At 35.6% G+C, this 60,948-nt stretch overlaps 3 protein-coding genes and 1 long non-coding RNA gene across 6 annotated transcripts in view; 3 read left to right on the forward strand and 1 right to left on the reverse strand.

Annotated features, from left to right (window-relative positions):
- LOC114316205 (CO(2)-response secreted protease) overlaps window positions 1–2,925 on the forward strand; it is a 4,889-nt gene extending 1,964 nt beyond the window's left edge. Inside the window, exons 5-11 of the mRNA XM_082875120.1 lie at window positions 118–229; window positions 430–970; window positions 1,058–1,158; window positions 1,242–1,484; window positions 1,588–1,702; window positions 1,796–2,009; window positions 2,224–2,925. Coding sequence (XP_082731246.1) covers window positions 118–229; window positions 430–970; window positions 1,058–1,158; window positions 1,242–1,484; window positions 1,588–1,702; window positions 1,796–2,009; window positions 2,224–2,780 — 1,883 coding nt within the window. The 3' untranslated portion in view covers window positions 2,781–2,925. The remainder of the gene's footprint in view (window positions 1–117; window positions 230–429; window positions 971–1,057; window positions 1,159–1,241; window positions 1,485–1,587; window positions 1,703–1,795; window positions 2,010–2,223) is intronic.
- Window positions 2,926–3,063: 138 nt separating this feature from the next.
- LOC114316226 (peptidyl-prolyl cis-trans isomerase FKBP62-like) lies at window positions 3,064–8,367 on the reverse strand. Its single transcript, XM_082875121.1, has 13 exons — window positions 7,821–8,367; window positions 7,617–7,703; window positions 6,626–6,886; window positions 6,457–6,531; window positions 6,276–6,356; window positions 5,994–6,188; window positions 5,797–5,883; window positions 5,519–5,694; window positions 5,302–5,424; window positions 4,924–5,198; window positions 4,509–4,630; window positions 4,256–4,396; window positions 3,064–3,272 (listed from the first exon to the last, which is right to left on the reverse strand). Exons 1-11 carry the CDS (start codon window positions 8,014–8,016, stop codon window positions 4,516–4,518), a joined length of 1,671 nt encoding a protein of 556 aa, XP_082731247.1. The 5' UTR covers window positions 8,017–8,367; the 3' UTR covers window positions 3,064–3,272; window positions 4,256–4,396; window positions 4,509–4,515.
- Window positions 8,368–32,879: 24,512 nt separating this feature from the next.
- LOC114316161 (uncharacterized) lies at window positions 32,880–36,415 on the forward strand. Of its 2 annotated transcripts, XR_003648092.2 has the most exons (3): window positions 32,880–33,096; window positions 33,170–33,252; window positions 36,228–36,415. It is a non-coding gene; the product is annotated as an uncharacterized LOC114316161 (long non-coding RNA). The 2 variants fall into 2 exon arrangements; XR_014333355.1 differs by having other exon boundaries at window positions 32,880–33,252.
- A 10,880-nt stretch (window positions 36,416–47,295) lies between these two features.
- On the forward strand, window positions 47,296–59,937 carry LOC114316206 (protein transport protein SEC23 E). 2 transcript variants are annotated; one of them, XM_028262870.2, is made up of 12 exons: window positions 47,296–49,310; window positions 49,401–49,574; window positions 49,961–50,122; window positions 52,696–52,838; window positions 53,742–53,817; window positions 53,968–54,140; window positions 54,307–54,388; window positions 56,192–56,269; window positions 56,729–56,890; window positions 57,002–57,265; window positions 57,976–58,080; window positions 59,316–59,937. In XM_028262870.2, exons 1-12 carry the CDS (start codon window positions 48,585–48,587, stop codon window positions 59,463–59,465), a joined length of 2,295 nt encoding a protein of 764 aa, XP_028118671.2. In that variant the 5' UTR covers window positions 47,296–48,584; the 3' UTR covers window positions 59,466–59,937. The 2 variants fall into 2 exon arrangements, 1 of the variants encoding a protein (XP_028118671.2); XR_014333357.1 differs by having other exon boundaries at window positions 48,359–49,310; window positions 57,976–58,697.
- The last annotated feature ends 1,011 nt before the right edge of the window (window positions 59,938–60,948 follow it).

A 60,948-nucleotide genomic window follows, 5' to 3' on the forward strand; every position in this document is an offset into this window, starting at 1 on the left:
TTTTATTATTAAGTGTTGCTAATCTAAATTTGAAACTAATGCTAGATATATTGTTGTTAATGTTAGGTACTTGTGGACTACTTTTTTCTTTCTAATTTGATTATATTTACTTTTTAGGCATATGGCCTGAGTCTCCAAGTTTCAATGATGATGGCATTGGAGAAATCCCTTCAAGATGGAAAGGAATTTGCATGGAAGGACCGGACTTTAACAAGTCTAGCTGTAATAGGTAATTATACATCCTTTTTTTCCCCAGGTGATAGTGCCAAACCAAATTAAGCCTTGTATCCCAATCAAGTGAAGCTGGTTATATGGATCTTTTTTCGCCATTCTGCTCTATCAGAATACCCTTATAATAAGTTCAAGTTAGACTAACGCGGCTATTGATAAAAATTGTAAGATATTTTTTATGATCTTGGTCTGTAACAGGAAGATAATAGGAGCCAGATACTACAACATCCAAGATTTCTCAATCCAACCAAACTCTGATCTTAAAAAGACTCGTCACATCACTGGCTCACCGAGAGATTTTAATGGCCATGGAACTCATGCAACATCTATTGCAGCTGGTATAACAGTACCAAATGCTAATTACTATGGCCTAGCAAAGGGTATAGCAAGAGGTGGCTCACCTTCCGCTAGGATTGCTAGTTACAAGGCTTGCTCAAAGGATGGTTGTTCTGGTTCAGTCATACTCAAAGCCATTGATGATGCAATTAAAGATGGAGTTGATATAATCTCAATTTCCATTGGAATGAATTATCAATCAGACCTTTTGCATGATACTATAGCCATTGGAGCCTTTCATGCTGAACAAATGGGAGTTATGGTAGTTTGTTCTGGAGGGAACGATGGACCTTCTCCGTTTACTGTCGTCAATTCTGCCCCGTGGATGTTTACTGTTGCAGCTTCTACTATTGATCGCGATTTCAAGTCGACCATAGTTCTTGGAAATGGGAAAATTTTCCAAGTATGATGATATGAATCCATTTTTTTTCTTCTTTATGTTTTGATGGATTCAATGATGTTAAATTTCATATGTATTTGCATCTTTTAGGGATCTGGAATTAATTTCTCAAACCTCACTCGCTCAAAGACTTATCCTCTAGCATTTGCAGAAGAAGTTGCTTCTGATTTTGCACCATTATCAGATGCCAGGTATCAGTAAAATGTAATCTAATTTATCTTCTTATTTAACACCATTTGTGGAGAAATAATTTGTTGATCATTTGAAAATGCAGGAACTGCTATCCGGGATCTCTAAATTCAACAAAAGTAGCAGGAAAAATAATTGTCTGCACATATACTGAAGGAGCTATACCAAGGTCAATCAAAAAATTAGTGGTTGAAGGTGACAAAGCCGAAGGACTAATTTTGATCGATGAAGCTGAGAAAGATTTACCATTCAATTCAGGAATCTTCCCATTTTCTGAAGTTGGGAATATTGTAGGGTCTCAAATTCTGAATTACATTAACTCTACCAAGTGAGTTATTATTTTTAATCATACTTATTTATAAAATCATTATTCTTGCTTACCTTTCTTTTTAAAGAATCTATATCGACAAATTTTATAACCATCGATTTAGGAACCCAACTGCAACCATACTTCCAACAACTGAAATTCGAAAGTGCACACCAGCTCCTGTTGTTGCTTATTTCTCATCAAGGGGTCCCGGATGGCTTACACAAAACATTCTTAAGGTCAAATTTGTCACCTATCGTTTTTTTTTTCTGTTTTTTGTTTCTTTGATTGGCCACAATAAGGTTAAACCTTAATAACTGTTTGTTCTTTAGCCAGATATAATGGCTCCGGGTGTTGCAATTTTGGCGGCAACGATGCCAAACAAGGAAGATGGAAGTGTTCCAATAGGAAAGGCACCATCATTGTTTGATTTAAGATCTGGAACATCGATGGCTTGCCCACATGTCAGCGGGGCTGCTGCATTTATTAAATCGGTGCATCATAGATGGAGTTCCTCCATGATCAAATCGGCACTTATGACAACAGGTACATAGTTGTTGCCAAAAAAAAAAACCTATTTCATGTAATGCCAAATCATTTTTGAGTATTTTTCTAATTGCTATTAGCTAAATAATGAAACTGACAACTACATTTATTAGTGTATAATTCAAAACTTATTTCTTAGTCCCCATTTTCAATTTTCATGTTAATTCAAATACGGATTAAATTGAAACAATTTCCTGTGTTTTGGATTTTGCAGGTGTTGTGCCCAATAACATTGGAAGACCTTTGACAAATAGCTCGAATCAGATTGCAAATCCACTTGAAATGGGCGTCGGAGAAATAAACCCAATCAAAGCTCTTAATCCTGGCTTAGTATTCGAAGCCACCTTAAAAGATTACTTAAATTTTCTCTGTTATTATGGAATTTCACAGAAAATGATAAGATTAATCTCAAAGACAAACTTTAGCTGTCCAAAAGACTCTAACCAGGATCTAATCTCCAACATTAATTACCCATCGATTTCCATAGGCAAACTCAATAGACTTCAAGGGTTCAAAATTGTTGAAAGAACCATAACCAATGTAGGATCTCCAAATTCCTCCTATGTTTCCTCCATCGATGCTCCACCATGTTTGGTAGTAAAGGTGTCTCCGAAAAATATTGATTTCGCCAAAGCGGCTTCAACAAGAGCATCATTTAAAATCTCGTTTCAAAGCAAAGAAGAAGCTTCAAGGGGTTACAAGTTTGGAGCTATCACATGGTCTGATGGTCGGCATGATGTTCGAATAGTATTTGCAGTGAATATTGAATAATTGGAATTGTTGCTCCAAGGAGTTATTGACAACTTTCAAACCATTTTATTTTAAAGGAATTATATCTACTAGTGATTTTGACTAGTATCTTTTATTCTTTTAGGTAATCATGTGAACAATAGTAAATTTGAGTATTTTGATGCAACATTCTCATTTACTCTTTGACCCTATTTTAATCAAATCTTATAAACATTATGCTTTCGAGGTATCATAAATTATATTCTCAACCTCCTCTAATAAATAATTACATTAAAAAATCAAATTTTCAACAAAGGAACACATATTAACTTAAATCGAATCAAATTCATAGATAGTAAAAAGTGTACATACATCCCACCTTTAAATTTGACTCAAGTCAGTTATTTTATAACAGATTTCATCATGACCCAGTAATTGATGGACCAGCTCAAAGCAATTAGTATCCTAAAGAAATTTGACACACAACCATACTTCTACATAGTAGAAATCACGCGACTACTCTATACTTTCCACCTCTATTATCAGAATCTTACGATTCGCGATTCGATTCACGATTCGATACGCAATTTTTGCAAAATCGATACGAATCTATGAGTGAATCTATTTTGGAAATGAATCTCTAGTGAATCGCACGATTCACAATCGATTCACGATTCGATTCACTTTTTACGATTCATGCAATTTTTGAAATTATTGTGTTCGACATATTTTCGACTCATTTTTTCCATCTTTTTAGTGAAAATGACATAATACAACTTCTAATAGTATTTATTACCAAAATAACCAACATATATATATGATTTGTTATTATTTTAGTGATCATGGAGTTTTTTATAGGATCCAATCAGATTCAGTCAAACCTAACATATTTTTAACGTTTCTTCTCATTTTTGTCCCCTTCAAAAAATTGTAATATATCTTCTAAAGATGTTTAAGATTAGAGTTACACTATGAATTATCTATTACTATTTTAATAAATTGAATACTAGATGTGTGAGGTCAGTTATACCTGTTAAAATGTTTTAGGCTTTAAAATAAAATATCTAAATAATTCTTTCTTATTATTTGCTCACTCTTACTTAGAAAAGTATATATACTTATTGTCCAAATATCAATATCGTTGTTAACTATTGTTACTTTAGAAATTAATAGTTTCTATTTGGTTATTACCTTTATTAAGAATGGTTGATAAAAAAATCTAAAAAAAAAAAAAGAAAAGAAAAGATAAGATGGTGATTTTACATAGGAACCTTTGTTAACTTCTTACCTATTAAATTACGTGATTATCATTCAAAATAACATTTTTGTTGATTTAAGTCTAAATATTTTATATTCATAAGATACATTTAATATCTAAATGTGTAGATATATGTTTTTAAGTGATTTAGAAAAAGTGACTGAATCTTTACGATTCACGATTCGATTCGATTCGCGATTCGATACGAGATCATTTCGATTCACGATATGAATCCCGATTTGACAACTATGCTTTCCACACACACACTTCACTTCTATATTTTCACCACATATGAGAGAGAGCAACCATTTTAGGACACTTTAACTAGACACCAGCTACATCATTATTATGCCTTGCTATCTATGGTCATGGGCACTGCTTCCTGCTTTGCTGCTGCATTCTGCATTTTAAAACATGTGAATCAGTAAAAGAGCAACAACAGAAGCTCTTTAAACTCACAATGCTTTACCTCTATCCTACAAGATAAGCCACTAGGGTACAAAACCACTTACAGTTGTTTTAATTTGCTCTAGTTTGTTCTGTCTTTGCAAACATGTTGCCATAGAATTGGGCATCCTTCTTGTTGTACTCCTTTACTTTCTCCTTCAAAATCTTGTACTCAAGTTTCACATCCCTACAGCACATACCCCAATATATCATCTCCTAAACATAAATATATATTTAAATAAACAAAAAAAACCGATAGTTGATCTGGATTTAGTTCCTAGGTGGGCAAATTTCATAGATTTTGGTCTGGGTTTGGTTATTTCTAATTCCATTCCACGTGGGTTAATGTACATTGATTAACATATTGCGGTCTTCCAGTTCCAACTCAACTTCCCCGCATAATTCCCACTTAATTCATGCGCCTATTTTTGGACTAGCAGAGAAAAAGATTAGATTTTCCATTTGTAAGGGAAAACATACCTGTTATCAGGGTCAATTTCAAGTGCTTTCTTTATATCTATTTCTGCCAAATCCAAATCAACAAGTTGGATGTATGCCTGTGCCCTCCTGTAAAGTGCTTTCACATTCCTACCGTCAATTTTCAAGACCTTAGTGCAGAGCTTCTCCGCTTGCTTGTAGTCTTTTAGTTTCAACTTGCAAGCGGCATTGTTCAAATTGCAAGTAACTTTGAGCACCTTTGCCTGTTGCTTCTCCTCATCACTATATGTGGAGTCATATTCAACGAATTTCACAGCCTGTGGCTCAGAAGGGAAAAAAAGGGTTATCAGGAAGATCAGACGCAAGAAAACGAATAAACTTATCACAGGCAACCAAAATTAATTAATCACAAAATAACACCTTTTCATATCTCTTTGAGGCTCTCTCGTATTTGCCAGCCTTGAACAATGCATTCCCTTCTTCTTTCTTCTTTCCAGCAGCTTCAACCTTCTCCTGTGTACTCATTTCCCAAGATTCTTTTTCCTATAGTTGCAAGTTTTTTAAGCACTAGTGTTAGTCCCACTTAATCCACATAAAAAACAAATCAGATAGGGGAAGTATTTAATTTCACACTAACCTTCACAAAGGAGACCATCTCAATCTCGTAATGCACAGTGGAATTGGCAGGTGTAACAGCTAATTCATGGTGTGATGCGGATGAACCAAAAGCATAATCTGGATGAATTGTTACAAGCGCAATCTCTCCCTTCTTCATTGTTTTGACAGATTTATCAAGTCCATCAATAACTTGTTCTGTTCAAAATTCAATCCCAAGTCAAGCTTAGAATGATTTAGAAAACAAGAAACTCAAAAATCTTCAAAAAATGATAATATAGCCAAGATTATGCTAATTACCTTCATCTATTTTGAATTCAAATGGCTCCTCATCATGTCCCTTCTTCAGAAAGACAGTCCCGTCTTGCAGCTTCCCAATCAGTTTTACTGTCCCACAACAGAAAGGTAGAATATAAAATTATAGGACTGCCCAATCTCTAACATGAAGCAAATAATAAATTATTTTATTATGTTTTTTGTCCACATAAATTAGTTACCTTGAACAACTGCTCCATCATTTGGACGCTCATATCCCTCTCCTTCCTTCAATATTTTCTTTAAAACCTTCTTATCATTGGTAATTTCTGAAACAACTTTCCATGAAACCAATTCAAGATTTATCTGAAGAGTGGCATTTGGTGGCACGGCACATTCCTCACCAGTTGCTGGTCTGCCCTTCTCCCCAAATGCATCTGTGGCAATTTACAAAGATTAATGAAAATTTAACACCATATTACTTATCATAGCAGAGGTTCAAGCGATATGTTAAGTGAACTTACATTGTGGCTTCACTGTCAGATGGACCTTTTCACCCTTTTTCATTGTTTTCACAGCTTTCGACAAGGCAGGACAGAAATACCCTGCACAAAGGATCACCATGTCAAGAAATACTGGAAAATAACCTATAAACCAAGAAGATAAAAGAAAAACGATATTAAAACAAATTTCAACAATACAAACCATTTCCAACAGTGAATTCCACCCCATCAGATTTTGACACAAGTGTTCCATCCTCAAGCCGAGCTTCATACTTAACTGCAAGAATGAACATGAGGTTGCACAAGATGTCAATAATTCAATGTTATCTAGTTAAACAAGATACAAAAAAAATAATAGATAGAACATATACCAAATACTTCATCCAGATCTTTGGGATTCTGCCACTGCTCTCCTTCGTTGAGTATCTTCTTAATTATCCCTCCATCCTTGCAGATGTCCTTGACACTAGTCCAAGATAGCAACTCAACATCAAATTGAAGGGTTGCATTAGGAGGAATAGTTGGTGGGGATCCAGACTCACCATAAGCCAGCTCGGGAGGTATCGTGAAGATGGCTTGTTCACCTTTCTTCATAGATTTGATACCTTCATCCCATCCTTTTATCACTTGTCCTGAAATACAAAGAAAGGGTTAGCATTACACAATTTACACCATTTCCCTAGTCTCTTCGAGACAAGGGAACTCCAAATTTTAAGGGGAGTCTTCAGGTCTGTTTAGTGCATCTCATAGCATGCTGAAAATTGGTAATCAGAAACCAAAATCTAAACGCATCTCTCTCCCCCAAAACTCTAATTTCAGGAACATGACAACTTTATACAATAGCAATAACAACTCTAGTATCATTTATTCATACATGTTTGACATGTATGTGAATGTATTTCTCATCGCCTATCCGAAGAGGTAACAGCAAAAGCTATGCTCCCCACGGCAGCAGGATACGAGAACGTCTCCCACTGACAGCAGGATGCTCCCAATAAGGGGAGTCTCAATCACTATTATCAAAGGGGACTTAATCTACGATGATTTATTATTGGAATTTACGAAAATTGAAATGTTCACTCCAAATTATCATCATCGTCACAAAAATGAAAATTTTTTTTTCTAAATGCAATCAACAAATTTTACATTTTCATGATATTGGTAATTTCTTCTCGAACACAGAATTATCTAATATAAACACGTTTCATTCAATGCTAATATTGGTAATTTATTTACTGATTCAAAACCAAATGATATATAGATGTACAACAAAGCCCAGAAGATCATGTTGATCTTGACTATTAAACAAACATATTCATAACAACATATCGAATTAAATCTCAATAGCTAAAAAAAGAGTACCTTGGCCGAGAGTGAACTTGAATGGTGTCCCCCTTTCGCGGCTCGAATCGAACTGGGTGCCATCAAGCAAACTACCAGTGTAATGAACTGCAAAATCAACATCGACCCATTAACACAAATGCCCCCAATTCATCTACCTCATGACAATTACACAATTCAATCAAAAATCGATAACGAAATGAACCAATTGATCAATGTACGTACCTTCGACCTCGTCGCCTTTGGTAGGCGTGTCCCTACCTTCACCTTCCTTGAGAAGCTTCTTCTTCAACCCATCCTTTCCAATTTCCTTCTCTTCCCCAACCTTGTGAACTGGGTTCCCCTCAGGAAGGTCCATCTCCATGTCGTCATTGTTGGTGTTCATTTGCCCAGCAGTTGGAAATTCGAAATCGTCGTCCATGTATCAGAGAACGCTGAAATGGGTTTGCAGAGAGTCAGAGATCACAAAGCTTGAGAGAAACGGGATAGCGTGAGATTTGCAGGTGTGAAGGAGGTTGTCTATGGAGGAGCTTTTATGGAGAGCGAGAGAGAGAGAGAGAGAGAGAGAGAATCTAGATAGTTCTATGGAAAAATCAAAGGCAATGATGAAGAGGGAGGGTTGAGTTGGAGAATCCAGAGAGTTCTACAAACAATTTTATACATTTTTACATGAATAATAGGTACGTATATCTCTATAGAAGCGTAGATGGTTCCAGATAACTGACGCAGGGCAGCGTAAGAACTGGCCAAACGGCCTCCCACTGTGGATGCCGATGCCGCTCACTGTGGGACACGTATATATTTACCCCAGTCCACGTAGGGCAGCAAACGGATCAGTCAATTAGAGTTTTGCTGATTTGGCTGATTTATTTGTCAAACTCGGAAGTTGTTATTTTACACCAAGGATAGTGTTTTTTTTTTTTTAAGTTTTTTAAAGTGATGTATTGTGTGAATGAGATTTAATACTGAAAAATTGATGTGACTTGTTATTAAATCTCAACCACACAATATATCACTCTAGAAAATTTTAGGAAAAAAAAACTCTAGAGGATCCTTGCTCGTTATTTTAATAGCTTATTGAGTAAATTGTGTAAGTAGTTCCTATATTTTCTATGATGTGTTAATTTAATTTTTGTAGTTGTAATTTGTTTGATTTTGTTTTTTAATTTAATGGATTGTGTTATTTTAATCTAATAAATAATGGTTGTTAAGGCATTGTTTGGGAACTTGGTTTGGGGCTAAAATAGTCACAAAAAACAAAATAGACTATTTTAACCATTACAAACAAAATATCACATCCAATTCACAATCATTACATTCTTTCTTCACAAAAAAAGTCAAAAAAGTCAAAAAACTCTTCCCAAACCAAGCTTTTTAGTCCAGGCTAAAATAGTCAAAAAAGCCAAAAAGCCAACCCACTTCCCAAACCAACCCTAAATTAATTTAACGGAATGTCAAATAATGTGTCAATTTGATCCCTGTATTTTACACGATGTATAAATTTGGCCCCCTGTAGTTTCAATTTTCTCGATTTTGACAGGGACTAAATTGACACATTGTGAAAAATATAGAGACCAAATTGACACATTGTTTGACTTTCCGTTAAATTAACTTAACAACTATTATTTATTGGACTAAAATGACACAATCCGTTAAATTAAGAAACAAAATCGAACAAATTGAAACTACAAGGACCAAATTAACACATTGTATAAAGTACATGAACTATTTGCATAATTTTCCCAAGATTATTTTAATTTTTGATTATTTTAATATGTTAAAATTTTTATATTTGAGAGGATAATTGAATTATTTTGTAATTAAAAATGTGATATTTGTGAGAGAAAAAATAAAATAATTATGAGTTTGATATGATATTTTATCTAATTAATTATTTTAATTTACTTTATCTTTTTGTGAATTTTAACCTAAATTAAGCTAAAATTTTACTTCCCAAACAGTCTCATTGAGTTCAATTTGATAAGTAATTCGGTTTGAATTTCACTCAATTCGATTTGTTAATATTAATAAAACTTGAGTTCATACTTAATAAAAAAAATTTAATATTATTTATATTATCTAATATAAATAATGTATCTATACTGTTATTTATATATTATTATTTAATATATAAATAAACAACGAGTTAAATAAGTTAAATAGAATATTTTTTAAATAAAAACAGATAAGTAAATTAAGTTTACAATATTAACTTACAATTGGTTATTGAAAGTAATCAGAAAATACATAATTATTTACTGGAAGTAAGTGGAAAATACAGCTTCTACTTACATCCTTAGAAACTGAATTTTTAAAACAAACTTAAAATTTTACAGAGACTGAGAGAAATTGCGAAAGAAAATTGTGAAGTCCTTCTTTTTTCCCTCTGCCTTGGTCTTGACTGAGAAGCCTCTTTTATAGGCAAAGTGGATAACTGTTGAGCTTGTGAAACTTGGAGCTGTGAGGCCTGTGATTGGAGCTGTGAGGCTTGTGACTTCAAAAGTTGGAAAATACTGTGAAACTTGTGACTTTTGAAAAGCTTGAAAATAAGAGGTACATTGGTACATAGAGCATCTTTCTGTGACCGAGAACTTTCTTACTTTTTTTTTTTTTTTAAGCTTACAGTGAGGGAACGTGACTGTACAATTGACTAATGGGAAATCAATATATATATATATATATATATATATTAGCAGCTTTCCTCAAAGTAAGAGTAATGACTGAAGCTGATTTATACATATATAGAATCCAATGGCTGACTGTTTAAGAATATGGATCCTGAACATCTTGAAACTAGGGCCCATAAGGATCAGTATTGATTGAAGCCTCAGAGGAACTAGATTCTTTAGAGGTTTCATCTCTAACCTATGACTTGGCTTGGGCCATCAATAGCTTGGCCAACTGGATCAATTCATCACTGGATGACTTGGTCTTAGCTTTAGGCTTTGACTAAGCTGACTTGGATTTGGTTGATTTGGGCTTGGAAGAGCTGGTTGTTGGGCTTCCAAGTCTGACTGGTGGAAGTGGGCTTCCTTGAGTTCCTTGGGTGACTGAAGCAGTTGGGTCCTGCTGAGCTTTAACGATTGCAAGTGTTGGTGCATGGAGATTGACTAGGAATTCTTCTTGAACTTGATCAATTATGCGTTGGGGTTTAAAATTATCCCACCATTTAATAAAGTGTTGGCGAATAACCAGGTCATCAATAATAGCATATTGCTATTTAAATATCCAAGAGACTTTGTATTTGAATATAAAAATGAGTAACCAAGGAAATTGTTTTTGTTGTTGACTAAGTTTAAAAACAGAAGAGAAATAATTTACTTGTTTAATTAAAACAGAGGGAAAGATCTCACAAATAGCACCATGCTGAGTCCACCATCGAAGAAACCAAGTGGGAAATTCTTACTTGAATTAATGGTCAAATTAGAGGAATCATGAGTGACTATATGACTCATTTTGATACAGAAGAACTTTAAACCAGGCATCCATATAGTCATAATAACTATATTGGATTGTATGACCAGGTAAATCTCTGAGCTGAAAAGAAAGACGCCATTCATCAAGAGAAACTATATTGTGATGTAAAGAGAATGGTAAACAATTTTACTGGTATATGTACGATTATAGATGGGTTTAATGACTATTGACTAATGATAAAAGAGAATATATTTTTAGTGGGTAATTGACTTTTCTAGATGGAGTGGAACAAAATGCCATCTAGGAGAGAAATAGGATTTAACTAGATCAAGAACATTATGGGTATTCTTGTGAATAGGTTCTTTGAAAAAGAGATTAGTTGATTGAAATTTGACATAATCAGATCGGATTGATTTGACTGGGTTAGGAGGGTAAGGAGTGAGTACCTGAAAAGAAGAAGCGAATGGATCTGAAGCAAGAGCGGATATATAACTAGGTTTAGGGATATTACCAAGAACTTGATAACGGTTGATAGTGTCAATAGGATGATATTTGGTGACTAGGTCAATAGGAGGAACAACAATGGATTTACTAGTTGGAACAATGGCTTTACTAGAAGGCCTTGTCATTTGTAAGCAAATAAGGTAAACAGAATTAACATCCACTGAAGATATCTAATTTGTTCATATGAAAATGAAGACAATTAGTATAATGAGCAAGTAAATTGCGACAACTGGTAATTTGATGAAATTGTATGAATTGTGCACAGCGAGTAGTTTTGCAAGCTATCTTAAGACAAGCAATATGGTAACCAGTTTGGTAAACAGGTTTTCTATAATAGGTGACTTTTAATTTATGGTAGGAAATAAAAGAAGTGGCCATTCTTTATCCACCCTGTAAAAATTCGCAGGTAAGGAAATCTGGAATAGAATTTTGACGACCAGGTATATATTCAATATCAAAATCAAAAATACTTAAAATAGATTGCCACCGGGCGAAAATATATTTTCTAGCAATGTTTTGAACATCTTTTCTAAAACATATTTAACACTTTTACAATCAACACGTAATGAAAAATTTTGATTTAAAATATCATCTTGAAATTTATTAATACATAAAACAATAGAAAAAAAATTTTGTTTAATAGTACTATAATTCTTTTGTGTTTTATTCCAGATACCAGAATGAAAATGAACGATTTGTTCAGATGACTGAGGAGTGATTTTCTGAATAAGGATATCTCCATAACCAACATCAGAGGCATCAATTTGAATAATTTTAAAAGAATTTTCAGTAGGAATACCAAGACAGCGCAAAGTCTTGACATATTTTTTGACTTGTTGAACAATAGTAGTATGTATAGAAGACCAAGGAGGAGGATTATCTTTTAACCAATCAAATAGAGGTTGACAAGTTTTTCTAAGGTCCTTATAAAATTCAGCAATGTAATTTAAGGAACCTAAAAATCGTTGTAATTGGGTTTTGTCCAAGATTTCGTCAGGGAACTTGGAAGCAAATTCAATAGACCTATTGATAGGAAGAATAGTACTTTGGTGAATATCATAACCTAAGAATCGAACTTTAGTTTGGAAAAGTTTAATTTTAGGAGCAGAGATGACTAAACCTGTCACGACCCAAACCCGGCCCTATGGGTTTAGCACCGTAACCGGCCAGTAATCCGAGATTACCGAAGGCCTGCAGAACAGTAGTACAGTAAAACAGAGTACAGGGCTTGGCGGAAGCCAATACAGTAAAGAAACAATGCCCAATGAGCTGTGACAGTCTGTATGCAAAAAGACTTTTCATACATTTATACGTAAACAGTACAAAACAGTATGCACAATATTTACAATCATTCAGACTAGGGACTCAATCCCTGCATAACAGTACAGTAAACATTCAGTCTATATAGAGCAATAAGACAGTACAGAAGGGGGAAATCTAAAACACCCCTAAGCCTTAACAGATAGGCTCGGAACCTCGCAGTGAGGCACATAGGCTGGCTTGACAAAACTGGAGTAACCCTGACGCTCCTAGCCGCAGTCTGGTGCCTGAACACCTACATATATATATGAGCAGTGAGCTAAAGCCCAATGAATAACATAATGTGTAAAGAGGTTAAGAATGAATGTCCTTACAGTATGAAAACAGTTCATTTAAACAGTATTTCAGTTGTTCAGTTAGTACAGTCATATGTGGTACACCCATTAGCATAACAGTACAGTAAACAGTAGGTCTTAAAAGACCGAGCAGTAATGATGGCCATCAGTCAGTAACAGTAGTGGTTCCAACGAGGGAACCGACAGAGATCTCTGTAACAGTAACAGTAAACAGTAGGTGCTAAGGATGCCACAATACAGTTCAGAATATAGGACATACATTCATTCAGTTAACAGTAATCAATTCAGAAAACAGTACAGTTCAGTTGTTCAGAAGATAATCATTTGTGAACATATCTTTACACAATCGTTACTCACAGAGTTTGGGCTACAGTATGCTAGAGCGTGCCTCCCCAGTCGCCAACCCTACACAGTTAACAGATTGAACACACACTAAGCTACACAGTTGGGAAAGATAATAACTTAATCCCTAATTTGCCTCGGTGTGTTCTACATCTAAGCCCTCAATAAGATGTCTTAAACTAGGCCTAAGAATGCCTAGAATAAAATGAGGATGCAAAGATGTACTTTTAAAAGCATTTTCAGATTTTCAGAAAACAGAGTCCCGCTAGAGCGCATGTTTCCCCGCTCGAGCGGACATGCAACAAAGGTACACGCTCGAGCGTACAATACTCCGCTCGAGCGTACTGTCAAAGTACTGGATGTGTGAAATCTCCGCTCGACGCCCGCTCGAGCTTGAGACCCATGACTCCGCTCGAGCGCCCAATCCTCCGCTCGAGCGGACTGTAAAACAGTGCAGAGAAATGCTGGATGCTCGGATTCCACGCTCGAGCGCCACTTTCCCCGCTCGAGCGGAAGTGCAAAATCTGGAAAACCCAGATTGCACCCCCAAGCTCAAACCCAGTTTTCACAATTCAAAACTTGACCTCTTGGGCTGAATTTCCAGAAAACATTTGTAAACACATAGAATATCATGGTTCAAAGCTCAATTTTGAAAAATTAAAGCCCAAGGGTGTTTAATTGAAACCCAATTTCAAACCAATTTCAAGAACAATATGAACATGCAAACATGCATGAATTTTAAACAACTACAAAGTTCAATTTGATGCTCTAAGGATCCAATTGATCCAAAAACAAGTTGAAAACATGGACCATTACAAAATTATGGACATGCATGTACCATTTTACCATGAAATCAACTCACAACTCAACAATTCAAACATGCATGCATGAAATGCGCTTCAATTCACCATTAATGAACCAATTCATGACTTAGCTCTACAATTAGACATGGACCATGCAAGAACAAGCTCAAACACATCAATAAAGGTTGAATTCTCTTACCTAGAGCTTCAATTACAAGTGTAGAACCACAAATCAACAATCAACCTTCAATTCTCCAAGTTGTCTAAGCCAAAACTAAAGATGAATCAAGTTGAATCACTCCTTCCTCTTACTCTCTCTCTCTCTAGTCGGCAATGACAAGGGAAATGGCTGATGAAATTATGTTGTTTGAGTGCAATGGGCTCAAAGGTGTATAGGTAGTGGGCACTTACGTGGCACTAAGATAATTAGTCCAACCTATGCAATTAACTCATTTTAATCTAATTTAATCATACTTAATCAGTTTTCAGATAAATATACCATAAAATCACATTAATTATAGGGATCATAAAACATCAATCAATTCCCGGTTCGGCCGCCGATAAGGCCTTCAATTAGCAGTTTAAACATAAAACGTGAACAGATCAAATAAACAATCAACAGATAGAATGGAATTCAAACGTACATACTCAGTCAATTCAGTTCCAGTTTTCAGTCAGTCAGTTCAGTACTTTAAGCAGATTATCAGTCATGATCAGTTCAGTACTTTAATCAGTTCAGTTATCAGTCATAATCAGTTCAGTTTAACGGTAATCAATGTTTAACGGTAATCAGTGGTGAGGGTTATTACAAAACCATTATATTTGATAATATAGAAAAAGAAATTAAGATGTTTCCAATGTTCATCAAGTAACTTAAAGAAGATGAGGATATCATCGATATAGACTATGGAAAAATGGCTAAAGGGATTAAAAATCTCATTCATAATATTTTTGAAATTCACTAGGAGCATTTTTTAATCCAAAAGGCATAACATTCCATTCGTAATGACCAAAAAGAGTAGTAAAGGCAGTTTTATAACGATTATCAGGATGAATTTGTATTTGTCAAAATCCACTTTTTAGATCGAATTTACTGAAAATGATGGCTTGACTAAGTCTTTTAATTAAATCTTTTTTATTAGGGATTGGATATCGGATCCATTCTAAAACCTTGTTTAGCGATTTATAATTAATGACTAATCGGGGAACACCTCGTTCAAGTTCAGCATTTTTATTAACATAAAAAGCTGGGTAAGACCAAGGGGACTTACTTTTACTAATAATATTATTTTTTAATAGTTCGTTTTTGTACATTTCCATTAATTCATGATTCATTTGGATAGGTTTGAGACTTGGTAGAAATTTGTTTTTCATTAAAATTTTTAATATAAAGGAGTGTTACTACATGTTTTTTCCTAAGGCCAAAAAACACTAGGTAAAGTAGAACAAACGGTATTTGCTAATTGGTTTTTAAATCCATCAATTTTAGATATAAGAATGGAATTAGTTAATTGAGATTCAATTCATTTGTAATTTACTTCTTCTTTGAGAAATTTGAGTTGTTTGGTTAATCGATTAATAGATTAAGAAATTGAACATTCTTTTAATTGATTTAATTCTTTGATCTCAGGTGGAGATAGAAATTTAAAAGTGACAATGTGACCAAAAGCTTGTGTAGTTATTCCTTTAGGAGTAGTAGTGAAAGAATTTAATAAAAAGATAAATGGTGTACCTAAAATGACTTTATCAGTTAGTGTAACATGCCTCGGGGGTACCCGTGCGCATTAAACAGTTCGGACTCTCGAGATCTTTTTGATCTACTCTCACGAGTGCAATAGGAAACGTAGATGAGAGTCCAGATTTGGCAACTTTTATTGAAAATCTATTTTATTGCAATTTTGTCAAAAATAGACTGCGTCATCAGATCTCAGAGTCGCTACCTAATATTCTGGGAAATTAGGAAACCCATGACTCGTGCTAAGGCCACTATTCGTCGTAACCAAGGATGCTTGGCTTGGAACCTTAGGTATGAGAGGGGAAGGTCAATAATGAGCACTCCTACTCACCAGATCAAAGATCGGCCTCTACTAAACCATGATATAAATTTTATTTTCTTTATATGTTCATGTTCTGATTATTTAGTAAATCCTAAAATTTATTATGTGAAGCATACAAGTATAGACTAATTTGCTTAAATTGGAACAATTCAATTTCATGTTTGTTTGTCGAAAGGGGTTTGAAATTTGTCACTTGACAAAGTGAGCTTAAAGTTTGTGAATTTGCCACTACAAAGAGGGCTTAAAACGTACAATCTTTGAATCATTCCAATTTAAGCAACAAGCCTTTATCTACAGACATTCAAACAGTTTATCACTTAAGCAATTAGCCACATGGTAGGATGTTTATTAGCCACATGGTAGGATGCTAAACATAATAAGAAAAATTATGTACAAGTGGGATGCTAAAGCATAAAAACTCACATATTTACCGACGTCCCACGAACAAGCTACAAAACAAAGCTAGTAAAATATGCATGATCCTATATACAAATCATAATGCAATTCATACACAAGAATACTTCTAAAGATCCGACTTCTAAAACGTGACATGTGAAACATTGCAATACTTGCGATAGCACACAAAATCATATAAGAATCAATTAAAGCACAAAGATGTAAATTTAGTCCGATCTAGGCATGAATCATGGATGCAAAGCGTGGATATACATGGCATGTTAGATATATATACATATGTACAGTTAGGGAAATCAATTAAAAAATGGGATAGAAAGAAGTGGGGTGGGAGAATTATTACAACACTTTAAATATTACAAATCTGAGGAAGATGAGGAAGAAACCAAATATTATAGCAAAATATAACAATCCTCACAAACTCTCAAAATAAAAATAAAATAGAAATAAAATAAAGCAGAGACACACCCTGTGTAACTAAGCACCCATTGATAAAACCCATATTAAACCCACAAATTGAGCCCATTTACTTGAAGCTCAAGTAAAACCAACTCAAGCCCAATACTCAAAAACCTTATTATTCTCAAACCCATTTGGTTCTGCTTTGAAGAAACCATTTCTTTCCTCCACCACTGCATCACCGCAGCAACACCCTTTTCCTCTCTCTTCTTCTATTTTCCTTCGTAGGAAAATCAACTCTTCTGATTCTCTCCCCCCAAACCCAATTCCATAAGAGAAAAGTTAGGGATCATGAAAATTTTTTGATGAAAATGATCATGAAAGATTTATGATCCTTGAATTACCTTGATTAATGTGTTTTATTCTAAGTGTAATCCAAGGATCACAAAACTTTCATGATTATATTCATGAAAGATTTTTCATAATACCTAGCATTGCTAATTCCATAAACCCAAACTTCTACAATGATCTTCCAGGCCATTCAAAGGTCTTGATTCTGAAACAGCCATGGTCATGTATATATATACCCAACTACTTTACACCTCTGATCTGAATCACCGTCACCTCCACCATGAACTGAAGAATATGAATAAATGTACCCGATGGAAGACCCAACGCCCTAAGATCGCACATCAGAAAACGAAGAGCTTTGTCTCATTCCACCATATTTGTAAGAAGCAGAGGACTTATTAGCCACTGATCTTTCAACACGTTCTCGAGCCTTGACACCATCCACCCACCCACGCCATGCACCTACCAAACCAGCGTCACACCGTCAGCCGGACGCGTCGGCGACCTCTGAAAACCCACCAGCAGCCAGCACGCACGGCAGTAAACAGCCCGTTGCTAGAAATGAGTCTAGCATGCAATAATTGTCACCGGAAGTATGAATAGAGAAGTGACTCCCGTGGCTGCTACAGCTGCGATGTGGTGACTCCCATGGCTGTTGCTGCTGCGATGTGGTGCCTCCCGTGGCTGTTGCTGTTGCTGGGATGTAGTCGTCGAATCGGAGTTGCTGTGTAAAGTGAGGAAATCACCGTCACCGTACTGGTTTCGCTGCCGGAGAGTCGCGCTGTTAAGCCATGTCGGTCCAACACCGACTTGTTGTGGTGGTTGTTGTGGAGGTTCGTGGTGGTAGCTCGATGTAGAGAGAGAGAGATATAGATAGAGAGTCAGAGTGTGAGAAAGATGGTAAGGTTGGCCATGCATGGAGAGGCAGATGTGTTCTGTGTGTGTGTATGGTGTGTGGATGTGTGTCTGTATCAGTGTGTTGTGTATGGTGTGTGTTGTGTGAGAGGGTAATTTTTGGGAAAATTGGGCCGAGCTTCGAGTTGGGTTTTGAGGCCCAAAGCGCAGAGGACTAGGTAAAAAGGCCGTACTGAATACTCCGGCCTAGAGGGCGAGGTTACTCCGGCCTTGGGGAGACAAAGTTACTTCGGCCCAAGGAGGTGAGTTTATTCCGGCTCAAGAAGAGATAGTTGCTTCGGCCCAAGGAAGAGTAATTCTACTCCGGTCCAGAGACAACTCGGAGTAGGGTCTTAGAGTTAGTCCGGTCGCAGTATGCTCTGGGAAGACCGGCTTCAGAGTTAGTCCGGTCATGACATACTCTGGCTAGGTCAGTCAGAACTTGCTACTTGGAAGTTTGATCTAAACGCAACAAGGTTGAACAAGGGCAGCCGAAGTAATGAGTTAGTAGAGAAGACCGAGCTAAGGATAGTTCGGCCTTCTATATGGCTCAGCATAGCCAGTGTTATTTCGGTCATGTGGTAGTTCGGCCATGGAGAAAACCATCCCACTTGGTTTAAGCAGTGGGGGAGGGTGTAAAAGGATAAGCATTATCCTTGGGAGTATGAATCCTAGGAGGACTCTGCATGGAGAAATACAAGTCCTACCAGGATTGTGCCACGGGAAACTTATAAAAGCCTACAAGCATCACCTTGGAGGAGGTAATTGAACACAATCTTTCTGAGAACTTAGAGCTTTGTCTATTTGTCAAGTTTTCTGACTTAGGCATCGGAGAGGTTTCCGGCACACACCCGCCGGCTAGCTCACGTTTGTGTTTTCAGGTAATAAAGCGACGTCGTACGGAGAAGCGTGGACTTGGTCAACAGGATTATACGAGGAGAATTATTTCCTCCCCGTACAATTGGCGCCGTCTGTGGGAAGAACAGACAAGAACAAAAACCTCTTGACTAAGCTTCTCCTTTTCTCATTCAATGGCACACATTGAAGACTTGCCGCAGTCCGCCGTCGACGGACTAACTCCAGAGGGGGGCGCAAGGCGCGAAGGATTACCCTCTGTCCCTCCTATGGCGGATCTGGAGCCCCAACAACATAACTCCAGGAGGAGTGGCAGGGGAAGGCGGAATAGCAGCCCTCGTCACTCTCAGAGTCCTGACAGGCAAAGGAGGAGGATTGATCCTCAGGCCCTGGAAGATCGCGTGAAGGAACAAGATGAACTAATTCGAAGGATGGCGGCGGACATGGAGGCTTTAAAACGCCAGATGAAGACCAAAGATGTGGCGACAGGAGAGGGGCGCAAGCACAAGACGCCCCCTCGCCACTCAGAAAGTCATAGTAGGAATACTACACCCTCTCAAGGAGAGAGCAGAAGCCTCAGGACAGGCGACACTCACTCCTTATCTTCAAGGACTCGTCACTCCAGGTCTGAGAGGACGAGATCCGAAAGATCATACACTGAAGGAAGCACGTATTGGCCTTCACATTCACACCAAACCAGATCCAGACAAACCGAGCTACCCAGGTCATCCGACTTACGAACCGTGCTAGAAGAAAAAGCACGATGCAAGGAAGATGCCAGGGCAAGGGATCCACACCGAGTTTCGGCCTTACAACGGTTGGCTCCTCGGACGCACGGAAGCGTCGAGGTTGGAATGCCAATACCGCGACCGGCCTACGAACCAACGGACAAGGCATTGGCAAGACTACAGACCTCGCCGTTTGTCCCAGCGATCGAAAACGCACCCCTACCATCAGGCTTCCTTCAGCCGAAGTTCAATACATATGAAGGGAAGACGGACCCGTATTCACACTTGAGCCACTTTCGCCAAGTCATGGCCGTGTACAGGCGAAACGAGGCCTTAATGTGCATACTTTTCCCATCAAGTCTGGGCGACCTGGGCTTGACTTGGTTCGAAAAGCTCCCAGAGGGTAGCATAGCCTCCTGGGCCCAATTGGCAGAAGCGTTCGTAACAAGGTTTCGGACAAATACTAAGACACCGGTGGAGATAGACCAGTTACTCTCCATCGACATGGGTGAAAAAGAGACCCTCAGATCTTACAACAGTCGCTACTGGGAGACATTCAACCAGATTGGAGACTGCCCCACCAATCTAGCCATTGCGCAATATAAAAGAGGCCTACCAGTAGGAAACCGATTAAGGGACTCGATCACCATGACGCCACCCTTCACCATGGAGGCCCTGATGGAAAGAGTGCATCAGCACATCAGGGTAGAAGAGGATGGCGCGCGTGCTAAAGCAAAATCAAGTACGATCGCGGCACCAGAAAAGAAAACCCCTGCCAAGGTCAACACGGTTGACCGAAATAACAAGAACGGACGTGGCAGACGAGATAACGGAGAAGACCCAGACAAAAGATGGTTGAGAATCCGCACTGCCATAACAACGGTGTTCAAAAAACCAATATATCGGATTCTGAGCGAAATCAAAGATGAGCCTTTTGTCAAGTGGCCAGCCAAGCTTGGGGAAGCTCAGAAGAATTACGACGACAGATCACGGTGCACCTTCCACAAAGAAAAGGGGCACCGAACTGAGAATTGCACGCCACTAAGACAGCACTTGGAAGAATTGGTGGCAGCAGGCCACTTGGACAAATACATTGAAGGAGGAGCACAACCGGCCCCCCAAGATCATAATGACCAACCCAACAGAATGCCAAACGATACACCACCACAAGGCATTATCAATGTAATTCATGGAGTTTTTGAACCTGAGCGCGTATGCGAGCTTAGAGGTTCGATCAAGAAGGCTGAGCACTTTAGGGAAGTATTAAGTGCCCAACCCGCCATCAAGAAGGGGAGGACAGAGGCAACAAACGTCATGTCCTTTTCGGATAAGGACTTGGAACGAATTTACTGCCCCCATAATGATGCCCTGGTTGTCCCTCTCCGAGTCAAGGATTTTGACGTCAAGCGGATTCTGATTGACCAGGGTAGTTCATGTGAGATCATGTATTACGACACATTCAAACAACTAAAGCTGCAAGACAAAGACTTGGCACCTGCAGTTTCTCCCCTGATTGGATTCAACTCCATGCCAGAGTGGCCTGTCGGCAAAATAATCCTTCCAGTCAGAGCAGGAAGTGTATCAAAACAGGTGGAGTTCTGGGTATTGAAGGTCCCCTCCACCTATAACATCATCCTGGGCAGAACATGGCTGCATGCCATGCGTTCGGTAGCGTCATCATACCATCAGGTAATGCGGTTCCCCAATGACGCCGGTATAATTGAAGAAGTCTATGGCGATCAGATCATGTCAAAACAGTGCTTCGCCACAGCAAATGGAAGCCGAGCTGCCAAAGGATACGTTCATTCGGTGGAAGAACCAGAGAGTAACGAACTATTCGCGGACGTCGGCAAAGAGGCTGATCAGAAAGCGGTGGAAGACTTGGTGGAGGTAAAAATAGATGAGAAGAACCCGGATAAGTTCTTCTTGATTGGCTCATCATTGTCCAGCGCTGAGAGATTAGAGGTCTTGGAATTCTTGACCTCTAATATCGAAGTGTTTGCCTGGACACCTTACGACATGCCAGGCATTGATCCAAACTTCATCAGTCACCAACTCAATGTCTACCCATCCGCCAGACCAGTCATTCAACGCACACGCAGATCGGCACTCCACCACGCCGAAATAGTGGCAGAAGAGGTAGGCAACCTGCTGGAGGCAGGAGCAATAAGGGAAGTGCACTACCCAAAATGGATCTCCAACACCGTCGTAGTGCCAAAAAAGAATGGTAAATGGCGTGTCTGCGTCGACTACAAAACAGTCAACAAAGCGTGCCCAAAAGATAGCTTCCCTCTACCAAGGATAGATCAACTGGTGGACTTAACGGCAGGACATAACCGACTTAGCTTTTTGGATGCATACAGAGGCTACCACCAGATCGCCATGCATGAACCAGACCAGGAGGTCACATCCTTCACAACACCAAGGGGGTTATATTGCTACAAGGTCATGCCCTTTGGCCTAAAGAACGCAGGGGCGACATTCCAAAGGATGGTCACCAAGATGTTTGAACCATTGTTAGGCAGAACAATGGAGGCGTACATCGACGACATGGTGGTCAAAAGCAAGGATGAGAATGACCATCTGAAAGACCTAGGCGAGATGTTCCAGATCCTGAAGAAACACAAGCTACGCCTCAATGCGTCCAAATGCGCATTCGGAGTTGGATCTGGCAAATTCTTGGGCTTCCTGGTGACCAACCGAGGTATAGAAGCCGACCCCTCTCAGATCAAAGCAATCCAGGAGTTGGAGAGACCAAACTCAGTCAAAGAAGTGCAGCATCTCACTGGTATGGCGGCTGCACTCAACCGGTTCATAAGCAGATCGTCGGATAGACTACGACCGTTCTTCCAAGCTTTAAAGGCCAAGTTTGAGTGGGATGAAGAATGCGACCGAGCTCTAGAAAGCTTGAAGGAGTACATGTCTTCCCCACCACTACTTGTTACTCCAGTTCCTGGTGAAGAACTCTTTTTGTACCTGGCAGTTTCTCAGCACGCAGTTAGCGCAGTGTTGGTTCGTGCAGAAGGAATACAACACCTACCCATCTTTTATGTAAGCAAGACATTGTTGGGAGCCGAAACAAGGTACTTGCCCTTAGAGAAGCTAGCATTAGCGTTAATGATGGCATCCAGAAAGTTGGCGCATTACTTTCACGCCCACACCATAGTCGTCCTCACAGCCTTTCCACTAAAAGCTCTGTTTGAAAGGGCGAACTTCAGTGGGCGAATTTTGAAATGGGCAGTAGAGTTGGGACAATTCGACATCAAGTTCCAACCAAAGACCGCAATAAAAGCTCAATCTTTGGCAGACTTCGTCGCAGAGTTTACTCCTGGAAGCCATCATATCTGCCCAGTCGACCTGACTGACTCAACCGAACTAGAGACGGAAGTTGACGCCGGAATAGCGCAACCCCTAGTGGAAGGTAGTCCATCGACCGAACTAGGGACGGAAGTTGACGCCGGAATAGCGCAACCCCTAGTGGAAGGTAGTCCATCAAGCACAAAGGCAAACCATACTAAGGACAACAAGGAAAAGACGAACAAAGGCTCACCAGCAGTTCAAACAGAGGACGAAGGGCAGACAGCCAATATGGACTTTGAAGAAAACACCATCCTTGACCCCACGGCATCGTCTGACCCTTCCACCTGCTGGAAACTATTCGTTGGAGAGATGTGGAAGCTCTTTGTGGATGGAGCATCCAACCGACATGGTGCAGGGCTTGGCATAGTCCTCATCTCTCCAGACGGCCTGGTTATAGAGCAAGCAATCAACCTTGGCTTCCCAGCATCCAACAATGAAGCGGAGTATGAGGCACTTCTCGCAGGACTCAAATCGGCACACTTCATGAAAGCAACCGAACTAATGGTGTACAGTGACTCTCTGCTGGTGGTAAACCAAATTTCTGGCGAATACGAAGCAAAGGACGACAGAATGGCCAAGTACCAAGAGTTAGTCAGAACAGAGATCAAGAAGTTTGATGTGGTAAGGATAGAACAAATTGGCAGGGAGGAAAACAGCCGAGCGGATGAGCTAGCAGGCCTTGCCTCAATGGCAGATACATCAATCCCTCATCCATTACTCGTCGACTTCTTACCAAAACCAAGCATAGAAGACCCCGAAGCAGAAGAAGTGTATTGCGCAGAATTAGGCCCTTCTTGGATGGATCCCATCATCCTGTTCCTAAAAGACGGCATCCTACCAGAAGAGAAAAAAGAAGCCAACAGAATAAGAGCGGTTTTGGCTATCTCCATCTTTGGCATTATATAAGAAGTCGTTCTCTGGGCCTTACCTCAAGTGCGTTCATCCCAGCAAAGTAGAAGCGTTCCTGTTTGAAATACATGAAGGGGTATGTGGAAGTCATCAAGGGGGAAGGTCGCTCGCTTACAGGGCTATTTCACAAGGATATTGGTGGCCATATATGCAAGCAGACTCAGAGAAATATGTGAAGAAGTGTGAAAAATGCCAGAAATTCGCGCACCAAATACATCAACCAGCAAGAGAACTCCTACCCTTAACTAGCCCATGGCCTTTCGCAATGTGGGGCTTAGACATAGTAGGACCACTTCCAACGGCACCCGGGGGCAGAAAATTCTTTCTCGCAGCAACAGACTACTTCACAAAATGGGTGGAAGCAGAAGCATTGGCATCAATCAAAGAAAAAGATGTGAAGAAGTTTGTTTGGCAAAACATTATCACTCGGTTTGGCATACCAAAAGCACTGATCTCAGACAATGGAACTCAGTTCGACGGCAGAATCTTCAGAAGCTTTTGTGAAGAATACAAGATAGAGTTCTACAATTCCACACCGGCGTATCCTCAAGCAAATGGGCAGGCTGAAGCATCAAATAAAGTCGTCTTGGATGGACTAAAGAAAAGGCTAGAAAAAGCAAAAGGCAAGTGGGCGGATGAACTTCCTCATTTTTATGGGCTTACCGTACCACACCTCGGCGATCAACTGGAGAAACACCATTTTCCTTAGCCTATGGCATGGAAGCAGTGATCCCACTAGAAGTTGGCCTCCCTACAATTCGAAGCGAAAATTTTGATCCAGACTTAAATGGAGAAGCCATAGCCTTAGAACTCAACCTTGCAGAAGAAAGAAGAGAAAGAGCGTTGGTCCACATCGCCTCATACCAACGAGAGTTAATCAAAAAATACAGCAAAAAGGTTCATCCAAGACAATTCAAAATTGGCGATTGGGTATTGCGCAAAGTAATGGGAAACACCTTGGTCCCAGGAGACGGCAAGTTAGGCCCAAATTGGGAAGGTCCTTATAAGGTGGTTGGGTTAGCCGGCAAAGGGGCATACCACCTAGAAGACAAGGATGGCAAGGCAATCCCTAGGCCATGGAATACGGCCAATCTCAAGATATTTTACTTTTAGCCTTTCTCTTTCAAACATTATGTAATTTTCTCTTCCTTCAATAAAATGAGATTCTTTTTAGCACAGATTACTCTTTGTAAAAGTTAGCTTTCAAGACTTAAGTATATTACAAGCATTCCATTCTAAGTTAGCCGGAAAAACAAACTTAGAGGTTGGCTGGATTAAACCAACACCCTTCCTGAGCCCAGGATAAGGATCCAGGCTGCAGGACATTTGATCGGAATAACCAAATACTAGAAGTTAGCTGGAAAAACTAACTTCAATAGTTGGCTGGAATAAACCAACACTTGTTACTCTTCAGCCGAAGTAAGTGCAAGGCTGAAGAGTGGTTGGCTGGAATAAACCAACTCTTGTTACTCTTCAGCCGAAGTAAGTGTGAGGCTGAAGAGTGGTTGGCTGGAATAAACCAACACTTGTTACTCTTCAGCCGAAGTAAGTGCAAGGCTGAAGAGTGGTTGGCTGGAATAAACCAACTCTTGTTACTCTTCAGCCGAAGTAAGTGTGAGGCTGAAGAGTGGTTGGCTGGAATAAACCAACACTTGTTACTCTTCAGCCGAAGTAAGTGTAAGGCTGAAGGGTGGTTGGCTGGAATAAACCAACTCTTGTTACTCTTCAGCTGAAGTAAGTGTATGGCTGAAAAGTGGTTGGCTGGAATAAACCAACTCTTGTTACTCTTCAGCCGAAGTAAGTGTATGGCTGAAGAGTGGTTGGCGGGAATAAACCAACACTTTGTACTCCTTAGCCGAAGTAAGTGCATGACTAAGGAGTGGTTGGCTGGAATAAACCAACTCTTGTTACTCTTCAGCCGAAGTAAGTGTAAGGCTGAAGAGTGGTTGGCTGGATTAAACCAACACTTAATACTCCTCAGCCGAAGTAATTATGTCGGCTAAGGAGTGGTTGGCTGGTAAGTATAGTTTAACCAACCAAAAACCGAAATAAACACTTGGAGTAATAGAAGACATTACAAATGCAAGGATACACACAATAACCGGAATAAGAGAAGTAAAATTTTCATTCAAAAGAGAAGTCATTACAAGGGGGCTTAGTTCGGTTACAAAGAAAAGAGTACAAAATTAAGAGAAAAGTTCATCTATTTCGGCATCGAAGGCAGCATCGGCGTCAACCCGAAGACCGGTTTCGGATGCAACAACATTTTCAGAAGGAAGAATGGGTTCGGCTGGAGCCACGGTTTCACTTGGTTGATCAAGAGTCAGATCTTCCACCATGGGCTCCGACCGAACTACCTGATCTACATTCACAACCGAAGTATCCTCAGGGGCAGAGTCTCCATCAGAGTCTTCATCATCTGAGCCCTCAAGGAACTGCTGTTGCATGGCCGTGGCATATTCCATCAGGGAGTTCGGTATAAAGTAGGCTGGAGGGTTGAAAACCTCGGTCTGAGGATCATGACCGAGCTTCTCAACGGCTCCCCTCCAGCCGCACTTAAAGAAAAGCTCCTTGGCAGCATTGCATTGTTGGGCGTAAGCATCCTCTGCCCTCTTGAAACCTTGTTTCTCAGCCTCCTTCGCCTTCTCCTTCATTTCGGCGTCTTTCTTTTTTTCAAGCTTTACCAGCTCACGCAAGTACTTGTCCTTCAGCACAATGGCAATCTTTTGTTTTTCGGCCTCGGCCGAACTAACCATTCCGGTCAAACGACCGACCTCACCTCGTAGTTCGGCCATTTCCTTTCTGGCTTCTTCGAGTTCGGCCGATTTCGCCTCTGCCTCGGCCGCTGCTTGCCTAGTCACTTTCCTCAGCTCCAGTACCTTCCTGTGGGTAATTTGGTTTTTCTGGATAGCCTGCCAAAGAAAACAACTTCCCTTTAACCGAAGAAAGAGTTAAAAAGAAAAAGAAACATAAACAGAAAAGCAACCAAAGCCACTAACCAGAATCATGGATTTAGTAGCAGACCGGATCGACTTCAGCTCGGTGGTTAACTGTTTTTGGTGATGTTCCATGTCTTTGGGCAGACACACGCTCTTGGCCAGGTTGATGGCCAACAGGTGGTCTTTCTCAGCAACGACCGAGTCTGTGTCTAGAATGTCTCGGTCGTTAAAGGTTAATTTCGGTGCCCAGCAGCCGATGGTTCGGTCGGAAGACTCCGGTTGGGGGCTCGGTGGTAAGCTCGGCTGAATAGGAGTTTCTTCATCAATCAAAACTCGTTCGGGTTCGGAAGTTCGGGCACGTTTGGTTCGGCGGGAAGAGGATGGCTGTTGGGAAGGAAGGGCGACAACAGCAGGCTGCGGTTGGCTGGGAGGCGCCACTTCGGGCCTAGCTGTTTCGGTGAGAAGGGCCCTGACTCTGCTCCTTTTCGCCATCTCTTCTTCTGCGGTTAGAGGGACAAGTCTTATCTCGGGCAAAGTTGGGTCCGGCTCCGGTGCCTCTTCAAGAAGGAAGTCAGTCACCCTTGCTTTTCGGCGACCGCTGTAGCGATAGGTCGGCTCAAAATTTAGAAGCTTGGCCCAATCTCTTTCTTTAATCCGAAATGCGGCTCGCAAGACTCCGAGGTTGGGATAGCTATACAAGGAATGGAGATGGGCGAAATCTGCACAAAAGAGAGAAGTGTTAGTTCGGCTAATAAGACTAAACAACCGAGATAACACACAAAGTAGGAGACCGAAGTAAAATTACCAGGCTCTCCCATTTTCCAATTTATAGGTCGGCCAGGAATTTGAGCTTGAAAATCCTCAAAGTTCCCAGAGACCCAAAAGAAATCATCATCGTTAAGATCCTTGTCCGGAGTGTGCTTAATTATCTTCTCTCGGCGGCGGCGAATTCTAAGGTAGTAGACCCACCCAGCATTCTTTGAGCCGATGGAATACTGATGAAAGATCTCGGCCAGACCAAGATTTAGTCCGGTTTGGTGGTTTAATGCGGCTATCCCCATTATAATACGATATGTATTGGTGGATAGTTGGGTGGGGCATAACCTAGTCTGTCTAAGAAATTCGCAGATTAGCGGTTGGACAGGAAACCGTAGTCCGGTTTCTATTATGGATTGAAGGGTAAAGGGGACGAAGCCTTCATTGTTCCAGGGGGTAGCATCTTTTTCGGCCAACGTCAGATGGACATCATTAGGAATCTGGTAATCTTGCCTAAATTCGGCCATGCCACCAGGGGTTTCGACTAAATATCTATACTTACCCATTTGTTGTATAATTTATGAATAAATTATTTCGGTACAAAAACTAGGCTCAGTAGCTCGGTTGAGCACACGCAGGAGTGCCTGGGCAACCTAAGTCTGCAAAGTAGAAAACAAAGGGGTTAAGCACAGATCGATTGGACCGCGCTACAAATTATAAGCAAGATATACAAATCCTACTTCGGCTTAGTGGGCTGGTTCTACCTCGGCTCATCAGAAGGTTTCTTAGCTCGGTTTTGAGCAGTTTAGACCGGTTTAACGTCTGGGGGCAGCTTTCTGAGTTCGGTCTAAAAAACTAAGAAAGCTGGTTTAGTCCCAAGGCCTAAATCGGTTGCGGTGTGAGGAAAGTTACTCCGGCTGAGCCCCTAGGGGCGGCTTTCCGAGTTCGGTTTCAGAACTAAGAAAGCCGGCTTGGCCCCAAGGTCTTAGCTCGGTTGGAGACCGAAGTACCTAGTTCGGTAAGTGCAAGCTTGTTCGGTGAACTTATCTTGGCTCGAGTGGGTCAGAAGAAACTACTGACATTCCTACAAGTTCTAGTTCGGTCATTCTCTGAATCTATCTACATACATAACACAAACAGTATCCTAGTCCGGTTGCTAGGTGATTTTGGATCTAAGACTATTTTCCTACAAAATAGTTCATACATGCATGGAGTTCTACTGGTTTTTTCATAAAAAGTACAAAAGCAAAGCAGATAAATGGAGAAAGATGTTTGCAAAAAACATACAAGGCATGGAAAGTAAAATACGAAAACATAGAGAGCAAGATGATTAGATTTTCTTACCAGAAAAGAGAGAAAGGAGACTGGAGTCGGAAACGGTGGCAGCAAGAACACAAGCTTGAGTATGGAAGTAGAGGCACAGAAAGAAGATGAAGACAGAGAGAAGACGAAGGATTTGAAGAATGTAGGTGATTGATTCAAGAGCAAAAAGGTTGTTTTGTGAAAGAAGGGAGAGAAAGAGGCGGCAAAAAGAAGCGGGAACAGTACAAAAATTCTGAAGGACGGCGTGACAGTTGGCCACAGCTTATCAGAGTTTGCCACGTGTCACTGGAATCGGAAGCGTTACAGTCGCTGTGATTGAAGAGACGTTTTTGACCGGACATAGTGATACCCGAGGTAAACTTAGCTCGGCTAGAAAGGCTAAAGGGTTTTTAGCTCGGCTGAAAAAGCGTAACAAACTCTAGCTCGGCCAGTAGGCTGGTAATCCCAATCATGTTGCACAGATGGAATTAAGGGGCAATTGAGAGGGTAATTTTTGGGAAAATTGGGCCGAGCTTCGAGTTGGGTTTTGAGGCCCAAAGCGCAGAGGACTAGGTAAAAAGGCCGTACTGAATACTCCGGCCTAGAGGGCGAGGTTACTCCGGCCTTGGGGAGACAAAGTTACTTCGGCCCAAAGAGGTGAGTTTATTCCGGCTCAAGAAGAGATAGTTGCTTCGGCCCAAGGAAGAGTAATTCTACTCCGGTCCAGAGACAACTCGGAGTAGGGTCTTAGAGTTAGTCCGGTCGTAGTATGCTCTGGGAAGACCGGCTTCGGAGTTAGTCCGGTCATGACATACTCTGGCTAGGTCAGTCAGAACTTGCTACTTGGAAGTTTGATCTAAACGCACCACGGTTGAACAAGGGCAGCCGAAGTAATGAGTTAGTAGAGAAGACCGAGCTAAGGATAGTTCGGCCTTCTATATGGCTCAGCATAGCCAGTGTTATTTCGGTCATGTGGTAGTTCGGCCATGGAGAAAACCATCCCACTTGGTTTAAGCAGTGGGGGAGGGTGTAAAAGGATAAGCATTATCCTTGGGAGTATGAATCCTAGGAGGACTCTGCATGGAGAAATACAAGTCCTACCAGGATTGTGCCACGGGAAACTTATAAAAGCCTACAAGCATCACCTTGGAGGAGGTAATTGAACACAATCTTTCTGAGAACTTAGAGCTTTGTCTATTTGTCAAGTTTTCTGACTTAGGCATCGGAGAGGTTTCCGGCACACACCCGCCGGCTAGCTCACGTTTGTGTTTTCAGGTAATAAAGCGACGTCGTACGGAGAAGCGTGGACTTGGTCAACAGGATTATACGAGGAGAATTATTTCCTCCCCGTACATTGTGTATCAGTGAGAGAGAGAGATCAGCCAAGGAGGCTGACCCCCCTGTGGGTGTCTGTGAGTGTGTTCTGTGTGGATTGATTTGTTGGAATTTTTGATGGCTCGACTTGAGAACCTCAGTGAAGGTGTCGACTTGAGAACCTCAGTGAAAGTGAGTTAGTAGAGGATGATATGTACAGAGTTTCTCTCCCTCTGGCCTTTTTACTCTCTTTTGAAACTATTCTCTATCACCCACTGAACACCACTCTCTCTCAGCCATTATTTTTTTCACCAACTTTTGTATGTCTCTTTTTTTAGCCCATTCTCCAGAGAGAGATGATGAATAATCCTCTTATTTAATAAACCACCGAGAGAGAGAGAGTGAGTGAGAGCCATCAGCCCATGTGTGTGTGTCTCCGTGTTTTCGCCCAACTCCATCCAGCGAGAGAGCAGATAGGAGAGCAGTTGTGTTTTTTTTCTTTGTGTGTGTCCCCTCTCCACCCACTCTCACATGCTCTTTTCCATTATTCACTCACGAGAAAGACCTTTGCATTTTTTTGCTGCCATTCTCACCTGTTCTCCTCTCTTTTCTCCTTTTTTTTTTTTTTTTTTTAAAAAAAAAACAATAATATCCTCCACCACCACATGCTCCTTGATCAAAGTTTTGAAAAGCGGTTGCGGGGCTGTAACGATAGCGGTGGCGTGGTTGTGGTTGCGGGCTGTAAAGACCGCAGCGTAACGGTTGCGGTTACCGGAACTGTGAATTTTTTTATTTTTCGCATAATTTGTAAAAAACTTACCGATACGCATATTTTTTTTTAGAATCATATTTATTGGGTTTTAAAATAAATTTTGATAAATTTTTCATAATTTTTAAGTATGATCCAATATATTTCATATTTTTAAATCACTAGAAAATGAATTTTTTTACATTTTATTTCAATAATTAATGACTTTATATGTCATAAATCCATATTACACTTCTGGCAAAATTTTCTTTTATTGGACTTAGATGTATAAAATTATTTTTAATTATTATACTTGTGGAAGCATATGCACATTTTAACTCAAATAGTTTTTAAAAAGTATACATCCTTAATAGAAGAATTTGACAAAGTGCATAACATCATAGCATAAATCACAAATAACAGAGAGTATATTTTACATAATGTTACTACTAAAATTACATAATGTCACTACCAAAATGAGTGGCTTGGTGCATCTTGGGATTCAAATTATTGAGCTTAATTGTTGCTGCTACCTTCACCCCACCAAAATGAGTGACGTGGTGCATCTTGGGAATCAGATTGTTGAGTTTGATTGCTACTACCTTCACCCCATCCAATAGGAAATATATTTTTAAAAAAAGAAAATTTTGCCATAAAAATTGTTGTCACAACAAATTTTGTCATTAAAAAAAAAAAATTGTTATCACAACACATTACAATAACAAAATAAAAAAATATTTATAATTAAATGTTAAATGAAATGATTATAAAAAAAATTCAACCGTTATTTATACATTTGGATTTTACATGCTAATGTAATTAGGAACAGAGACATTTTTCATGGCATTGTTTGAGCTATTGTTTTTATTTTTATTTTTTTATTTTATAGAAAGACATTTTTTAAAAAAATAAATAAATTTGTGCTATCAAAATTGTTGTCACAACACATTACAATAACAAATTTTTTTAAAAAAAAATATTTCAAATTAAATACTAAATAAAATAGTTATAAAAAAATGCAACCACTATTTATACATTTCGATTTTAAATGCTAATGTAATCATATAAAAATTAAAAAATGAATTATAAAGAATTTTTTTTTGAGGTATTGATTTTTTTTTTAAAAGATATTTTTAAAATAAAATTGTGCCTTTAACAGTGTTGTAATAACAAAAAAAAAATATTTATAATTAAATATTAAATGAAATGATTATAAAAAAAAAATACAACCACTATTTATACATTTGGAGTCTACATGCTAGTATAATCATATAAAAATTAAAAAATAAATTATAAAGAATTTTTTTTGAGGTATTGATTTTTTTTTTCTTTTGAAAAGATAATTAAAAAAAAATAATGACTTCAACATTGTTGTCACAACACATTATATAAAATGTATCAATATAATTATAGGTGCTATGATTTTTAGATATTATAAAAAAAAATCAATCACTAATTATTATATATAAAATACTAAAAATAAATGCATAGCTCCATATATATATATATATAAAAATTAAAATTACTAAATATATCACATAAATTTTAAAACCTGAAAATCATTGTTAAAAAAAAATAAAATAAAATAAAAAACAAATGCCAGTTGTAGACCACGGTGCACACACAAAATAAAAACAAATGCTATACCTTCCCAAGGTCAACAAATGTTTTGTATCTTCCCTAGCAAGCTGAACAAACAAAATAATTAAAAAAATAAAACAGATCAGAGGCAGCACTTCGTCTTCAACACAAAGCTGAACACAGAACAGAGGCAGCTTGAAGATTCAACACAGGTTCATCTCCTCCCTCTTCCCTCTTCTCTCTTCTCTCTTCTCTCTCTCTATTTCTCACTCATCCGTATTTTAGATCTGAAAATTTGTGATGGAATCTCACCTCGAAGTGGTTCATGTGCTGTAAAGACAAAAGAGAAAAGCTCAATCATAATAAAGGTGTGTACCACATCTTCTTCAGCCTTTTCTTTTGTTTTTTTTTTGAAAATAATCAGCGAAAAAAGTCCTGTAACGGGTGTAACGGGCCGTTACGGCCGTTACGCCACCGTTACGACCGCTACGTCGGCCGTAACGGCTGATACACTTGTAAATTTCAATCACACCGCAAAATCGGGAGTAACACATGGTGCCTACCACCGAAACTGTTACGTAACGGCCGAAACCGTTAAATAACACCGCATTTTTAAACCTTGTCCTTGATTCTCTCTTCCTCCATCCATTGAAAGCCATAATAATATTCTCTTTCTTTTCTTTCTCTTCTCCCAAAAAAATACTCAAACCATACCCTAACTTTTCTTCTTCTTTTTTTCATTATTTTTTTTGTTTTTATTTTCTAATTTATAAAATATACCAATTTATATATATAAAAAAAAACTAAAAATATGTATAAACAAATAACATTATATAAAATTATAAAATACTACAAATTAAAAATATTTTAATGATATAAAATAATTTGACCAAAATGAGTGAGGTTTGGAATTAAAGTTTCAATCTGATTTTTCTGCTGAGATATTCATAAAATGGCATATTCCAATTTTCATCATGGGGTGTTCAAAAGAAAATGCCCAAGTCTTAGGGCCGGTCAAAATGGGGTGTTTACAGTTAGGTTTCAAACTAACACAAAAGATGTTTTGAAACAAACATTATTTTGATAAATATGTACATTTGGTAATTTATATTTGATATGCATTTGACTTCCATTGGCAGAACTTAATTGTTCAGTAGACTTATGATAATATTTGGTAGGAATTAATCCTTTTTTAATACAATTTAAATCAGCGCCAATATCAATTAATGCGATGACTTTTATTTCAAAATCATTAATAACTAATTTGACTTTCGAATGCCGTTTCTAAATATTAATTCGATTAAGGTGATTACTAACATGATCATTATTATGTGGAGTAGTTCTATTATCAAAGATGACTTTGTTTGAATCGGGTTTAGAACTAGATTCAGATTCAGAGGATGATTTATTAGATTGTTAGAAATGATTAAGACTTTTGTTGTTTTTTAATAGAGCAATGTCTTCTTCTAAAATCTTGTCTTTAGCTTTTAATTCTTGGATAGTTAGTTTCATATGATGAATTTCATTTTGTAGATCTTGTAAGGTGACTTCTTTATGCTTTTCTTTTTTAAATCGGTCTAAAGTTTTAGTTAAACTAATGATTGGTTTATCATATTTAGGTTTCTTATCTTTATTGGTCAATAAGGATTTCAACTTTTTAGTATATTGTATTTTTTAATCGACTAATTAATTCAATGAGAGCAGTTTCTTCTTGTTGAGATTTACTAAGAACACTGACTGCTTTATAACAAGTATCATTATATCCTAATTTAATTTCATTGTCAATACTATCAGTAGGAGAATAATAGAAAGAAGTATCACTGGAGGGAATATCATTGCTAGATGAATGACTAGGAGTTTGATTTGGAGTAGTGGCTAATTTAAATATGTCAAGTATTTGTTGTTGATTTTCATCAGTAATCAATAATTGGTTAAGTTTAGCTTTAAGTTTTTCTTTTACTTTGCATTTATTGGAATAATGACAATTTTTTTCACAATTATAACAAGTAACGTCTGATTTAGGTTTTAACTTTTGAGATTGATTAGATTTTTTATGATAATTTTTTTTTTTGGGTTCAGTATAATATTTATTAGTTGATTTAGAAGTGTAATATTTCTTTTTATATTTAGTGGAGTATTTATAAGAAGATTTCTTTTTATTATTTTTACTTCGAGAATGTGCTATGGGAGATAAGCCATATTGTTCACAACAGTTACCTGATTCATATTTAGCTTTCTGTTTGCCTTTAATAGCTTTTGGACTAAGTTTCAGATCGATGCACATTTTTAGTCCTTCCTTTTGAATTGTGCTAATTATATCACCGTAGGTTAAGTGCTCATATTCGATAATACTAGTGGGTTGACTAAGAACATCGTGAATTTTATAGGCAAAAAGACTTGATAATCTATTAATAAATTTTTCTTTCCAAAATGACTTAGTACAATCATCTCAAAGCATTACTCTAGAGGTAAAAATATCTTCATACCATCTAAAATCACTTAGAGTAGGGCGAGTTAAGTTACTGAGTTGATCATGGATATGAGAATGAATATTAGTTGGTGTACCTATAAAATGTTTTGTTATGGTATATATTAAAGTATTAATACCATCAGGTATACTAAAAACTATTTCTTCATCAAAGATCGGAAAACCATTATCAGAAGTAAGATATTTATCCCACCAGGATTTGAGCATACCAGTAAATCCAATAGTAATTAAAATAACAATTTCAAGTTGAGTATAATCAGGATAATTAGTAAGGTAACTGTTTGCAACCATGGATAAATGATTGAGTTTCTGGAGAATTTGATGTTCACTAAGACCATCTATATTTCATTTATATAATTTTTTAGCAGAAACGAAAAATTGATTATTAATATTGGTTTCTTCAAATTGGAGATCGGGAGATATAGGTTTAGTGTACCAATTTTTAGTAAGAGTGGTAGGGTTAACTTTAGGGTGTGTGATTCTATTAAGATGAGAAGGTTGAAATTGTTGTGTTAACTTAGTGATTTCATTATCACTAGACGTATCAGAATGACTAGAAAATTCTAGTGGAGGTTATTGTGTTAGGCAGTATAATTCCTTTGTTTGTAGTAAATGTAGACATTTTATTAAATAATTTTTTAATGGCTTCAACTGTAGTATTATCTTGAGTAGCTAAGCTTAATCGCTTTGTAGTACTAGGAAGATTAATAAGAGGTTTATCTAAAGGTTTACTTGTAGAAGTATGACTAGTGGAGTAATTCTCAAAAGTAGTTTCGAGTTTATGTAGTTGTTTATCAATAGTTTTTAAATATTGATTGGTATAATTATTTTGTTCAATGACTTTTTTAATTTCAGATTCTTCACTAGGGAGTTTAAAAGGAGAAGCATGAACAATAGTGCCTTTATGTTCAATCAGAATGGTTTCTAAATGAGGGTGACTAGATGAAACAAAAGTAGTAGAGGAAGTTTTCCATTTAGTTTTTGTAATAACGTTTACTTTTTGATAATAATTTTCTAAATAATCAAAAAAATTAATTTCAGTATTGATTCCTGTCATAAATTTATACCATTTTTTGGTAATTTTATATTGTTGTTTTGTATTATAAGTATTCCTATATGTGTGTCTTTTTGACTTATTTGCCATAGATTTGAATTCATCATGAAGTTTATTAAGGCCTGGAGTAAAATTTTTACTTAAAGTTAACAATTGTGGGTTGATAGGAGGAACAATTTCAAAATCAAATTGAGTTGATGAATTTTGAGATATAGTATCTTCTTCTTGAAGATGTGTGTGAGTAGAGTAAACTGGTTTACTAATTTGAGAAGTAGATGAATTATCAATTCCTTTTAATTTACTATATGTATATTGGGTTTGTGAAGAAGGCTCACAAAGGTGTAGTTTTCTATCTCTTCTAGTAAACAAAGGGGTATTGAAGATTTCATCTTCATCAGTTTTAGTAGGTAAACTAGAGGTATTATGGTGAGAAGATTGACTATAGGGTCTATTAAATCTAATATGAACAGAACTATCATTAAATTGTTGAATATTTTGAATATCATGACTGGTAGAAGATTATTGATTTTGGGAGTAATTTTCATTGACTGTAATCCAATCATCAGGAAGACTAATATCTTTCCAACAAATCATTTTTGGAATAGAAATATTAGTTTCAGTAGTGCTACCTTGGATTAATAGGGTTTTATCTTTGAGACTTTTAGTTAAAACTTAAACGTTCAAATTAGTTTTAATACACTTGTAATAAATCCGATAGATTAAAGCAATGTTATGACTACTTTCTAACATTAATATTTAGTGTTAAACTTTTAATATATGGGGATCTCGAAAACTCAAAGTAAAATCTGGAAAACAATTAAAATGTACTGGACCTTTATGCAGACCAGATTCCATCATTCCCATAACACTAGCATGGTAATTAATAAAACGAGCATCACGTAAATATAAAAGGACATAAGTATTTGTACCTTGTTGGGTTAATGAGTTGATTCCCATTTGGATTAATCCTAAATGGATAAAATTATGACCAGCTTTGAGATGTTTTCTGATTGACTCTTTGGATAACAATTGACAAGTTTCTCTAATTTTTGTTAAAGTATAAACTTGTTCAACAGTTTTGACTTGTAAATTAACATTAAAGGTGAATTGTAAAAAACTGGTTTTGTAAATTTCTTTAGTTTTGACTTTAGGAATATTTCAACTTGAATCAATTTTAACATCTTGATATTCATGTTCTTCTTCATTAATTAGTACATCCGTACTAGGGATAGGAGCTAGAGTTGTAGATCTAGAGCTAACTGAAGAGTTACTTTTGAACAATCGACTCATTTTAATTCTATAAAATTAAATCCAATTTTTCGAAATTCATTTATAACTTATCGTGTTTTCTCATACTGTGTGTTCACGAATACCCTTTCCGAGAACCGCTATATCCTTCTACTGCCTAAACCTAAGGACTTACACTGGATTGAGACGAAAGGTGGGTGGCTACTGACAAAGTGGAATACAAAGATAAGTTAAGCAAGAATGAGGAGACTGGAATTTAATTAAATAGAGATGAAATGAGGAAATTAAACAGAAAGAATAACTCAACATACTAACAACTTAGCTCTGATACCAAAGAGACGGAAGCAACACATAAATTTAATAAACTAACAATTAAATAAACAACAAGTTAAATAAACTAAATAAAATATTTTTTTAAATAAGAATAGATAAGTAAATTAAGCTTACAATATTAACTTACAATTAATTAGTGAAAGTAATCGAAAAATATAGAATTGTTTACTAGAAGTAACTGGTTAATAATATATAAATAATAGATATTTATTATAACTATAACATATATAAAAAAAAATGGAAACTAATTGAATCTAACACAAAATGCCAAACATGTCTAAAGTCCAATTGCCCTCCATTTTGCGATATATTAATCTTTACATGATTCTGTTGGTGGCTCATTATTTATTACTTAGTTATGGATAAATTATACCAACGGTTTTATAGTTCGGTCCTTATGTCATTTTGATCTTTAATTTTTTAATTATAATACATTTGACTTTAAATTTTGAATCTTGTTCTAAATAAGGATAATTAAAGATATCATTACTCAATTTTAAGGGTAAAGTCGTCAATTTGATAAAATATAAACTAATTTGATAAAAATAAATATTAAAAAAATATTTTTGAATTTTTAAAAATTATTTCTACCCACTAAAGATAAAATTATGTAAAATTGATAAATTTTTTAGATATTTATTTATTTATTTATTTTACCAAATTAATTTTTATTATGTGTTTGGATGATGATCATGTAATGAGTGGTTGTTTTTGTTTTCATTAAATTAGTTTTTATTTTTTCAAAAGTCAGATATGGCGACAATTTTGATATCATTATTAAACCAATCTATTAAATTAAAAAATCCAAAACTAAAAATATTTCATATATTAAATATATCGATTACACATTAAAAGTCTAACAACCATTCATTAAATGATTATCACATAAACACATAATAAAAATTAATTTGGTTTAAAAAAATGTCTAAAAGATTTATCAATTTTACATAATTTTATCTTTGGTGGGTAAAAATTGCTTTTAAAAATTTAAAAATATTTTTTGACATTTATTTTTGTCAAATTAGTTTATATTTTATCAAATTGACGACTTTGCCATTGAAATTAAACAATGGTATCTTCAGTTGTCCTTATTTGAAACATGATTCAAAATTTAAGGTCAAATGTGTCACAATTGAAAAGTCAGAGACCAAAGTGACACGAGCCCCAAACAATAGAGACTGTTAGTGTAATTCGCCCTTTATTTTTTTTAACAGGTTGATTGCTTATCATGACTTTTGAATAATTTGTCTTTGCTAGTGGAGGAAGGCTGACGAAACTCACAGCAAGAGGTTAATATAGTCTCGTTGAGATTGATTTAGGATGAAATCAAGATTAATTTTTTGGGTACAATTCTAAAAGAATTAAAATAAAATTAACTCATTAAAATTATAAAATTGATCTAAACCAAATTATTTAAATATGGTCCGGTTTAATTTGAAACCACGGTTTCACATAATCTATTCATAAAAAAAAAAAATCATTTAACATTTTCAAAAAAATTTAACTTATTATAAAATTTAAAAATAATAATAATATACTCATTAAACAAACTATTCTCAATATATCAATTTTATTGAGTATTTTATTAATACAAGAGGTACTGGTATATGTCATTTTTTTAAAAAAAATTTAAAAATTAAATGTTATATATATTTTGAAAAAAAAAACTTACTAGATTAATTTATTTTTCTTGTAAAATAATTTTTTCACAATGTTTATAGAAGAAATTATGTTTAATTATTAATGTACTCAAATTAACTCAATATTTTTATACACATACTTTCATTCCACTAATAAACTTTTAAATTTTGCCTTCGGTGACGAGACCCCACGCAAAGCGCATGGGGGCCCAACTAACATATATAAAAAGTGGCAAGACATTAAGTTGAGTCTCAAGCTCTAATTACAAAAAATGTCATTTCTACAAATTAATATTACAGCCTACCATTGTGATGGGAAATTTGGTACAGAAATGATAACATATGGCTTTGCTACATATCAAGCCACATGGCCTTGGCATAGAGGTGGTCATTTCAGTTTCTCTACAAAATTTTTCATATAACAAGATACTTATAAATCAAGAATTTACCCATAAAAAAAAATTGATGGACAAATTATAGATTCTTAAGTTTGGATTTATAGCAATTTTGTTCCTACAATATATAATAAATTTTTAAAAAATGTTAGAGATCTATAGTTTGGTATTAACGATATAATAAGAGTTGGACCGTTTATTATTGGATGTGTAATAAATTAAAAGTCAGCACTTTTTATACCACATCATTGTCAATCAAAGTTTAGACAATAATGTTTTTTTTTTTAATTTTTCTCTTTCAAACAGTGTTCATTATCGAAATGGTCTTGTTCGGGTGAGTAAAAAATTCTATATTGTGATTAGCTCCATTTCTAATGCCCATGAAGTTGAAGAAGAGCCTTAGGTGAAGACAAGGTTAGTTGTCAATTAAACAATAACTCATATGGCTTTTTTGTGTCTAAGATTGCATGTCTTTGATTTGTTTGCTTCGCAGTGTTTTTGTTGTGATTTATATATGGGTTATAGATTTATAGCAATTGAATATGCTTGTGTTTGTAAATATATTTATATGAGAAATTATAAGCATGTTTGGTTTGTCTCTCAAAATATGTTTTCGGAGAAAAAAATTCAACATGTTTAGTAGAAAATTTTAGAGAAAAAAAAGTTCAAAATCACTTTTTTCTTTACTACACATCAATCAATCACATTTTCTCTCTCATCTCTCATTCTCAATCACTTTTTCTCTCATACCTATTTATTTAGTTATAAAAAAATATCAAATCATCCGAAATTCCAAAACTTCAAAACTATTTTCAAAATATACAATCAAATAAAATTTTAAATTTTCTAAACTCTCTCAAAAAATTTATTTTTGAAATAATATCTTTTTTAAAACTAAGCTACCTGTGTTGAATATACATGTTGGTTTAGCCAACCAAAAGCCACCATGTTTTTCTACTAAAGTTACCATTGTTCGGTACACATATGTCAAGATACTTGGTTTTTAATTGATATATTTTCTAAAAAACAAGGGGTGGTTTGGCTTTGGCTTGTTTTCCGCCCGGGGGGGGAATTATTGAAAAATTTGAAATTAATTTGATAAAAATAAATATCAAAAAAATATTTTCAAAAAATGAATTTTGAACCCCCAAAAGAAAAAATTATATAAAAGGGATAAGTATTTTTAATTTTTTATTTATTTCACCAAATTAATTTTTAGTTAAAAAAATTGAAGCAAGCTTTTAAAAATCAAATCAAACATAGACAAAGTGAATATGCATGGTCTAGATTTATTTGGTTCTAATGTTTTTTTGAGTGGTTAACACAATAAAGAAATTAGCAATTGCTTTGGTTATATCCATTCAACCTAATCACTCAAGTAAGCAATCAATGAACAACAATGCTCAAACATGGTTACATATTTTTATGATTAAACCATTGGTCAAACAAGAAAATCTAATATGTGATTTTCTAATTTGCAATTTTTTTTAGGATAAATTACCAATAAGTCCTATTTTTGGGACTTATTATTCATTAAATCATATTGACAAATTTATCAGTCTCTCTTATTTTTATGAATAAATTTACAGTGATAAATTTGTCAATAGGACATGTCACGACCCAACCCGGTACCCAAAGGCTCGGTGCCGTAACAAGATAAAAATAAAATAATTCGGATAATTTTGCAACGCAAGCGGATAAATTAAATAAAATATTTGGGTACCAACTGTTTATTTAAAACATAGTCATTTGAACTTCTTTGTATTAAAAGAGTCTGTTAATAAAAAGATAGAAATCTAAAAAAAATAAAACAACACGGTGATTCATTTTCCATCTTGATTCCGCTAAACCTCGTCACCTGAAAGGGGTAACAGCTATAAGCACATAGTAGAGTGAAAAATATTATACTGTGAGTGTAGGGGCACAAAATAATCATGGATATTTATTTAAGCTAAAACATTAACATAATTTGAGTCGAATACATAATTAATTAAGTGCCAGTAATTGAAATAATTAACTATAACCACGTTACATAACATAACAGAACAGGGGTCACTAAGTGACAATCACTACAGGGGTCAATGGATCCATGACAAACAGGGGACCACAGAGTGGTCAAACAGGGGCCAATGGTTATTTAAGTCCCCTAAGGCGTGGGACTCCCGTGGTGGTACTTACAAAACATAATTGTTTATAAGGTTATAGTCCAATATTCTTTAAAATATAAACAAACATATCTATGGGTTTCCTTTTTAGCAATTAGGGTTCAGAAAATAATCCATGTAACTGAAACATTTATAAAACATAACTTTTATTAATATACTAATAAAACATAAATAAATTTTGGTAAGTCAAAACATAAGTAAAATATATTTTAATGACTCAAGGTATAATATAACTCACCTTAAATAAATTTCTTTATTTCCATCTCAAGATCCTCACCCGTGCCATTCTCTTTTCTTCATTCTATTTCCGTTGCCTTAAACATGATGCCATTCTTTTCTATTTATAGGAAGTAATTCGTGGGTGACAAGTATACAGAAAGTTTCGTATATTGACGCGTGGAAATCTTACTGATCACTCCAGTCCACCCTCATCTAATTCTTTATTAACTCCAATCCACCCTTATCTAATTCTTTATTAACTTGATTGATTTTTTTACTTTGACCATGGACCATTCGGCTCTCTTAGGACTCAGGAAAAGTTATTATCTTCTTTGATAATTCAAGATGACTCCTAAAATTATATATGACTATAAGTTAGGTTCACGTCTAAAAACTTCACTACTCAACTGTAAATCATCACTTACCACTTACTAAAATATTTAATGTGTAGTATTTCACAATGTATTTCTGTAATAATAAAATTCCCAATTTATTATGCATTTATTTATTATTATTATTGTCATTACATATGCATATATACATATATATATTTGTTTATTAGTCTTTATATATATATATATATATATATTTTTTTTTATTATTATATATATATATATTTTTTCTTTTTGAGTTCTATTTATTGTAACATTAAATTTAAAACATTCGGATGTCACAGGACATGTAGATAAATAAGTCCAGTTAATAGGTCTGATTGGTAAGTGTCCCCTTTCTTTTTCCTTTTTTTTTCTTTTATATAGAGATGATAGTTAATTTAAATTTAACGCTCCCAAATTCAAATTTTTGTATCTAATCAAGTCTATTTGTAGATTGATATTACAACCTAAAAATTATCTAAAAACACCTTAATAATACTATATATTGTGGTATATCTTATTCTCAGTCAACAGTAGTGCGGCTCCCACTCGCGGAGCGCGTCGGAGTCCAATTAGTAATTTAAATAAAGATAAACAAGCTGAACTTAACGAGTCGAGTTTATTCGAGTTCGAATTCGGCTCGTTTACTAAACAAGTTTAGTAAATGAGTCAAGCCGAGTTTGTTTGTGAACAGCTTGATTTATTTACAGTTCTAGTCAATCATAAGGTCAATTTTATATAATTTAAAATTTAATGAAGTTAAAAATTTTTAGTTTGAATTAAATTTGATTATTATCTTGAAAAAAAATATATTGTCTTTTGAGAATTTTATGTTGGCTGTGTGACTAACTAATAGCAGAGAATTAATAATTATATGACACTAAAAATAAGAAAATTATGAAAAAATGGCATGATCTCATTAGATGAATACATAATCACATAGTTTTCTTGATCTATAGAATAATTTCTGATTATCTAGAAGGAGCTCTTAAAGTTTTATGCTAACTCAGTCACTAAATTATCAATTATGAGTTCTATAATGTTTTTTAGCATATCTATCGAATTTATTCAGCTTGAATTCGTTCGAATGATACTCTTTCTAATAAGAGTTTTCCATTTCAAAACTCACGAGAGACTCTTTTCGAAAAGAATCTCATTTGAATGAATTCGAACTAAACAAATTTGAATGAATAAATAATTAATCAATGTCTTTTAAATAATATATTGGATTGTAGAGCAGGCTCGAGATTGAGTTAGCATAACTCTAATATTGGCCCTATATATCTCATCCAAAACACAACTCTAAATTATCAACGAGACATTTAGGCCTATAGTTGGGTCAAGTGGATCTTTTTTCTTAATCAAGATTTTAAGAGATTAAATTTTGTTAGTAAAGTTATATTATAATTAAAGGAGATATCGTTACTCCATCAGTTTAAATTCCTAACATTCCTTTCATTACATCTTAAGGTGTGGTTACAAAATCACTGAATCAAGCTAAACTAAATTAGAGAACGAGAATTGTTTGTATTTCTTTAAATCAGACTCTTTCTCTTTCTTTCTTTTTTTTTCTTTTTTTTGCTTGTTTTATTTTTATTTTTTAATTTGCACTACCATAGCTTAGATACTAGCTGATTAAAAATAAATAATAAAGATGTCATCTCAAAGTTTTGGAAGAAAAAAAAAGGGCCATAAGGGCAAGAGTCCTTCCAAACTTTCTTATCCCAAATCACATTTTTAGTGTTTAAGATTATGCATTCGTTTGAAATGTAAGTTAATTTGACATTTTAGTTAAATTAATTACAAAAAAAATAAAAAAATAAAAAAATAAATTAAATAAAATTACATTCAAATCATAATCATTTTACATTTTCTCTTATAAAAGTTAAAAAATTTAAAAAGTCTAATCTAAACGTACTTTTTAGTCCCAAGCTTAAGCCAAAAAACCAACCCAATTTTTAAACGAGAGTTTTGAATGACTTTTCAAACTCATTTATTAAATAAATGAGTTTAAAAGTGTCTCACACTCTAAAGACATATCTAATCCAAATCTAACACAAAATGATAGTTGTCCATCCTTAAGAAGAATAAACTTTCAACTTGTCTAAAAATTGCCCCTTTTTTTTTTCATTTAAATGAAAATGAATACAAAATACTAGAATAAATGACTTTAAAATATTTCAAAGCTCTTGTAATGTCTTCTTTGCCAAAAAAAAAAGACAAAAAAGAAATAAAAGCCAAATTTCGTAAAGATAAATAATCATGTAATTACATACACGAACACCTTCTAAGCTATTTTTTCTTTAATATACATAAACATATACACAACTAATTGAAACAAGAGTAATGTTATATTCACCGATTTTTAATTTGTTTGACTTACCTGAATTTGTGCACGCTAGTCGTTCAGTACGTCATCCGATAACAAGAGTAATAGTCATGGTTGACAATGGTTGCACTAGTCATCGGGTTAGTAGTTTTGGCAGTCGTCTTGGTGGTCAACTGACATGCACAAATTCAGACTATTCGGACAAACTCAAATTCAATGGATAAATCATTTTTGTTGAAACAAATAGTAGATGATGCTAATGTGCTTATAAGAGCAGTATAGTAAAATTAAAACTTTGATTAACAGGTTACACAAAAAATATTAAGTCGGGCTAATTACACTTTACTTCCCTAATATCATTGAATAGCCCTTTATTTCAAATTTTTTTTTGAAGATAGTAAAATGGAGAATACTAAACAGAATTAATCAAAACATCATTCACAACTAACGATCTCATCGAAATATGGCTCTGTTTGGTTGTGTTTTGTAATCATGATTCTACACCTTGATTCAAATATCATGTTTGGTTAGAGTTTTCAAAACATATTTCCAAAACTTTGCACAAAACACTCTGTCTGAGGCGCGATTTTCGGAATTTTTTTTTTCAAATTTGGTCTAACCGGTCGTCCGGCCGGTCAACCGGCCGATTGACCGGAACAGTGATTTTTTTTTTTGATATGTTAATTTTTATATATTTGAAAAAAATATTTTTTGAATTTTTAAAAAAAATTTATGTGCTTTAAATTAATTTTGAGTTGTATGTTTGGTTATGAGTTGTAAATTTTTGTATCAAATATCAAATGTCACATCAATAATTCCTCACTCAATTCAAAACTATTTTCAAAACTCTTTACCAAAAAATTTTTTCAACTCAAATCATAATTTCAAATCTCACAAACTCAAAATACAACTCATACTCTCAAATCATAATTACAAAACTCTACTAAACGCAATCGAAGTTTTTCCATTCAGACTGAGCATCTTACCAACTCCACAGCCATCTTAGCCGAGTAGTGTGCTAGTGAGTTCCCTTGCCTACGAACATGTTGGACACCCCACTGTCGGAACTGCCATAAGAGTTTGTGCCCGAACAACAGAAAGAGATGTTGGACAATCTTTACTATACTTAAATAAATCAATTCTGTTTGGGTACTAAACGACAAACAGAATACAAAAGAAAAATAAGAAAGGAGAAAGAATGTTTGATTACAAAAATCAAACTAGAAATAAAAATTAAATAAATAAAAACAGATTTTACTTTGTTACTAAAACAAAATTAAAATCTGATTTAAATAAACAAATAAAACAGAAAATAAATTAAACAACTTACTTGATTAATTTCTTCGAATAATAATCTGATCAAGTCTAGTGCTCGGCACTGTGTCCTTAAGACAAACTCGTCCTCTCCATGGTACTTTCAGAATGTGTACGTCTATCTTCCAAGATAAAATGATCAATCAACAAATAAATGCATGTTTTTGGCCCAAAAAGATTGGTATTGGGCCAAACTCGTCCTCTCCATGGTACTTTCAGAATGTGTACGTCTATCTTCCAAGATAAAATGATCAATCAACAAATAAATGCATGTTTTTGGCCCAAAAAGATTGGTATTGGGCCAAACTCGTCCTCTCCATGGTACTTTCAGAATGTGTACGTCTATCTTCCAAGATAAAATGATCAATCAACAAATAAATGCATGTTTTTGGCCCAAAAAGATTGGTATTGGGCCGGACAAGCCCAACAACCTCACATCACACACCCATGCCCGACTAATCGGACGGACGGCGGCGCGTGGTGATTTTTGGATCCAATGGGTCTAGCCCATAACCTATCTCTTCTACAAACTTGGGTATCCCTTGGGGCACACCCCAAGTTCTAATCCTAAGCCTTATAAACACATTCCAAACTTCCCACCAAATTAATGTGGGACAAGCCTTATTCAAACATTTAAGGATTTTTCACCAAAACTCCATTTCCATGGAGCATACTTTGGCTTCAATTTCTCATTCACTCGGTAATGGTTTTGAGCAACCAAATATACTACGTGAATCACAACGCGACATAGAACGGATTACCACTTTGACCCACGAAAATAGATACACTAATCCCATTTTAATAATAAACCAAACTTAGAAATTTTTTTTGTTTTACCCAAAATTTTTCCAGCCATTTCCAACAAGTGAGTCCCCTTCGAGGATGATATCTTGCACCTCAATATCAATGGCAAACTGTACGGCTTTGAGAGCGGCCCAAGCTTCAACACAATCAACCTCTAACTCTGCATCCATTTGCTCAGACAGAGACGCAATAACAGTCCCATTATGGTCTCGAATAACAGCTTATACCCCCAACAACTCCCTCAGACACAAAGCAAGTCCCCATCAAAATTCACCTGGAAGATCCCAGCAGCGGGTGGACTCCATTCCAATTGAAGTGGAGATTGAAGCAGGCCTCGAACATGAACTTTGATGACCGACAACTCCTAGAAGAAATCACATGCATACCTCGCTACATCAGCCCCTAGAAGAAATCACTCACTTATTCACTTTATTTCTTAATTTGAAAATGAGACATAAATTCTTAGACTATCATATTTTGAGAAGTATATTAAAAGGTAATTTTTTCATTTTTTTAAACTCTTTTTTGAAAAAATGTATAAAAAAATAAAAAAATAATATGACTCAAAGTTAAACAATGAATTTTTAACTTAATTCTTAAAATAGGCCAAAGACAACCTTAAAATTGTAATTGAAGAAATAAAATATAATTAATCTTAACGTAAGGATCTGGGGGTGCCATATAATCTCTCCAACAAAAACTACAAGAAAACAAAAATAAATATTACACATATATGGGTGTTTTGTTTTAGGAAGGAAAAAAAATGTTAATTTTTAGCTTTTACTTATTTTGAATTATATTATCTCTCATATTTTTTACTTATAAAAAGACAAAATAGATTAAAAAAAACAAAAAATCAACTTTTTATTAATTTTTTAAAACACCACATAACATATCTAAATCAACAAGAAAACAAAAATAAATATTAAACATATAACATATCTAAATCAATACACGTGCATTTCCCTTTGAGGTAGTTATTTTTTTGCTTTTATCAATTTAGAACAAGGGATATTTATTTATTTTTATATTATTGAATTGTGCTTCATAAAATACCATATTATTGAATTGTGCTTCATAAAATACCAATAAATAAAATTTGTTAAAAACAAAAATTCCCCATTAGCAAGCAATTACTTCATAGTAACGTCTGTAAATCTCTCTCCTCTTTGTTGTGCTGTGCCCATTATTCCTCAGTCTTCAATTCCTCTCTGTCTTTTGTTTCGGTGACCCCTTCACCCCATCTCTCCTTCCTCAAGGGGTCGTCCTCTCTGTCTCTCTGAAATTGAAAACCCAGAAACCAAAACCGATACCCAGAAAAACCCAGAATCAAAAAGATGTCGGAGATGGCACAGACAGATCCAGAAGGAATCGACGGAGTACGCATGACCTGGAACGCCTGGCCTCGCACCAAAGTCGAATCCAGCAAGTGCGTCATCCCAATCGCCGCCTCAATCTCCCCGATCCGCCCCCACCCCGACATCCCCACTCTCCCCTACTCCCCCCTCCGCTGCAAAACCTGCTCCGCCGTCCTCAACCCCTTCTCCCGCGTCGACTTCGCCGCCTTAATCTGGATCTGCCCCTTCTGCTTCCAACGCAACCACTTCCCCCACCATTACTCCGCCATTTCCGACACCAATGTCCCCGCCGAACTCTACCCCCAATACACCTCCATCGACTACTCTCTCCCCGCTGGCCCTTATTCAACTTCTCAGCCTCCGGTGTTCGTGTTCGTGCTTGATACTTGTGTGATCGAGGAGGAATTGGGTTTTGCGAAATCGGCATTGAAACAAGCGATCGGGTTGTTACCGGACAATTCGCTTGTTGGGTTTGTTTCGTTTGGAACTCAGGTTCAGGTTCATGAATTGGGTTTTTCGGATATGTCCAAGGTTTATGTGTTTCGGGGTTCGAAGGAATTGTCGAAAGATCAGGTTTTGGATCAATTGGGGCTCGGATTGTCTGGTCGGAGGGCTGGCCCTGGGATTCAGAAGGGGGGATTTGCCGTTTCGGGGGTTACGAAGTTTTTGTTGCCGGCTTCGGAATGTGAATACATGCTAAATTCGGTTAGATGGTTTAGTCCTTGTATTCAATTTTGTGACTTGATAAATGGGTTGATTTTCTGAAATGTGATTGATATTTTTTGTGAATTTCAGCTTTTGGATGAGTTAGGTACAGATCAGTGGCCTGTGCCACCCGGTAATCGGGCATTTAGGTGCACGGGAGTGGCATTGAGCATTGCGGCGGGTTTGCTTGGAGCTTGTTCAGCTGGCACTCCTGCTAGAATTGTAGGTTTGGTGGGCGGTCCATGCACGGAAGGGCCGGGTGCGGTAAGTGCTCTGATTCTTTTGTTGCATTTGCAAGTGAGCGAAGAACTGGTGTGATGAAAATGCTACCATTTATTAGATCACTTAGTTTACTGTTTCTTAAATGTTTATTCTACGTAGTGATACTAGTTCATCGCAACATTCTATTCCACCTTTGCCCTCAAAAAAAAGAAAGAAAGAAGGGTAAATGGAAGTTATGATTGGGTTGCCATCACTAGTATCAGTCAAACTCAAACATAGAATTTGTAAATTTCATTTAGAAAAAATGAAAAAAGTTATTTTTTAAATGCTTTTCTGCTTGGTTATGTTATATTAGCTTTTTTACTTTTTAATGTTCATCAAGAGTTGATATCTTATTTACTTGTTTATTATTTTCCCTTCCTAAGCAGATTGTATCAAAAGATATGTCGGATCCAGTGCGTTCCCATAAAGATCTCGATAAGGATGCAGCTCCATATTTTAAAAAAGCAGTTCAATTTTATGAGGAACTTGCAAAGCAGCTGGTCAGCCAGGGTCACGTCTTAGACCTTTTTGCTTCTGCACTTGATCAGGTTTGTTGTGGTCCTTTATATTTGGTTATGCATTCTGCAATTGTATTTGCAATTTGTTAGTAATGCGAGTTTTTACCTGTTGCTTTTTCAAAATGGAAGGTAACTATATTTTATACAAAAACATTTGCTTCTGTCTTTTAGATTAAAAGATAACGATGAAAACAAAACTGAAAGGGCAAATTACAAAAAAAAAAAAAAAAACCCCAAGGTTTTACGTATTTTTCAAATTAAACCTAGGATTTTAATTTTATCAATTTAAACCTTGAATTTTAAATTTTAACGCAATTTGAACCCTCTGTCTATGTCAGTTAAACCATTCAACGGAATCTTTTTATATAATACACATGGCATGATCTTACTTGATGCTTTAAATTAATACAATATTATTTTTAATTTTAAATTTGACCAAATCATATCAAAATTCTACTTATCAATGTATCATAACCATCTATTTTTAACCTTACCCTAGTGTGAACCACACTAGATTAAAAGAATGATTAAATCTATCAGGCAATTTGGTTCCGATTTAAAATTAAACCCACTAAGATATTACATGGTGTGAGTTTCTTATCTTAAAAAAAAAAAAAAAGAATCACGTTAATAAATTGATAAAGAAAGATAGATAGTACAGGGCAAAGAAAGATTGAATGTTATTTTTGAGAAAATTTTCAAACGTTGAATGTTATTTTTCATGATTTTTGGAATATTGAATGTCGTTTTTTTTATTTTTTTTATTTTTATTTTTTTAAATTCTAAAAATATTTGTTTTATGTTAAAAACTTTGCCTATATTAGTACTTTGGTTATCTTCAACAACTTGCGCCTCGCTTCAGTGGGGCGCGCGCTTCGCCTTGCGCCTCACGCCTCACGCTTAAGCTCCAGGAGACCTTAGCGCCTCAATGTGCCTAGAGCTTTTTAAAACACTGATTTGAACCCTCCGTCTATTTCAGTTAAATCATTCAACGGAATCTTTTTATATAATAAACGTGGCATGTTCTTACTTGATGCCTTAAATTAATTTTAAATTTGACCAAATCATATCAAAATTCTACTTATCAATGTATCATAACCATCTATATTTTATCTTACCCTAGTGTGAACCACACCAGATCAATTCTCTTTACCTTTTCATCAATTCTCTTCATCATCTCATCTCCAAAAATAAAACAACATAAGAAATAAACAAATCAATTTTCATAAACAATCTTCTATTAAATTGACTGTTAAGAAACTGTAAATTACTCAAATCAACAAAACTAAGCCTTAATACAGAGATCAAACCACAAAAATATCAGACCAAGCTCCAGAATAAATTATCCTCCAAACATCTAAAACAACCCCCAAACCTTCCAATCAAGCCCTAATTAATCAACAAATTCAACAGTTTTCACCAAAGTGAACCAAAATCAATACCAAAAACTTCACAAATCAAGATCAATCAAAGCAATACAAGCACGACCCATATGACTAAGATCGCAAAAAAAGATATGCAGCCTATAAATCACTCCCATTGCAGGACCTTCTCTTCCACATGCCTCACTCTCAGTCTCTCTCTCTCTCTCTCTAATTTCTTTCCCTCCTCTCCCAGATCTGCAACAATTTTATTATAAAAATTGATTTGTGGATTTGATGGAGACGGTGGCATGGAGTTGTAGATCTGAAAGGAATGGTGGTAGTAGAGATTGGCGGTGGAGGATCTAAGGCAGGGGTGGTAGATGAGGGTTATCAATGGCGGATTTGAGGGAAGTAGGTGGGAGTGGAGGGTTGGGTGTAGTGGATCTAAGAGGGGGGTGGCGGAGAGAGCTAGTGATGGTGGAGCTGAGAGAGGGGGTGGCGGCGTAAGGCCAAGGGTGGTGACTGTTCGTTGGCGCCTGTAGAAGAAGAAAAAGGGGGAAGGTGAGAGTTTTGATACATTGTGTTGAAGTTCATGGTAAGTATATGATAAATGGCTTTGATGTAATGGATGATAAATATATGGTGGTATTGATATGGTGTGATCATGTTAAAATATAAGATTAATATGAAGTGAAATGGGCAAATGAAAATGTGCCATGTGTGCATTAGTTTTTTATTTTTTTCTCCTGTCAAACAAGTTAACAGAGATGGACAGATAGTTAACATTGATACGAAATTAAAAAAATCAGGATTTAAATGGATGCAATTGAAATCCTGGGGTTTAATTTGAAAAGCACATAAAACCTTGGTTTTTTTTTTTTTTTTTGGTGTAATTTACCCAAACTAAAATATAACTCTTAAAAAACCTTGAGGATATTCATATCTTGTATGGGTCTTAGATTTTTACAGGGTTGTTAGTCATTCATTTGTGGTTTTCTTTCATTTTTCAATGCTCTAGTTTTCCTTTTGATTTAGTTTGGGTTGCATCGTTACCCTTTCAAATTGAGAAGAAAGGGTTTGTGTAACATTAACATATGATACATCTGTTTCTATCATGTGTGGGTAACTTGTAGCATATTTTTTGCTGGAGTGTCCTCTATAGAACTTGAGGAATGTTTGTTGAATCCTTGTAGATGGATGCATTGTCATGCTCTGATCTAATCTAGTATTAGTTTATAGGTTGGTGTTGCAGAAATGAAGGTTGTTATTGAAAGAACTGGTGGCCTTGTCGTTCTATCTGAAAGTTTTGGTCATCCTGTTTTCAAAGACTCTTTCAAGCGTGTTTTTGAAGATGGGGAACAGTCTCTTGGTCTCTCCTTCAAGTGAGTTCATTATGAAACATTTGAAAGCATTAAGATCTGTCTAGTATATTCTTTTAATTATTGTTTATTTAAGTTTTGATTGTATTATTGTGACTTTTATAAGCTTGTTTCGTTGGCCTTCAATTATTTAATCGTGCTATGGAATCTTATTGGTTTAAAGGTTTTTGTTTTCACCATCTTATTCAGAGATCAAAATAAAATTTCTCTTAAATACTTGCGTCATCACTAACAAAATCCAGTGCTGCCATTCCTATTCTATTGTTCTATTTTACATAGGCATTGTATGTGTATGTGTGTGTTTCTTTGACTTACTTTTTGTGCTATAATCACTAGCTAGTGTTTAAGCATTTCTTAAGTTTCTGTAAATGTCTCCTTTGTATCATGTTTCCATGTAGAGATGTCATTTACGTGCAAGTCTTAAAGTGTTGTAAAACTCATAGAGGAATAGAATACCCTTAAAATGCTCTTATATTCCTGCAATTCCATACATTTTTTATATGGAGGACATAATTTCACCTTTACAATGAAGTTTTGGAATGCAATATATTTATGAGATTAGCCAAGAATGAAGTTGTAAAAAAGAAAGTTTGTGAACCTATAAACTAGAAGAAGTTTAACCTATCCACCATACAAAATTTGATTGTTTTATTTTCAATATTGATTTCAAATTTTCTACTATGTATAATTTCTTTATAAAAAATCTCAATAATATGCTAGTAATTTTGTTGGGAATTTCTTTTGGCAAAAATTATAGGGAAATTTTGTATTGGAATACTTTTATATTTGTCATGTGTTAACAATATGTGGATGGTATTGAGATTTTAAATTATAGGGAGATTTTTGTGCACCTTTGATGTGGGTTATGTTAGGCTTATAAATTCATTAATGATTTATTTCTTTCAGTGGAACACTTGAGATCAACTGTTCTAAAGATATCAAAATTCAGGGCATCATTGGACCTTGCACAACATTAGAGAAGGTTGGTTTATTTAATATTTGTATGTACAATTTTGTGTAGGATGATGGAGTTGTTCCTGTAATTGAACAGCTGTTCTCTGCTTGACTGCATAACAGAATCTGGATTAAATCTTAGTTGTAATCTTGATACTTATGACTGTAAGCCTTGCAGAAAGGGCCTGCTGTTGCAAATACAGTCATTGGACAGGGGAACACTACAGCCTGGAAGTTGTGCAGCCTCGACAAAAGCACCTGCTTGACTGTTTTCTTTGATATTTCATCTAGTGAAAAGTCAGAACCTGCAGGAAATTTAAATACAATGTTGTATATACAGATCCTAACAAGGTATATTGGAGATCTACCTACAGGCTCCATTCTTGGAAGACTTGATGCCTATTTATTGCCTTAACTATTGGGTTGTATAAATACATTGACTTGCTTTACCTTTCAACAAAAAAGGAAAATGCTTCCAATGTAACCAAATAATGTTTGGTGAAATATTGAAATGCAGTTACCAAAGTCCTGATGGTCAAACAAGGATGCGAGTTACAACCATTAGTAGAAGATGGATAGATAGTGCTGTTGGCTCAGAGGTATGATGGTAAAATGTTTAATTTTTTTTTTTTTGGGAAATTTGCAAAAAAGTGGGAGGAACAAAATAATTACAATTTGATGGAAGGAACAAAATGATTACATTAGGCATGAAAAGTTGTAAAATAACTGCAAATAAGTGAGTTCATGCACCATTGTCGTATACGGTGGACATGGGTGGGAGAAATAGGAAACACAAGTATTGTGTTAGTTTATAAATTATATCTGTTAATGGAGCATTACTTCTCCGTTTGGGGTTTAATATTTCAATGCATGATTAGGAGTGGGAATATGCGACGCGACACAATGACACAACTCAAACCGTACACGAAGTTAGCTGGTTAGGATTGTCCATTTCTTGACACTTGTATATAAAACGACCCGATAACACGAATATTAAAGAGGTCGGGTTAGTGTCAAATTTGTATAACACGAAATTGACACGAATAACCCCGTATAATGAATTATACATTTTAATATTATTTCCACTAAAGAATATCATGACTTTTTTTGATCTCTTACATAATTTCATCCAATTTATTAAAGGGAGACTTAATGTGTAGGTCCTAATAGGTGAATTTATTGTTCAATAGGTTCTATAATAATTAATGGCTTTTTTCATTAAACACTATTAAAAAATGTCACTACTTGTTAATTTTCAATGCCGATTTGAAAATTGTCACAAAAAATGTCATTAATTATAAGTTTTAGCAACAGTTTAAAAAAATTGTCACAAAAAAAGTTACTAATTTTCAACTTTTAGCTATAGTTTTAAAAATTCGTCATAGAAAAATATCCCTAATTGTAAGTTTTAGCGACAATTTATAAAAATCGTGATAAAAAAATGTCACTAATTGTCAATTTTTAGCGACATGCAAAAAATCATCCTAAAAAATTATTTTAACGACGATTTTACCTAGGATTTATTTTCAATAAGACTTGATGGGAATTAAGGCCTCATTTGGCAAGCAATGATTTTATCCAAAAAGTCAAAAAATCACTAAAAAAATCAAAAAGCCAACAACTTATACTAAAAAATCAAAGATTCCCTTTTCTCTCTACTTTTTGCACATCTGTTCGTAAAAAATCAAAACTCATTCTAAACATACTAGTTTTTTTTTTAGTCAAAAAGTTACTAAAAAATTCTATTCCTAAACGAGGCCTAAGTCCAACCATTAGGACCTATTGGTAGTTTACCCTTTATTTTAAAACGTATGTAAAATACAATTTTAAGTTTAATATAGGTTTTGTTTTTATTTTTAATTAAACTTAATGTATTTTTTTGTCTATTATTTGAGTTAATCTAGTAAAAAATATAATAATAAAATATAATTTTAATAATTAAGAAAATAAAATTAAGTTGAAATCAAATATTCTTATAAATAATTTCATTTAATAGAGGTTAGTTTCATTAAATTTAATTTGTGAAGAAATTTTAAATTTTTTTTCTTACATTTGATATTTTTAGTTAATAGTAAATTTTTTTTGACGTGACACGTTAATACAACATGAACCAGACATGGATCAAAAATGACATGACACGATAACACAAAATAATAAACAGGTCAGGTTATTATTGAGATAATTCTGCCACAAACTCGAGATGACATGACACGACGCCCACCCCTATGCATGATGTCTTATCTTGTATGTTTCTTTTTATTCAATGCATATGTTAATCTCTTTTTTTTTTTGCTTCCCCTTCTCGACACTGGTAGGATAGGCTTCTTTAGACATTTTTAAATTTTGTGGGAATTATGTCAGTTGAAAAAGGCCATTTCTGACATGAAAGAATTTTGCCTCAGGAATTAGTACAGGGATTTGATCAGGAGACCGCTGCTGTAGTGATGACAAGATTAGCTTCTTCTAAAATGGAGATGGAGGTATTTTACTAATTTCAAAAAATTGTCTTCATTTGTTTTCAGACACAGAAACCAACACTCACAAAATGATCTATATGCTTAGTTCAGCTTTTGGTGCATTACTTCTTGTGGTTTCATGTTTGAGTTAATTTCTCTCTCAAAGGAAGTCTATTTTCATTTATCATTGGGAGGAAGTACGGAGATTTTTATTGGCATTGTTTGCACTACTTTTTTTTTTTTTTTTTCTTTTTTCTATAGAAAAAGAACCTTTATCCTGAATACCTGATATTATACGTGAAATCAGATTCTGTTTAACCTTGTGGTTAATCAAATTACTTCACTCTTTCCTTCTTATAGAAGAACACATACAACTTTTTGATTGCCTTCTTTTCTTATGATTTCTGTTTTCTTGTTCCTCATGAGACTTTTGTGTATGTATATCTAACTTTCCTACCCATTGATGGATTTTACATTCATCAGGAAGGGTTCGATGCCACACGGTGGTTGGATAGGAACCTTATTCGTCTCTGTTCGAAATTCGGTGACTACCGGAAGGATGATCCAACATCTTTTACATTAAACCCGTGTTTTTCATTGTTCCCTCAGTTTATGTTCAACCTGCGGCGGTCGCAATTTGTGCAGGTAATTGTGACTTCCAACTTTTCGTTCTTTTACCTCTTCAATTTCAAACTTTTATATTGTGTCATATAAATCTTATTTTCCCTATTTTTTTTCTTGTATTTTTTGTGGCAGGTTTTTAACAATAGTCCAGATGAGACAGCCTATTTTCGCATGTTGTTAAACAGGGAGAATATAACAAATGCTGCTGTCATGATTCAACCATCACTAATATCATATTCGTTCAATTCGCTGCCCACACCAGCTTTGCTGGATGTGGCTTCCATATCAGCTGATTGTATCCTCTTGCTGGATTCTTATTTCAGTGTAGTTATTTTCCATGGGATGACAATAGCTCAGTGGCGAAGCATGGGTTACCAGAGTCAGGCTGAACACCAGGTATGTGCTCATTATAGCCATATGCTCTCACTGGAAAGTTATGCGGAAATCCCACCAAAATGATGTGGCAAGTACTTGGAACATTTTTCAATGAATGCATATGACCATATACTCTTGACCTATGTTTATGTTGGGTCCATGAAAGCATTAGGTAAGCTGGCCCCAAAATGACGTGCTACCCTTGGGTAGAACACCTTGATATCGTAAAGATGCAATCAAATTGATTTCTTTTGTATACCCACTTCCGCCTTCGAGGGGAGTGCTTCCTTGGTCTGCATGAGTAGTAATGAAATGATTATTAGATCAAACCTCAGACAAAGCAAAATGGGTCAACTCTTCAAGGAATTAGTTGCCCCAAATTAAATCTCACTCCTAAGTCCATTCTCTTAATTCAGGTGTAGAGAAATCTTGATATGAATTGACCAAGAACAACTGATCTGGGAAAGAAACTTGTCTGCTAAACTTTGCTTTGCATATGTTGGACCATTTGAAATTTGCTACATGTTACTGTTCTAGTGGATTACCAAGCTGATTTTATTGTCATAATATATTGTATTCAGAAACTGCTTTTTTAATCCATTTAGTTATTTATTTTTATCCAATGAAGCTTCAGGCCTTTTTGGATATTTGCTATGGAAGTGAGCTATGTTTTCAGAAAAGAATAATCAATTCTTCTTATTTAATGAGTTACAACTTTTCCCCCCTCACAGGCATTTGCACAGTTATTGCAAGCTCCTCAGGATGATGCTCAAATGATCATCCGGGAACGTTTTCCTGTCCCAAGATTGGTCATCTGTGATCAACACGGTTCCCAGGTCATAATTGTTGCCTTTACTTCAGATTTATCCTAATAATGATATATTTTATGCATTTGCATGTTTATGTGAGTGAAATATCTGTAATCTACTTTGGGAATCTGAGGTGGTGATATGCAGCACTGACTTTGCTGATCCCAAGGGTCCGTTTGGTTAGATATGGATTTCAAATCAAGGGATTTTTAGGTTAAATGGATAAAAAAAAAAATGGAAGAAGATATGTATATTTTACTAGGATCCTCCTAGCCAGAAAGATCATTCTTAACATGATTTCAAATAACTAGTTTTATTTAGTTATTTCAAATCCATCTTGATATAGCTATTTAACTCAATTTTGAAATTCAAAAGTAAACTATCATATTTAAATTGGAGTTATTGCCTTGAACAATTAAAGTCAAATCCCTTGACTTGAAATCCACATTTATCGAAACGGAAGAGTATAGTAGAAGCTCAGCTTGGATTTGAAGGGCTATCCCTTAGTTTATAAAGGCAAAGTTTTCTTTTTGTCTTGTTTTTTGTTCTGTTCTGTTCTTTTTGTCTTGTTTTTTTGAAGGCAAGGCCTCTGGATAGGCATTTTACTACACATGAAGCAAGATATAAACCCCAAGGCGGAAGTGGTAACCAAATTGGTTTTTCTTATGCAAATTTAAAAAAATAATAAATGAAAATGAGTGAGATAGAGGAAAGATAAATATCAAATAAAGTGGAAAGTTTATATACATTTTTTGGGGGACAAATCTACTGGAATATTTAAACAAAAATCATATATCTTATGTATGATCTTTGATTTCTCTATGAATGCTGTAATTGTGCACGAAATGCTAAAATAGCCAAAACAGGTTAATGTAACTAAAGATAAGAAAAAGTCATATAAATTGAACAACTAGCAAGAGTGCAGCTTTGATCAAATAAAATTTCATGGAAAACTAATCGAGGTCAAAAAACTATTAAAGGGCGAATCTGGCCTCACTGCTGATTTTGCTGGCTTCTTCAGGCTATAGTTGGTTGTTGGGGTGTGTCTTTCTGCTTAATTTTAAAAAAAATAATAATAATAATAATTGGAGGGAGCTTTTTACGGTTTATAATTATTAGATCAATAAATTTCGCTTATAATTTTTTTTCTTGTACAATTTTAAAATTGCTTCTCAATTTTTAGCGTTAAGGGCTGCATTATCAAAGCAGTGTATTGGAAACTGAACTAAATTTGTTTTATGATTTCATGACATGTTGAGCAGGCAAGATTCTTATTAGCAAAGTTGAACCCATCAGCTACGTATACTAATGCTCATGAAATGGCAGCTGGGATGGAAATGATCTTCACAGACGATGTCAGTCTTCAAGTGTTCTTCGAGCATCTGCAGAGGCTGGCTGTGCAACCTTCTTGATACCCACAAAAAGAGTTGGGAGATTTATTGTTCATATCATACATAGGTTCTTTGTTATGTGAAATTCTATCGGGATCTAAGCCTTTCTTTTCCATTGTTTCATGAGATGAGGTCGGACTGTAACATTTATTCAAACAGTAAGGAAAGCACATATCGTTGAAAGAAGAATAAGGGACACAAGGTCTGTTGAATTCTGAGTTATGGAAAGAAAGGATGAGAATGGTAGTTGAAGGGCAATCATGCTCCGGAAGCAACAGCAGCAAGGTTAGTCAGCAAGATTTTATTTTTGATTTTTCCCCATTATATTTCTTTCTGTAAGTCACACTCAGGTTAGAAGATTTTGTGTGTATCGGAATTTTAAGTTTATATACTGGATAGAGCCTAGGGTTCTAGGTTGGAAAGTTTTAGAAACTTGCTTATTGTGTGTTTTTATTTTTTCTGTTCTGAAATATATTACCAAGTCAGCCCTTCCCATTTGTGTCTCCTCATGTTGTTGTCTTGTCTTGCATTGTGTTGCAATCACAGTTTCGCCATATCTATTATATTATATAAAGCATACAATTCATTTGGTGTGAAAGTTGTTACCTCTTTTCTAGTCCCAATAATGCCCTTCATGTCCTGTAACTACTACCTACAACATTTAATAACTTGTTGAAAGGCCTTTTTTTTTATTTTAAAAAAAAACTATTCAAAACTAAACTACTAAATGGTTTTCTCATTCATTAAACCACCCTTTTATCATCAAACTATCTAAAAATTTAAATATAAAATTTGTTAGTATATATATATAATGATGGAGGGGAGGTGCAAAATGAACTAAAACAATGAGGATCTTTTTGCATATATTTTAATGCAAAAGAAAAGAAAAAAAAGTGTTTTTGCTTTTTTTTTTTTTTATTTTAATTATTTATTTATGGTCAAGTTTGAAATAAGAGAAGAAAATACAACTAATTAAATTTGCCAATAATGTTTCTCTACCTTAGAGCATCTCCAACGGTGAATCAAAATTTTCACCAAATTTGAGTAAAAAAAAGTTAATTTTCTCAATCTGATATGGTTTGCTCTAACTGTGCGTCAAAAGGGAAGGGTCGAGTGGTAAGGGTAATTTTTTTTTTTTTTTTTTTTACCTGTTTGAACTTTTTTTGACCGGTTTGAACCTACCTATTTGAAAGGGAACCGGTCGATCGGTTGGTCAATCGGCCGGACAATCGGTTGGTTGACCGGTTGGCCCACCCCAACGGTAACGCACAGTGAAATGGTAAAATCTGGAGCCTGTTCTTAATTTGATGAATTTTTTGTTCCATTCTCATTTTGATACCAATTTGATGAAACCATTGGAGTTCCAAAAAGTGATTTTTTTATCAAATTTTAAATCTGATGCAAAGTTTGATGAACCATTGGAGATGGTCTTAGTGAATTCCCAACACAAGGAAAAAAAAGAAAGAAGGGCGGAACCCAGAAAATTGTGTTCTCAACCGCAAAA

Source organism: Camellia sinensis, chromosome 6 (assembly GCF_055761805.1).
Source record: "Camellia sinensis isolate YWXY chromosome 6, ASM5576180v1, whole genome shotgun sequence".
In the NCBI taxonomy this organism is placed as follows: domain Eukaryota; kingdom Viridiplantae; phylum Streptophyta; class Magnoliopsida; order Ericales; family Theaceae; genus Camellia; species Camellia sinensis.

Bases quoted from the DNA above. Each gene is read 5' to 3' on its own strand.
- LOC114316226 (XM_082875121.1), bottom strand. From the start codon at position 8,016: ATGGACGACGATTTCGAATTTCCAACTGCTGGGCAAATGAACACCAAC. The intron at 6,357-6,456 runs GTTTGTATTGTT...TCCTTTGTGCAG, and splicing joins GGAATTCACTGTTGGAAATG to GGTATTTCTGTCCTGCCTTG. The intron at 5,884-5,993 runs GTAACTAATTTA...GTTGTGGGACAG, and splicing joins TGATGGAGCAGTTGTTCAAG to TAAAACTGATTGGGAAGCTG.
- LOC114316206 (XM_028262870.2), top strand. From the start codon at position 48,585: ATGTCGGAGATGGCACAGACAGATCCAGAAGGAATCGACGGAGTACGC. The intron at 49,575-49,960 runs GTAAGTGCTCTG...CTTCCTAAGCAG, and splicing joins GCACGGAAGGGCCGGGTGCG to ATTGTATCAAAAGATATGTC. The intron at 54,141-54,306 runs GTATATTGGAGA...ATTGAAATGCAG, and splicing joins TATATACAGATCCTAACAAG to TTACCAAAGTCCTGATGGTC.